Source organism: Vespula vulgaris, chromosome 3 (genome assembly GCF_905475345.1).
Source record: "Vespula vulgaris chromosome 3, iyVesVulg1.1, whole genome shotgun sequence".
NCBI lineage: Eukaryota > Metazoa > Arthropoda > Insecta > Hymenoptera > Vespidae > Vespula > Vespula vulgaris.
Genome location: NC_066588.1, coordinates 1,873,588 through 1,945,676, shown reverse-complemented (window position 1 = coordinate 1,945,676; position 72,089 = coordinate 1,873,588). Strand labels below are relative to the sequence as shown.

Here is a 72,089-nt window from a genome sequence, read left to right as displayed (position 1 = left end):
CAAGGTCTTCGTCATTGTACGGTTAGAATGGCATCGGCTACGGCATAGTAGACCTGCTAATTTCCTCGCGTAATCGTCGTGCTCAGCTTGCCGGGAAGCAATTCCACAGATTCTTGCCTCCGAGGAATGTCTCTTTGATCGTTTCACGAACGTCACTCTAACGAGAGACGATGGATAATTCTCAACGCGGCAACATTTGCGAATGGTTCCGCGTAGTCCTTTGAAATGATTACATTTTAGTTCTTATACCAAATTTCGTAAAAACGAAGTTTGCAAGGTGATGTACCGATCGAAAGATTCTCTCCTTGTTAAGATTTCTCCTGATTAAAATATAAGAAATTTAAACAAATGGTAACATTTCTCAAATATATTTTATCGGAATTAAAACGAAACGATCAAGTAGAAATTAGCAAGAAAAAGGGATTCCTAGCAATCGTGTAAATTTATGACAAACTCGTTTAAAATATATCAAAGGAAATTTTGCAGAATTAACTGGTAAAGGAGACTTAATATTCCAGGTGTCGTATTGTAAGTGAATAGGTCGTCTAACTCGCACGAACAATTTCACTTGACGTTTGTCAGTGGCGTAAAGTGATTCGCGTACTCCATTAGCCGGTATATCTCGAATCTGGCGCTGATAATGTGGCCGTAGGAAACTAGCGACGAGGACGACATTACTACGTTCACGTCCCCACGTCGGACAGAACCAAGGGTATCAATCAGTGGTACATGAAAGGGGCGCGGTTTGGCTACGTCTGTCGTAGGATCTCGTATTGTCTGCCTTGGACAGATAGACAGCTTCTGTGCATCAAGTTCCTACGTAGGTACTATCCCTATCTGATCGAGCTCCTGTTACTGAAAGTATTGTCGCGTTCGCCTTCTCTCACCGGTCTCTTCCTCTTTCATTCTCTCTCTTTTTCTCTCTCTCTCTCTCTCCCTCTCTCTCTCTTATTTCTCAGCATCCCTATCTACGAGGGACGTTTCCTCGTGTAAAAGACGTGTACTTCGTACGAACATGTTCCAAGAAGGTACGCTTGGCACTGATGGATACGGTAGCGAATTGTTTCCCCGACAACTCCGAAACGGAGTTTTACTCTAAACTCCCGGACGTTGCAATCTTAGTTTCATTCGATTTACCTAGCTAGTCGCCGTAATGTTAACCGCGCAAAACGAGAGAACGAAGTCGTGTCGTCCGGTAGTACGAACTTTTTCTTACTTTTTATATCTTTATTTCTTTATTTTTTCTTTTTTGAAGAAGAAAATAGAATCTAGAGAAACTCGTAGGATATTAAGTTCTTTTTATACTTGGCAAACATAATCCGATCTTTTCTTCGCGTGATTTTAAACATCATCGTAGACGTTGCAGCTTGGAGTCAACCGTTACGTCTTAATTTAACGAATGATTTATCGTCCCGCGTTAAAGAAGTCAGCTGGTAGTTAGTTTCGGTCTCAGGAAACAGGAAAAGGAGTTACGCACGGTTCAGACTACCTATGTAAGAACGAATCCTTTCTTAGAACTCTCAAAAGATACGACAGAGGTTGGAAAACAAAAGGGGTGACTAGCTTTCCGCTCGCCGAGTCTCTCTTTTTCGCGAATAGTGCAGCCACTCGCGAAAAGGCATTGTCTGCGTGCCAGTAGCATGACAGCCACGCGCGCGACACAAGTCAACGGAGGAGAAAGATAGGCTTTAGAGAGAGAGAGAGAGAGAGAGAGAGAGAGAGAGAGAGAGAGAGAGAGAGAGAGAGAGAGAAGAAAAAAAGAGAAATAGAACGAGTACGAAGGAAGGAAACACCCTTTGATTCCTCGCCAGTCCCAAGAGGATCGTGATAAGTCCGTGCAGTTTCTCTCACGAACATTCTTTCTCGTTCTTTTCTCTCCTCCTTTTTTCTTATTTCTTTTCTTCCTTTTTTTTTCTCTATCTGCATGTTTGTGTGCAACTACGTTATATATCTTGGTATTAGTCGACACCTCGTAACAGATCCGACGAAGAATAAAGCTTTCTGGAAAGCATCGAAGCGTTAACAACGGGACAAAGCTCGAGGTGCGAAGGACATTTTAACGTAGAAATCAGTTATCGAACGTAATGAAGCGATCGTCTTCGACTTCAAGTCGAAATAAATTTTTCCTTTCTCTTTGACAAAGTGAGATTCCCTTCCGGATCTTTCCTTGTTAAGAAATAAAGAAAAAAGGAAAGAAAGAAAAAAAAAGAAGGAAGAAAAAAGAAAGAGAAAAGAAACGAGTATCTCCCTTCGCGCACAAGCAAGATACTTACTAGGTAGGATTCGTAAGATTCTTGAATTTTCACGAACTTTCGAGGGATTAAGACAGAGAGAGAGAAAGAGAGAGAGAGAGAGAGAGAGAGAGAGAGAAATCAAGAGACGGCCCCTTTATCTTTCTCTCCACGCTTTTGCGAGTTCCGATGCACGCTCGTGGAATTAAAGTCTTGCGAGTAAAAGAAAGAGGGTGAAGGAGAGACAGAAGAAGAGAAAGAAAGGGATAGACAGAGAGAAAGAGAGAGAGAGAGAGAGAGAGAGGGAAGGAAAGAGAGGGAGAAAGGGAAAGAAAGAAATAGACAAAGAAAGAGAAGATTGAAAGGAGTTGGAAGCTTTTTGCTCGCAGCCGCCAGGACGATCTTCTGCCATTTAGCCAACGAGCCGAATGTCTCTGACTCATCTTCCCGTTCGTTCCTGACTATCTTCCCCTAAACCACCCACTGAAACCACGCCACACCCCTGCCCTCCCCCTCCTCCATCCCGCGCCCATCCAACCATCCGTGCCCCTTTCAACGATGCATTCGGTACGTCGTCGTAACTCTTGTTCCATTGAATCCAAGGCGACCATAAAATCGAACGTTTCTTCAGGTCGAGCCACCGGAGATGGGGATTTATGTCTTCCACGTAGCTGCGACGTCTCATTTCCGGAGAGATTCTGTCTAGCCACGGAAGCTTTCCTAACGCTCAACCGAAAACCTTTCGCGACACTTTCCTCTTAAACCTTCTGAAACTGACAATAAAGATGCTTGAGAAAAACGTTGGGCTTCGTAAGCAGGAGGATGTTCTTCGATGAAGATCGTTTTAATGGCTCGTAATGATGAGAAATTAGTCGGAGAATTACGATCGAGGATATTAATATCGTCGCTCGTAATCAACGATAAAGCGAAGGAACAATGGCACGATGAGAGAAAGAGGTATATATATATATATATATATAATAAATATATAGACGGACAGAAAGAGAGAGAGAGAGAAAGAGTGGAAGAAAAGGAAGAGGAAGAAGAAGAATACGCGTGGACGTCTGGCGTGGACAGGACGCTCTCGTTTATGCGGCAGCGAGCTCAACAATCGCGTCTGCCTGAAGGGTGCCTCGTTCCAAGGGTAGGTGGCAGATATTTTTATCTCCTCGAGGAAAATGGCTACGTACTCGCGAAGCATCCGCCGGTGCATCCGGACAAGACAGTGGCGAGCGGTGCTTTCAAAAAGGATAGAAAAAGATAGATAAATAGAGATAGAAAGAAAAAGAGACGGAGAGAAAGAGAGAGAGAGAGAGTTAGATTTAAAGAAAGAGAGAGAGAATCTCGTATCATCATGAGTCGAGGGTGCTGGCTTGGCCTCACTGTTATCGGTAGGTACGAACTTGAAAAAGAGAGATACAGAATCAAAAAGAGAAAAAGAGGAAAAGAAAAAAGAGAAAGAGAGAAAGAGAAAGAGAGGGTGCGGACATTTAAAATGCAGATTAGCGAGCGGAGAAACGAGCGCAAACGCAGACGTAAACGTAAGAGCGCTGGCTGTGCCGAGTGTTTTATTGAGGCTAGCTTCCGTTTTGCGCTGCCCTTCCCTTTTACCATCACCACCACTACCATCGCCATCACCACCAACATCACCATCACCAACATCGTTTACCTCCTACTTCTATAGAAAGTCCTTCCAACTCTTACGGACCTCCCTTTTGCGTTCGCTCGACCGCTCTCGCTGATGCCGCGCCAGAGATAAAGTTGGAGGCCGAGCTTTAACCGGCCGCTAATTTATTGATCCCAGATTTATTTGACGCGCGTGCCATGACCGGGGGCCTCTTCTAATCGCTCTGCCATGGATTTGACGGATCTTAATAGAGCACGATATCTAACGTGCTTCTATGGTGTTTCAGAAAACAGAAAAGAGAGAGAGAGAGAGAGAAGGAGAGAGAAAGAAAAAAAGAAAAATTAGTTGTATAATTATTTTCTCACTTATTTATTATCATGTTTGTTTGTTCATGAAAATGAAGGATTAGGTACGCGTGTCCGTTTATCTTGAAGTAAGATCGAAAGCAAGTTTACAAGCGACTCCGAGCATCCGGGAACTCGGAGGAAAGTTTGCCCAATCAATTGCTGCTGTAGAAACGAGATACTCTCCTGCGACTTATAAAGTTCGAAGATCAAAGCCCGAAACGGTAACTCGACTCAAACCGTCGCGATTTCGAGGTAAACCAAGATCTGCTGAGATCTCGACGCCTTCGTTCGCTCAAACGTCGAACGGCTCTTGTGTAAATTCAAGCTTTCCCTTAAGTGGCAGGTGGTACCATCGAAACTACAGGTCCCGAAACTTCCTACGTTCAACGAACAGTGTAACAAGCTCGAAACACATATTTCTCGTTTCCTTTCTAAGAGTTTATCTGTTACTAGATCGAAACATAACAACTTTCGCTTTTACTGTCATCGTATTTTGTCATCTACTTTTTTCTATTTCTTTTCTTTTTCCCTCGAGAAATCCTAAGATACGAAATTTATCATTTTATAGGGATAACTCTGAAATTAATATCGAGTCGAATCGTTTCTATCGAAATATACTCTTTGCCCAGAAGAATTCAAAGTAATACGATTTGAAAAAATCGACAATGTCAATGTTTCACGAAGACACTTCTAACTCGAGTACTCTCGTGAATTTTCGTGTTCCCTAAATTCTTGACGAATCCAAAAGCTACTTGTCGCTAACAAGGAACGTAACCACCCGTTTATTTATCCCATCCTCTCACCTCGCCTTTCTCTCTCTCTCTTTCAGGTCGGAAGCCACGAGCGTTTGGCAGTTACATGAAATACGAGGGTGAATCTCAGTGGATGCGCATTGTCCGGCCGTAGCGTACGAAGCAGAGCCAGTAACAATGGGGAGTGACCTGGGCTCGATTGTCCTTTAATTTACGGGAATTGCGAGAGAGAGGGGGGGGGGGGGGGTAGAGAGAAGGAGAGAAACAGAGATAGATAGAGAGAGAGAGAGAGAGGAGAAGCTTGCGTTCACTCAGCACCCTTTCCACTCTCCCACGACCCTCTTCGCGCGTCAAGCTCGTCGCACAAGGACAAGCGCACGTGCTCGTGCTTGCCTACCTCGTCTACTATTCGATCTCCATAATCGCGCGAGCTTTACATAATCGAGGAACGTTAATACCGATTTCAGCAACAACCGATTCTCGCGATAGTCTATGCCCGATTAGACGGCATAGGATTACACGGGCTCGTCGATCTGCTCTACGTGTATCGAAAATCTACGATCGATGTAATTCTTCGCACACGTTGAATAATAAAGGAAGCTTAAAAGCGGGCTCGAGATAAATCCAATTGAAAGTAGTAGATAGAATGGTAACTATTAAAGCGCGTAACTTCGACGATGATGCTCTTGAAACGTCGAATGAAATCCGGTCGTTAAATGCGAGAACCAAAGTAAAAAAAGTTCAAAGGAGTACAAAGCGACTCGTACTTTCTTTTCTCTCTCTTTCTCTCTGTGCTTTGGCAGCACAGAGGATCGTGGCTACGATACGGGCGATTTTCACGGCGTCGTGGATCTGAATCGAGCTTACGAGGGATCGTGTACGAGAAAAGAAGCAGAAAATAGGGTCTGATAATGCGCGTAAGTGCAGCGAAGAGACGGAGAAGACTTTTGCTCGCTTGCTCGCCGGCTTCTGGCATCGAACAATCGCTTTTGCACCCTTCGCGCGAAACGGAAAATGTATCTCGGCTGACAGAACTCAAACAAAGGGTCGGACATTCGCGCGAGAGGGTCACCCTGGTATCACCCTAGTCGTCACGCAACTTCCCCTTCCATTTCACCCCCCTTGCCACCGCCCCTCCACCCCTTTTTCTTCCGTTCTCTTTGCTCTTTCACCCTTCACTCCTCCTTCCTGTACCCTTGTCTCTTTTTCTCTCTTTGTCTCTATCCTCCTTTCAGCTCTTTCCTATGACATTAGCACGACAAATACGCGAGCTTTCGGACCGTCCAAGGATTAACGTCCCGTCACGATTCTCTTCTTTTCGCTTCATCGATTTCAACACGAGAGTAAAACATTCCTAAACGCTACTTCGATACTAATAAGGATCAATAATTAAGTTCGACAAGATCGGCGTATCTATTTCTCTTAGAAATTATGCAACGAAAGCGAGATCAAACGTGATCCTGCTTTGGAGGTCTCGATAATGGAAACTTTTCTCATTACTTTACGGCACGTCACAAGACCGCGAAATTTACGATACGCATCTCAGGTGGGTCTACTCTATGAACATAGGATACAACTTACGTGATTTACAGCCATTGTATCCTTGAGCGTGAAATTACTTACTGCTAAGCCGCGTGTAGGTCCAAGTAAGTACAAGCTTCGCGAAGGGAACGTAGACGGCCTCTAACTCCTTGCTTCGTTCTTCATTTTTCAACGAGGCAAGACTCTGTTTGCCGAGCAAAGAGAAAAATAAGAAAATGATTATAAACTTCGAGGACGGTATTAAAACTCGGTTCGAGTTCAAGTTTGTTTCTTTACACGAGCACGAAAGAAAGAATGAGAGGGGGAGAGAGAGAGAGAGAGAGAGCGACAGAATGGGAGAAAGCAAAGGAAGAAAAAAAAAGAGAAGAAGCTCAGTATCGTGGTCCGCTCTTAATTTTAATTGCTTCTCTCCCTCTTATCTTCTCTCTCTTTCTCTCTTTCTCTCTTTCTCTATCTATCTCGCGTGTTCTCCGCGTTGAAATTTAATTTATCAGTTCAATTAACGTCGTGTCTCGAGGTATCAAAGACAAACGATCGGATGGCAGTTTCTCAGTGTTGTGCATTTAATTCCGAAGTACCTTTTTCGCCAGTGACCCAACGGGAAGAAGACAAATAACTAAACGATAGCAAACCACAAGATTCCTCGTCTACGGGTACCAGCGTATTCTTGTTCTCTTTCTCTTTCTCTCTTTTTCCTTCTCTCTTTCTCTCTTCCCTTCTCTCTCTCTCTTTTAACAAAGTAAACACTTTTACGATCCTGTGGAAAAGGCGACCAAGAAAGCTCGTTAAAAACTTTCGAAAGTCTGATACTTCGGTGGCATCTCTTAGCCTACGCAGTCCCACGTTCTGAATCCTTTCGAAAACTCGAATAAGGACTTTTGAGCTACGTTTCGCTCTTTAACATCGACTTTTCTCTCCTTGGTACCTTGTTCGAAACCAATCTCGTATATTTAATCGGTATCACTGTCGTGACGGAATACAAATTTCGTTAAATCGATTGATTTTATTCAGAGAAAGAATATGGAACGATTTCAGTACCAATATCATTATACATTTCAATTTTGTTTTTAAATGTAATTGAGAACAATGTGATCGTAAATATTTTGCAAATATTTTAAGTTCCTACCCGTGGGCACATATTTCGTGCAATGACTAGAATGAAGCAAACAGGAAACGAGCGTTCGGTACCTACTCTTTGTCGAACCGACCACCAGAGCAAACCGGAAAGATATACGAGATGGCATAGGAATTTCATTTAATCCGAGGTACCACGCGGTTGGCCGAGATTCGATTTATGGTGTAATCAGGCTGCGCACGATTCCGCTCTTTCCATAGAAAACTCCCTGCCTTTTTCTCTCTCTCTCTCTCTCTCTCTCTCTCTCTATCTCTCTTCCTCTCTTCCCCTCCCCCCTCCTCTCTCTCTCTCTCCTATATTCAGTACATTCGAGAGAATCCAAATGTGACGGGATATACCTTTATATTTTTTCGCGATTTCTATTCGTACAGGCGAACGATGTTACATAGAGAGAGAGAAAGAAAGAGAGAGAGAGAGAGAGAGAGAGAGAGAGGAGGAGAGAAGAAAGAAAGAAAGAATGGCATCGTTTCCGCGACGAGAGTTTCTTCTTAGAAACATTTCCGACCTTCGCGAATATCTCTGAAGCTACTTGCTACAGTTAATGAAAACTGAGAGAGAAAAATGAAAGGAAGAGTACAAGAATGAAATAAAGAAAGAGAGAGGGAGGGAGGGAGAAACAGAAAGGAAGAACGTGGTAGCGACCATTAGACCTGAAACTTTAATCAAACGAAGAAACATAACAATTAATTTGAACGTAGAAGAGGGATAATGGAATCGATTAAATTTCTCCCCTAACGATCAAATTATCGACCTTAATACTCTCTTTTGATCTCTTATTAATTAATGACGCATAGACGATCGTTGTGAAATTAACGCATGACTTCAGGCGTAGTATCTCGGCGAGGACATAAAAAGTTTCTTTCTATTCTTTCTTTGAGATTGTGTCTAGGCGCACGATTTTTCTCCGTCGTCGATGTGTCACGAGCACAAAGCGTCCTACTTCGTGATGCTGGCACGCGTTTAAACGCGCAAGAACAGGGTACGTTTCTCTGTGAAAACCTTCACGCCAAGAATAAGAGAAATAGGGAGAGAGAGAGAGAGAGAGAGAGAGAGAGAGAGAGAGAGAGAAAGAGAGAAGGAAAGAATCTTCCTGTCTCGCCAAGAAACTCGACGATCAATCTCACGCATGACGCGAGTCGCGCGGAGTTAATTTACCGGCGGTTACATATCCGTGTCTAATTGGGGAAAGAGAGAGAGAGAAAATAAGAGAATATACTCTAAGGGATTCTCTTTCTCTCTCTCCTTCTCTCTCTCGGGTCGCTCGATCTTTCTTTTCACGGGGTTTAAGCGGATGCAGTTTCGTGGACGGCCAGAATTAATTGGTCCATAGTGAGTCGAATGAGAGGCGACGAGTGTCCTTCGTCCTTCCTTGGGAAAAAGATTATGTGAGTGTGAGAAAGATAGATGGAAAAAAAGAGAGAGAGAAAGAGAAAGAGAGAGACTTATAGACCGGAGAAGATGGCAAAGATTGAGAAGCAAAAGAAAAAGGTTCCAAGTCAAAAGGAGATTTGGGACAGAAAAAGGAAAAAAAGGAGCGAAATAGAGTCGGAGAATGGAGTGCGGATTTCTTCGATCACATGCATGGGCGTTAAGATTGAAAGAAGACAGGATGAGTGAATTACAAGTCGAGGAAAGAAGAAAAAAAAAAAAGAAAGAGAGACAAAGCAAGAGGAGAGGAATCGAAAGAAAAATTGGATAAAGAAGTTCGAAGAAGGCATTGATCGACAGAGAAAAAGGATTTGTACTTTTTTCTTGAGAAAAAACATCAACGACATTTCTTCGATAAGAATTCGAACGCGAAAAAACGCAGGAGGGAAGATATCAGAGGAACGTCACGATAAAAGCGATTTCTGGTCCGCAAGATGGAAGCCGGTCAAAATGGTGACAGTTCGAGTACAATAGTTTCCTTCGATTCACTTACCCCTCTGTCTGTTCTCTTTCCTTTTTTTATTACGACTCCTCGTCCTCTCTTTTTTCTTTTCATTTCTTTCCTTTTATTTCTTCTTTTTCTTCATTTTTGTTTTTTTTTTTTAAGCTCCTTATTCTTCGCTCTCCTCACTCTCTCCATCTCTCTCTTAGTCTCTCTCTCCCCTTCGCTATCCCCCCTTCTCTGTCTCACTATCTTTGTATCTTTCCGCAACAATTTTTTACTCTTCCTTTCGCTGTCTACTCTTTCTTCTTCCTCTTCATCTTCTTCTTCTTATTCTTCTTCTTCTTCTTCTTCTTCGGCATCCACGTCGTCGACGCGTCGTCGTCTCCTACGCTCGATTTTCTTTTTCGAGTGGTAGATGTTCCTGGAAAGAAAGAGCTTTCGTTTCCTCTGTCTAAAAAGAGGAAGGAAGGAGACTGTAACTTTTGTCGTTGTACTACTCGCAGCGAACAATTTTTTCTCTCTGTCTCTCTCTCTCTCTCTCTTTCCCTTACTTTTCTGCTTTTATCTTTCTTACGACTTTCTATCTTGACGACATAGAAAAGAGGACATACTCAAAGGATCGTTTTATTACGAGTTGTGATTCGTCGAGAGGATCAAGGCTTTTTAAAAAAGTTCCTTGGCTCCGATAAAAGCAACGACGCGTGAAAAGGCAGGAGTGACCAAGAAGAGAGAGAGAGAGAGAGAAAGAAGAGAAAAGACAAAATATATAAAAAGAATTTCAAAGCACATCGTTTATCACTCGACATTATAATTAAAAAGCAAAGTAATTAACGTCGTTAAAAATAAACTTGTAGTTCGGTGCAAACCGTAAAATATAAATTCGTTTATAAAACGAAACTTGGCAAGGCTATCATCGAAAGGTTTGCCAGCTACGAAACATTGAGATTTTCATTTATACAACGAAAAGAGAAGAAGGAGGATCGACGTAGCTTCATTTACGAGCGTCACTTTCGTACCTTCCAGTACGCAACCGTTTCTCCTCTGAATCGTTTCGATGTTAAAGCCCATCCATTGCACTGTAGGATCCCTATCGTTGAAACCGGATCGAGTACCTGCGATTTTACTCTCGCACGACTATCGTCCACCGTCCAGAACAAAAAGTCACGAGTGGCAATTTTAGCACGGATCCAAGCGTGCCAATAATTTTACTCTTACCGGGAGTGCTCCAATAATTTTCTGTCGTTCCTGCGCAAGGTTAACGCTTCTCTCTATCTCTTCTCTCGTCCATATACGCATTCGAGAGATTCGAGACTTTACGCAAGCTGGATGATATCGTAGAAGCCAGGTTTAAATTCGAACATCGGTGCTTCGAAACGACACTTCGTTATCGTCGATAACACGGATTTAAAAAGTTTTCGACTTTTTTTTCCGACAAGAGAAATCCTCCGTTTTGCGTTACGCCCTAATTGATTATAACCGTCTGACGTAAAAGGAACAAGAAAATGTATGAAAAAGAAAAAGAACAAGAAAATGTATGAATAAATGAATAAAATAAGCGACGAAAGTAAAGCATTTACAGGATGTCAGCTGTCTCGTAATTCCTCATAAATCACCTTGCTATCCTCTAATATTCCTTCCGATTGCTTCCTTCATCTTCCTCGAGGAAAATAGGATTTGCGGTGGATTCGTAGAAAGCAAATAGGATCGACATTGGTCGACGACAAAGCGACGATGCTCGAAGACAAAGCGACACCTACGGGTGAGAAACAATGAGAAACGTCCATCGAGTACGTTTCAATAAGGAAACCGAAAGGTTCGATCTCGCGGAAGTCATCGACCCTTTGAAGGAGTCTCGACTTTTTTCTTTAGCCTTCTTCCTTGGTCTTCTCTTTCTCTTGGAGAGAGACGGTGATTAACGAGCAGGAATTAGGTAAAGACCCTGATGAATAATTATGTGCTCTTCTCCGCCCTGTACTCTGTTACAGCACCGCGATACACGTTGCTCTTGCTGCTGCTGTTGGAAGAGGAAGAAGAAAAAGAAATGAAAAGAAGGAAGTGGACGAAGAAGATGAAGGAGGGACGATGACGACAACGAGGAGCTGAAAGCAAAAGAGAAAAAGGAAAAGGGAGAAAGAGAAAGAGAGAGAGAGAGAGAGAGAGAGAGAGAGAGGGTGTGGACCGAGGCAAACCTCCAAATCGAGATTAATCGACGTTGATTGAAAGAAGCTGCTGAGAAACGGCCCTGACTCTTCTCGAAGAAGAAGATGGACGGACATCGATTGGATTTCGCGAATGGAACCCTACCCAACCAAACCGTCCGAGCAAAATAATTCGAGACGCGCCGGCGCTCAGACCGATCTCGAATATTCACGATCATTAATCAGTATACGCGCACGACGAAGGACACCGACGAGTTTGGGAATCTTGATGAATGGAGACACAGTGTTGGCTGCTAAGGAGGACGACGTTGATCCGTAAAGTGCATTCCCGTGTTGCATAAGATTTCCGTCGATGTTCCTTGTTGTTACCTTCCCCGATCTATCGACTCTTCCTTCGAGATTATTGTTTAAAATGCGTCCTGCGTTAGATCTCATCGATTGCTTTCCCATCAGGATTTTGACACGCGAACCTTCGTTACACCATCGTTCGTTTAACGTCACATCCCTCGCTTATAATCCGTCTTACGTAACACTCGCATTCGTCAATACGATTAATCCGAGAGAATTCAAATCGCGTTGAGAATCGAGAATCGATCATGCATCCTCGCAACACGGTGTTTCACTTAACGGTCTCCGACGTTAACGGTAGCACGGTGATCTCTTGGGAGATAAGAAGGAAGACGTTAAAATCGCGTGATGTTCTCAAAGATATTCTTATTCGACGCGATAACGTTTCGATTTATCGATCTTTCTATAAAAGTCTACTAAGAAACTCTTCCTTTTCCTTTTTCTTTCTTTCTTCTTTTTTCTTTTTTCTCGAACACAAAGTACTACCTCTTTTTAATATTTTATAAGAAGAAAAATGGAGGTTTAGGTAAGCATAATAAAGTACTCATTCGAGGTCGTCGGTAATCAACGCTCCGCTAATACCTCACGGCACTCTCTAATATCTTTCAACAAAGCATTAAATAATACAGTCAACGTAGTTTGTAACAGCCGTTTGATATCTCACGCGACGCGCATATTACATCTACCTTTACAAAGCTTAATGGGAGCTTACGAAACGAAGGAGGAATCGAGGTTGACGTAGGAAATTAAGGTCGACCTGCTCGTGAACCGCTCGACTAAGGAGCTAATCTTAATTGGATAACCCGAGAACAAATAGACGAGGTAATTAAGTCCTGCCTTCTCACGAAATATCGTCCTGTCGAGCAACAAACGAGCGTATCACGATTGTTCTCTCTCATGGTAGATACTCCCACGTTAACGCGTTTAAATCCATTTCAAAGATTTCCCCTTATATTTTTGTTTAACGCTGCCGATGGGCGTCAGCGTAAACAGCTAAAGTTTCGCGTTACATCCTTCGATCTATGTATGCATGTATAAATGCATATGTGTACCTATGCATATACATATGTAGATATCTATGTGTTCTGGGAGGAGTCGGCGTGAAAACAATTCTACCAGCGTGAAAAATACTCTCGACGTAGCTCGAGCGGTGGGTGGTACGTGAGATGATCAATTGCCGGCGGTGCTGCCGAGAAAGAAGGAAATAGGAAGAGAGAGAGAGAGAGAGAGAGAGAGAGAGAGAGAGAGAGGGAGGAACATCGCTCGCAAAGATACCTACCTGAATGTGGAAAAATATACGGGCAACGCTTTCAGAAAGCCCGGACGACGTAAAAGCACGAATTCGTTTAAATTTAGGATACATTTTTACACTTCTGACGAAGACGGAAGAGAGCGAGAAATATAACTTTAATGTTCGGCTTTATAAACAACGATGTCATTCGTTCGTCAACCGAAATGGCAAGCTCTCATCGGTTACGTGCCAGAGAGAGAGTGCATCGTTTATTTTCACGAATGAAAAAATACGATGGTCCGTCGTTAACGAGAGGAAGAAACATTTTTTTTTATTTTCCTTTTTTTCCTTTCTTTCTCTGACAAATGCGTTAACGGTGTAATGTATTATATTGTCAACGATAAATCGTTCACTTTCATCGAGACACCAGTTGACTTAATATCTACGAGATATGATGAGACGCGAAAAATATTCTATTACACACACGTCGAATTAAACTTAATTTTAGATACCGAGAGATTAGCGAAAGGTGACACGTTGAAAGATTGTGGGCGGGTTGAAGTGATCGATCGTTTCTCGTGCGAAGAGGAAAACAGAAAAAAAGAGAAAGAGAGAGAGAGAGAGAGAGAGAAAGAGTGAGAGCAAGGAAAAAATAAAAGTAGGAGAGCTTGAAAAAGTGTAGAAAAAAAATAGGGTGCACGAGACAGTAAACATATCTCTCATATTCTCGGAAAGGGAACTGAACGAAGAATGAGATATACGAGCGTACTTTCTGCGAGACCACTATAGAACCTTCCATGGCTCCTATTGGTCTTTGCTTTTAGGTACCGTACAATTCTATATTTCACGACCTACGATTATCGGATTTACGTTTGAATCGGCGATGGTTCTCTGCGTGAAAGCACGCAACCCATACGCTTTTGTAAGCTGGATCGATATCTTCACGTATGAATATCTTTGGAAAAGGATAAATTTGGATCAACGTTTAATCGGCCTTAAAACAGAGGGGACCCTTAAAACGTGATACGAATTGATCGAATTATTCTTTCCCGATTCTAAAGTATCACATTTTCTTATTTACAATTCCAATTGCACCATCGAATAAAATGAAATTTTCTCTCGGATATATGAGATATCGAAACATCTCATTTTATATTTTATTTATTTCAATCGACCCGCGAACGAGAGAACGCCTATTCGATGTATTAATTATAATCGATGGGAGGTTTAATTTACATTTCCCCTCTTTCACGTCCGCGAGTAATAAAGATTATATTTTTACGATATCCAAGCACAACGAGACGCGATCGATGATAAAACTTAAGTTATTTTTAACTCTCGTAAGCTTTAATTTCGATTGCAAGTCTTTCTCTTTCTCTCTTTTTCTCTCTCATCTTCTTATCGAATACGATCGCAATTTATGAACAACAATATTCGCGTACGCGCAACGTGAGTTCGCGAGAAAGCTCTTTCCTCTCTCTTTCTCTCTCTCTGTCTCTCTCTCTCTCTCTAATTACATTTTTGGCGTGCACACGAGTGGTCGGCACGATCGCCATGGTCCGGTAATCTTCGATCTAAGATTTTTACGAAGACACGCTCGCTAGGTCGCATGCTGTGAATTTATGATCGTGCTCGCGTCTATACCCTCGTGGACACGTCGGTAACGAAAGGAAAGAGAGAGAGAAAGAGAGAAAGAGAGAGATGGACGAAGAAGATGAAAGAAAGAGAAAGAAGGAAGAAGCGTGTCTCTTGGAAATGCGTGTTTCCACCTACGCCTCCGACGTTCTCTTGCGTTCCTTTCGCGAGACGATACGAGAACGAATTGTTCGAAATGACGTCGTTCTCTTGTTCCTCGAATAATAAAATCTATTTACATTTTAAAATGACAGAGAAATTAAATCGAATTTAACCTGAGAAAGTGTTAATAATATTTTCCTATTTAATTCATTCCGTTGATTTAATAATGTTCTCACGATTGAAACGAAATTTTATGTAATAAAATCTGAACAGGTCATCGGATATATATGTGTGTGTGTGTGTATTTATGTACGTATGTATATATACTTTGGAGAACCGACGTCTCGTTAAATAGTCGACTAATTTGTCACCAGCCGATTTGTTATACACTCTGCACCGTACCGAGATCCACATGGAATAAGAGAAGATATCGAGTAGGAAAAAGAAAGAAAGAGAGAGAGAGAAAGAGATAGAGAGAGGAGGAAAAGAGAGATACTATATACTCCCAGGAGAAATCATTTCGAACACCTGCTCTTAGAGTACCGATACCTGCAAAGTTTACTGCGTTCTCTTTATTCGCGAATCCGAGAGCGAAAGGGGGAAGAAGGAAAATGTTTCACATTAGTCAACGATGTCTGCGGAAAATGGCCTTTTCCGGTGGCTTTGAAGTGCATCCACGATCGGTTAAATCTCTCACGTCTCGACTATTCGTTCGAGGCGTTAACGTGAAAATTATAGAGATTCCGACGGAAAAAGTCGGCGAGGAGTTCTCGAGATTGTCGCGATAAGAGGATTAGTCGTGATAGAAGAAATAACGGTTTGAAACGAGTATTAGAGATAAGACTCGATTCGACACGACAAGGATGAGCCGTAAAACTCCTAAAACGTGCTTTCTATTTCAATATAAGACTACCTGGAAAATTGGATTTCTGATATATCTATCTGGAGGTATAAGAAGTTGAAAATAAATGTAAAAAAAAAAAAAATAATGGCTTTGGACTTAAGGATTATCATACCGTGATTCTACGGTAGCTGTATATGTGTTTTGCTGTATGCGTGTATGTGCGTTAAGATTTACAACGTTGAGAGTATCAGTCGATGGATGCTGCCCTTGAAGGATTATGTACGGCTCCCATTTCGTCGAGCTCACGTGGCTCCAAATGTTCTCGTGTGTCGAGCGGAAGGAACGAAGTACAGAATGGGCGAGAAAGAGAGAGAGAGAGAGAGAGAGAGAGAGAGAGAGAAAGAGAGAAAGAGCAAAAGAGGGAAAGAGGAAACGAGATCACGCCGCGGTATGCATACGAAGTAGGCGGTAGACGCGATATTAAAGTAGTTTCTTCTACGAGTCGAGGTGCTACCCACGGACAAATGCCTCCAAATGCTCCGAAACTCAACTCAACGCGTCAAATAATTTTTCCTCTCGTCACCGAGTTCCACCTTTAGCAATTCTCTCTCAAATATCCTCTCGCAACCAACGCCAAGAGAAAGAATAGTACGCGAGCGAATGCCAATTTCAAGTCGCATCGAGTTGTCCTCCTTTTCGCAAGAAACTTTCGAGCGTCAATAATTCTTTCGCGAATTTCCTTCAAATTGAAATTAATTTGAAATAAATTAGTCCTGATTTTCTAACGAGAACAGCCGTAATTCTTTACCGATTTTTAAAGACGAAGATTTAATCTGGAATTCTACTTTTCGAATTTTTCTCTCAAAAAGCTTTATTTTCTTTCAATCGATCGTTACACATATCTAACATTAAGAAAAACTTTAGAGAAAAATTGTACATTATGAATTGTTACATTGAAGTTAAATTTTCGTATTAATTATATTTATTATCTTTTGTACATTTATATCGTAAAATAAATTCGTTTAATAAATACGCTTCGAGCGAAAAGTGATGAACAGCCTTAAAATCGGTTTTATTACCTATCTGTCTCACCTCCCTCACCCCATCCCTTTATTTTACTTTCCCTCTCACCCTTTTGCATTTTTCTTACTTTCCCCTTATCGTACGTGAAGACCGAAAAAGAGAAATCCAATTTAATCCCGGTTCCTGGCAAACTTTCTTCTCCGATCCTTCGAGTACGCCAGTGATTTAAAGTCCGTCGAAAAGGGCGCCGTTAACGAGTTCCGACGACTCTCTTTAGCCCTTCTCGTCTTTCGTAGAATTCACCCTGACACGGTCCGATATACTTGTCACGACGTTTCTATGAACTTTCTAACGTGTTGCTGTAATCTCGATGTTATAGCATGTGGTAGAAAATTTACGATGGTAACTAACATCTGTTACATCAATCACGATGGTAAAAACCTTGTGTTTTTATACATGTCCCCCACCCCCCGTCCCCCAAAAAAAAGAAAAAACGAAGAAAAAAAAAGAAGAAAAACAACAATAAATAAAGATGAGAATTAGAAAGAAAAGTTAAAGTAGAGACGATCAATCGACAGCTGTTGAGTGGGAAGCAGCTGTAAACGAAGTAACCTGTTTTCTAAATTTCTTTTAAGTTAGAAGTAGTAAATGAGAGAGAGAGAGAGAGAGAGGGGGAGAGAGGGAGGGGGAGAGGACACCTGCAAAATAACCTGAGAAAATTTCTCTCTGCCATTTAAAAATAATAACAATCGATATTAAATCGGCATACTTAAGAGACCCGTAAATTAAAATTAGCGAAATCGTTAGACAGGAGAAACCAAGCTGTCCTTTAAATATCATTTTCGGAGGCCCCTCGGCGAGGTTATTAGCGACTCGTCGGCTCCTTCCATATTTCATTCCGATGACGAAGAATTTTTGCATTAGGCTCCGCTGTCCTTTGAGGCGACAATTAAAATATCTCCGAGACATAGCCGCGTCTGCCGCATGAGCTGGCAAGTTGGCTGTTGGCTTGGTGGATCATGGAACGAATGCGAGAGGAGAGGCAACGTAACGCCACTCGAGACGCACGGATGGGAGGACCTAACGACCGAGCTCGAATAAAACGACTCGAGAATTCTGAACCTCTCTCTTTCTCTTCAAAGAATACTCGGAAGGAGGTAAGACGAAAAAAAAAAAAAAGAAAAGAGACTGTAATTAAGCGAAAGAGGATCCAACGCAGACAGAAGCATTCTCTCTCTCTCTCTCTCTCTCTCTCTCTCTCTTTTTCTTTCCGTCTGTTCTTTTTTCTGTTCCTTCCTTCCTCTTAGAATACGTTAAATGATTTTTCGGAACGTTTTGCACTCGTTAATCCCGATTCTCTGCTAGTGGAATTAACTCGTACCGCCTCGAGTGTCGTGTTTCCATTTTCTCTTTCTCCTTCTCTCTCTCTCTCTTTCTGTTTCTCTTTCTCTCTCTTAGCATCGAGTATAACATTAGCCGGAAAACTTTAGAGAAACGTTGCCTTTCTATCGAGAGAACAGAAGCCACGAGGCGAATAGCTAATAGTAAAATTCAATAGGGCTTACAAAGCTGGAATCGCATCGAAACTTTCGCGAGACGCTTAAGCCGCATACTTGGAATAAATAGTTACGGGATTTTTGCACGAATCGAATGCGTAAAATTTCGACAAGCTGTACGGACTATGATCGTTTTCTTAAAGCTTAAGAGAGTCGTCATCTACGGAGCTTGAAAAGATCCCTCGATACGATTCAACCGAACTTTGTTATTATTTTACGTTGCATTCTCTCTCTCTCTCTCTCTCTCTCTCTCTCTCTTCTTTATCTCATTACAGTCGATTAAACATCAAACGAATATTCTTTTCTTAAGGAAAACTCGTTAAGACAAGTTTTCTCTTATGTTACGTTCTACCTTTTCTCGAAAAGCAAAAGGTGAACTAGGTACCTACTATATTCCCCAACAAAATACCTATTGGGCTCGAAATATCTCAACAAACTTCCCTCTCCTTTGTGAAACCTGCAAAGAGAGCCAAAATCCCACAGGAGAAAGGTGAAAACACGAGCATAGAGACAGAAAGGGAGAGAGAGAGAGAGAGAGAGAGAGAGAGAGAGAGAGAGAGAGAGAGAGAGAGAGAGAAAGGGAGATATCTCATGGGATGCTTCGTTCGATCAATCGAAGAGACCGAACACGAGCATTCGCGTCGATTTGTCGGGAATAAGCCGACTCGTGTCCCAGGTGTACGAGAGTTATCTCTGTGTGTCCGTAGCTATCCACACTCGATTCACCTGAAACGAAGATAAATAGGTTGCGTTCGTCTAACCTCTAGAATCCTTCTCTCTTCAGGGAATATAAGATTTCCCCTCAACTTTCGCTTTTTCTCTCTAGCGACTTTCATCTTCCATCGTACGTTAGGGTTGAATTCGACCTTTTTCATCTTGAAATCAGATAAATCCTATACAGAAAGAAGATTTCTTTCCATTAATAATTCAAAAAATATCGAGCGACATACATACTTTTTCTCGATATAACACGAAATATATCGTCGACAAAGAGGATTAAGAAAAGAAAGAAACAATCGGCCTGTCTTCGGTTTCCCCTTTTCGTTTCGTAATTTGTGTTCACTAACAGCGACATTTTCTGTGAAAGGAAAGAGGGTATCTTTTCCCTTTTGGTCTCTTTCTCTCTCTCTCTCTCTCTCTGTCTCTTTCTTTCTGTCTCTCTTAATCTCTTTCTTTTTCCATCCGACGAAATACCGTATAATTTATGCACCCTGCGGGCTCGTTCATAAAGATCAAATATTTTAAAACAAGGGTAAAAGAGCGGAAAGCGTGGTGGTTCTTTAAGCGAAACACCGACGACCGACCAACTTCGTTGTGTCCTTATACCTAGCGAAAGATTCAACTACTAAGAATAAGACTTTACATAGAAGAGAAAGAGAGAAAGAGAGAGAGAGGAAATACGCAAGCTTCCTTTGTATTACAAAGGGAAAGCAACGTCTTATTCGTACCGGTCGTATTCTTCGTTCGTCTGAGAGAAACCTTCCGATTTTATCGTGCGATGAAAGCAAACTAAACGGGAAGTTTCGTACCAAGGAGTTCTCGCGAAAACTCATCGTAGTACGATCGGAGAGACAACTTTAAAAGTATCGCCACTCTTCGGCTATGAGTTATCGTTCCTTCTTCGTTTTGTATTGAAGTGTGTCTCGACTAATGGTCTTCCCACGGAAAAGGAAAAGCAGAAGCAAGAGCAAAAGAAAAAAAAGAGAAGAGAAGAGAAGAGAAGAGAAGAGAAGAGAAAAGAAAAGAAAAGAAAAGAAAAGAAAGGGAAAGAAATGAAATGAAATGAAAAGAAATGAAAAGAAAAGAAAAGGAAAGAAAAAGAGCTTTTTGTTTTGAGTGGATAGTCGAGCGTTTTCCTTTCCACTTTTCCTTTTTTATTTTTTCATTCCTTCTCCTCTAACCGCGCGGAGTAAAGGCAAACATTAATGAAGGCGACTCTCTCGTCGTTTACTTAATGCTTCGTTTCTGACACGAAACTCAATATACTTTACTTCCCGTTTCTGCGACTGAACCCGACCTTTTCAATTGCCGCGAAGACGCGAATAAACGAACGATCCATTAGCCTGATGAACGCAAGAATCTAAAGGTAGCTAATACCTACTTTTTTCCTTCTTCTTCTGCTTCTTTTTTCTCTTTTCTTCTTCTATCGTCGTAGGATGGATCAACGAGGGGAGTAGTAGTAGTAGTAATAGTAGTCGTAGTAATAGTAATAGTAATAAGGTAGTAGAAACGGAAATAAATTCGTAGTAACCAATATCGAGATCTTTGTCAAAAAGTTTCGCCTTTTTAAGGAAGCTTACAGGTCAAGCGCATCGGTATAATTCGAAATTCGCTCTATGGCACACATTGAAAAAAATGATTAAGGTGCATGCTCTTAATCGCATTACCTAACTGCGTCACGTTTTACGACAGGAAACGAGCATCGTTACAGGAAACAGAAAGGTATTAATCCTTACGAGGACCTCATTTATCATTCAGTCGTGGTAACTACGGATGCCGTTTAGAAACGACATGTCCCAACGCTACAAATTATAATATTCGCGTTCCTCTCGTGCGCCACTCCTATATTTTCCGTTACGATCGACACGTAATCCTTGACGTCTGGCGTACAAACAAAGTCGTCGAATCAGACGTAACCGATGCGTGCACTTTGATTTAATCACTTTAATCCCGTGATAACCAGAGGGCACGTTTTAACGCATCCCTCTTCCTACCAATTCAAAACGAACCGACGAAAATACAACAATGATAATAATCGCCAGAACAAATTTTATCGTTTCGATTGTACGCATGACGTCGTTTAAATAACGAGAACGTAATCGCGAAACGACCGAGCTGACTCTTGAAATAATGATTCGTTCGAGAGTTTTCGTACAAAATCGTATCGCGTACGCTCTTTTTCTTTTTCATATATACGTACGTATATTATTTCGGTTTTCTTTTTCTTTGGCTTTTCGTTCTAGCATCGATGTAAAAAGAAATGAAAAAAAAATTCCCGAGCTCGTAGGAAGGAAGAAAAGAAAGAAAGAAAGAAGAAAAGAAAGAAAGAAAGAAAGAAAGAAAGAAAGAAAGAAAGGAAGAAAGAAAGAAAAAAGAAATTAAATAAAAACAAATTTTTTGCTCGTTATTTGAAAAACGTTGGTATATAGTATAGTAGAACGCATTCGAGGCGGGTAAGTACGCGGTAAATCAGAGAGCCGCGCGTGGTCCGCGCGTTTCGTTCGCCGGCAGTCAGTTTGCGGAAAATCCACCATTGTTTTCACTTTAGCCGGCCGCTTTAAGCGTGGCCCGTGTAATAAATATTCGCACTCGCCCGTAGGATTACGCCCGGCAGGAATAATATTCCCTCTTTGTGAATCCGGCTCGTTCCTTTGTTGGAGCCCGAGCTCGCGCGCCAATGTCGACGACCAACCGGCCTGACGTCGCCTGCCGTCCTCGACGAAACCGTACCGTATCGCAGCCAACGACGTAACGAAGAGCCTTTAGAAATCGTCGTCTTTGTTTTGGGCAAAACCCTTGTCAAAATTTTCGCCCGAAGTCGTTGATAGGGGCAACGGATTGTTATGTTAACGAATGTATCGGAAATGATAAATGTTTACTCCGACTAATTACCTTACCATTTTTTATTCTTGAAAGAGAGAGAAAGAGAGAGAGAGAAGAAAGATTTGCAAAAAGAGAACGAATTTTAATCGACGATGATCTCTAGATTTCCATCATTGTTTATTATCTCTCATTTTAATCTCTGTTACTACCATTCGTAAATTTCATTAATCTCTCGTTACTTGTTTTAAATCGCCACCGGGGATATAAGTAAAGTATCTATTTATCTATTCATCTCTCTTCTCACTCCTTCTTTTCTTTTTTTTTTCCACCGAATAAAACGATTCCGAGCTTCTTTTTTGTCCTCCTTCCACCTGCTTGCAAATGGTTGGGCGTGCCCCTTTATTTGCGCGCAGCAATACCAGGGAAAGAAAGAATCTTTTATTAATGAACGAGGATCTAGAAAAGTAGTTGGGGAATTTGCTTACTGGGTAGAAGGACAACAACGACGACTACAACGACAATGACGACGACGACTACGACGATGACTACGACGACGAGAAGCGTAACGTGAGAGAGTATTTCATACTGAAAAGGCGGGAAAATGTCGTGATTACGAGTCTCGAGTGAATAGGCGATTTGTCGAGAAGAAATAGGCGAGAGCGAAGAGCCTGACGGTGGTACATACGTTTAAAACGACTGTAATTTTTGCCTCGTAAAACGGAGCAGATATAAAATTTGTTGTAAATCTTATACTCTTTCACGTTAACCTTGCTGAACGAGATTCTTTTAATTCATTTTCTCTCACATTGAGGAATGTAAAGATTTCACAAGTTTACATTCTTCATACTCTACGTTTCTTTTTTCTTTTCTCTTTTTTCTTTATTCTCTTGTCTTTTTTCTCTTTTACGTTTTTTGTATTTCTTGGCTTACGAACGTCTTTAATACGTTCGATGAATCATCCAGAAGAATTCTACTGAAAAAACGGTCGAACACATAGAGACTCTCAGCAGGATGGCACGATTACGGGAAACAATTTCGCCCACGTGCTTTTAACTCTAGCTATATATCCGAACTACCTTTACTACTTTCTTACTCGATCTTCGCAGGCGTTTCGTTCGGCGGTGCGTTAGGATCTTTTTAGTGAACAAACCGTAATTCCGCGGGCCCACCGCAGTCTCCCCTTTGCATCAACAATTTTAACAGCCGCGTGTCACGAATCCGCACTTTTAAAAGACCTTCATCCGTGTAAAAGCCTCGGCAATTCGGCGCTAATTATGAATAACGACAGCTTTTAACGCGTTCGAAACACGCCAACTAGTCTGTGTGTCTCTCTTGTTTCTTCTTTTACTTATTTTTCTTTTTCTTCCTCTTGTTTCTCTTTTTATCTCTCTCTCTCTCTCTCCTCACGAGCCTTAGTTTCCTCGGAGTAGGAGAAACGAGGTTGTAAACTCGCTTTAAGGATAACCGCCTCGTTAACGACAGCAAATTGACGTCGGTGCAAAGCAGAAGGCGATATAGTAAACCTCTACTTTCAACTTCATCGTATTAAAATGGTAAGCGTTCGCGATGTCTCTTTGAAACGGGTATCTCGCGGAATGTTTAATTATTCTTATACATCGGGATCTCCTTTCTTTCATTCACGGATAGCAACGATCTCTCTTAGCTTCTTGCGAACCTCAGAGACGAACGAATTTATCGTTATTGCTTCATGTTAAAGTATGTATGTATCCGTTATCGTTAATCGCTTTTCGACGTTATCTACTATCTCCGTCGTAAATTTTTGGAACGGCTTCGGGGACGGTTCGAGTAGTAAGAGAAATGAATTGTAAAGATTAGAAGAAAGATATTACGAATTCGTTCCGACAACCGTGGATCATTTCGTTTGACAAATTACAGTTGGTGTAATTAATAAATTGCAAGTTTACATGATAGGACGAGATGTATCGTGGCAAACGACGCGTTGAATTTAATTACCGGAACGTCTCCGGATGGATATTAGCAGTTGAATCGAAAATTTATAGCATATCGTTGGATCGTCTTACCACGCGATCGGCCGTTCGTAATCCACCTTTCAAATTCAAAGACGATCTTCTTGGCGACCCACAAAATCCAGGATTTCGATCGAACGGCCAACCACGCGCGCCTTCGACGTCGGCGATCCTCCTATAATCTCCATTCTGATCGTGATCGAGCCTAATGCGAGATCGCCGAACGAGAGTTTACGATTCCGAGCGAGGTAAATGTAGAATTATCGTCGCACCTCGGAAGCCCTATCGATGAGATTCTAAGGCGGCGGATAGTCAAAATTGCTTCGTCTGGATTCTACCTTTCTATTCCGACCCCCTGTAATTTAACATTTTCGATCGGCGAATTATCTCGAGTACGATAACCCATGTTACACGGCTATTTCGGTATAGAAATCGAATATTAGGAAATTCTGTTGAAGTTGCCTTGGCAATTTAGAATGTTTTATATCATTCCTAGATTCTTAACGAATAAACACGCTATTTTTATGGGACGTAAGTGCTTATGAAAGTTTCGTTTAATACGACGATCGAGCGACGAGCTATGATAAAAAATAAGTAAATAAATAAAATAGAAAAAAAGAGAAAGATAGGAAAGAAAGAAAAGAAGAAAAAAAAACGAACGAGAAGGAAAAAAGGCCTCGAAAGATTTTCCCTCGACGAGCTCGTTCGACGAGAATTCGTCGGGACCGAAGGGTCGTTCGGCCGAAGTTAATCCTCTCTCTTGGCTATAGGATACCAAAACGAGAGTAGAACAGGCTGCAATAACGCGAAGGTTGTTCCTCGCGAATTCTCTCGATTACTTCGAACGACTCATTCCACTAGACTCTCCATCTTACCGGACCTCTTTAGATCCATTCATATTCGCGGCTAGTCAGCAACTTCGAAATTACACCGGCTAATGAACTGCCCACCCTTTCAACGTCCACGTCCACAGTTTCCTACGTCCATAACTTTTAGGTTTCGTCGATACGAAATTAAATTTCATTCCTCGACCGGCCGAGGAATTTTCCGTAGCGGATATCCCGCTTTCTAGAAACATTATCATCAGCTATCTAAGAAATTTTCTTCTTTCACGATCTCTTCTTTCTAACGATCAAGTAATAAAGGTAAACGCAAAGTCGGACAACGTAGTTGGAACGATCACTGATAAGAGACTAACGAAGGAATCGAGAGGTAACTACGAGGTTAATCTTAAAATTGGATCTTCGTATCCCGGGATGTTCAAAACTTTCTTCTTTAGTTTCGAAGGTGTACGATCAAACCCTAGGATAGAAAGTAACAAATAGAAGAGAAAGGAAAAGGAAAAAAAGAAAAGAAAGGAGGAAAAAGAAAAAAGTATCGTCGAGGAAAGCACGAGCTTTAAAGTTTCGCGACGCTGACGGTGACTAACGCTCGCGTTTGCAATCAGGGGAGATATGACAAAGAGAAGGTGAGGAAGAATAAGAATCACTTTATCTCCTCCTCCTTTCTTTTCTTCTCTTCTCTTTTCTTCTCTTGTCTATCTTTGTCTCTTTCTCTTTCTTTCTCTCTTTCTCTTCGGTGGCAGAACGAGTTGGTCGTTTCAACCGCCTCCATGCTCGGCCACGTCGTACATAAAAGCATACAAACTCACGGAACCATACACACCGGGTGTCGGTACTTGGTTGAACGAAGAGAGAACGGCTATAAGGATTAACAAGAAGAAAGAGAGAGAGAGGGAGAGAGAGAGAGAGAGAGATAGAGAAGAGCGCGAATCGCTCGTAAGATCGGCGCGAGTGCTCTCGAAAGAATTTATGCTGCCGCTCGGCTTGGTGCGTCCGACGTGCCTTATCTTCGTTCTCGAGGCCGATGCCGATAACGCCCTCGAATGGTCCCCGTACCGGATGCTGCTGCTACGAGAAGAGTAGTAGATGGAGAAAGAAAGAAAGAAAGAAAGAGAGAGAGAGAGAGAGGAATGAGAGGGTGTTAGAGAAGTCTCTCTGGCGGAAGGAGAGTGGCTTGAATCGAAGGACGTGACGTGACGTAAGTGCGTGTAGGAGAGTCGCTTTTATCCTGTCGTCGCCAGACGCCGAAGCCAAACGCACGAGCTCAGCTATGATTCCAAAAAAAGAGAGAAAAAAAGAAGGAAAAAGAAAAAAGAGAGGGTCCTCCTTCTACTTATTCTTCCAAGGTGAGAGCCGAGAGGTGACTGGCGGCGAACGAGGGATACAACTTTTGGAAAAAGTTTCCGCCTCTTTCTTATATCTTCTATCAAACGGAAGGAAAGAAAAGTCTATTTTACGAAATCGACGAGAGGTGCTTTAATGTCGATCGCACGAATCGTTCGAATTTTTCTTCTTCCCTTTCTCCCCCAAGCGATTCGTAATTTTCTTTCGTCGGATAAAAACGACTATTCCACTTGGGTGTTCTCGCTCTGGTAATATCACGTTGGCAAACGAGTGAAAATCAACTTGGCTATACTAAAGAAATTAATTATGAATCGCTAGCAAGAGGAAGAGAAAAAAGGAAAAGAATAGAGAAAAAGAAAGAAAGAAAGTATATAAATAAAGGAATGAATAGAAAAGAGAAGAGAGAGAGAGAAAAAGAAAGAAAAGATCAGTTTGTTGCATAAACTCGTTGAATTTATACGAGAAAACTGAGAGAAACTAAAGAGAATACCTCGAGGTAATGTTTAAGACCGACGTCGTGGCAGGTTCTACAAAGTAAACGACAAATCGCTGGGTCTTCTCTCGAACGCGTGACAAGAACCTAGACAGAGATTAGCAACGAGTACCTCCATTCGCACGGGCTCGCAGCAATTTCTCGAGTCGTGCTTATTCGAAGGAGGCTAACTATCCAGTTAAGTGCAGCGAATGCAAACGAGCCAAGCTATAAAGATAACGACGAGAATTTTCTTTTTCTTTTTTTTCTTTTTTTTTTCTTTTTTTTCCCTCCCTTCAAGGTCCTTTTAACAAGTTGAAATTAGGACCAAGAAGTGTCAGCCGTGAAATTGAATTCAAGCGATTGTAAAACGTACTCTAAGCGCGCAGCCAATTAGCTCGGTAGTAAGTACTTTGCATTGTAATTACAATATATTATAACGATAGACTTTACATCGCGAGTAACACCGGAGACCCACTTCCCAATAAAACGTTTAAAATATTATGATGTTTGCGAGTTCCAACGTATTAACGATTTTCCGAGAGGAAATTACGATGTCAACGTTACGGAGAACAACGGTCGAATGAGAGTCTACCAATCATTTGTTTACATTATATACACGTTATATATAATGATTGTTTACAATCTCCGAGCTTCGAAAACGGCATACTCTCGCTTTAATGACACGTTAAAATTCACGTCGATTATTATCGAACATTTAAATGAATTTATGAATATTTTGCGATCACGATAATTATTATTTACCATTCATCATATATTTATCGCGTTCCCTTTATCCGTGAATTTCGAAAAATTTATTATCCCTCTTTCTCTTTTACCTCTAACCTCTGCACGTCACTCTCTCTCTCTCTCTCTCTCTCTCTCTCTCTCTCTCTCTCTGTCTCTGTCTCTCTCTCTCTTCCCCTTTTATTCTCTATGCGGTTAGTCGCGGTACGGATTAACGGTTACGGTTCTAGTTAGGTCGGAGCGCTCGTTCCAAAGGAAGAAGCGAGAGAAAGAGAGAAGAAGAGAGAGGAAGAGAGAGAGAGAGAGAGAGAGAGAGAGAAATCCGTGCCAGTTTAAATGCATTTGTATTTGCATTTACATCGACCCCGCCGAGCGGATAACACGGACGAGCGACCAAATTGCCACCGAGCGACGAGGCGAGCGATGAGCCGAGCGAAGCGCATCGTCTCGGTGGATTCCTCGGAAATAATGTCGTTAATAAAAGCTTTTGGCGGTTCTCTTGATCTTCTTGAAATTTAATGAACAAGTCGTCATGTACGTATGTATATTAGTACTCCACGTTGTTCGAATTGAATACTACCGTTTTAATTGAATATTACTAATTCCAAGAAAATAAAATTAAATATACCGAAGATAAATCTCTGAATTCAAATAATTTCTCTTCCTCTTTTTATCCTTCCTTTCTATAAACTTTTAACGTTATCTCCGTGAAAGAACATAAAAGAAAAAGAGGAAAAAGGAAAAAAAAGAAAAAAAAGAAAAGATTCTTTATCCTAGAAATATCCATCCATCAAAATGATATCAGCCGATTCAACGATCGTTTTACACCGCCTTAAGATCTTCGGAAAATTTCAGCCGGTTACGAGAAGCATAATTCTTTTATGGTCGCAGCCCTATCGCAAGACCTCTTTCTTGCATATTTCTCGGCACAATTTAAAGGTACGCGAAGGGTCGAACACGATAAAGGTGGAAAGCCGGCGACGTCGTTGACGGGAAGTTCATCCGAGGAGGACGTCGTCCCTCTCTTTATCACTCTCCTCTTTCTTTCTCTCTCTCCCTCTCTCTCTCTCTCTCTTTATCTATCTATCTCTCTTTCTCTCTGTGACTTCCTCGAGTCTCTAGTGGTACGAGAGACGACAACGCGACGAGGTGGCCTCGACGGGCGATCTTCAAGGTGGATCTCGCAGCGAGGGGTCTGGGTCGCGCGTTCTATCTAACGACAAGATCGACCGGCTCGATCTTCTCCTCTTCCACCTCCAACTCCACCTTCTCTTCCTTCTTTTCCTCTTCTTCGAGGTATCGATACACGCGCCACGACGTGTCTGCGTTCGAACTAACAAGAACGTTATCGAGCACCCTCTCTCTTTCTCTCTCTCTCTTTCTCTCTTTTTCTTCTGCATCCTCTTATGGAAACGCGTTCATGCGTCGACTATCGTCCTACACGTAGCGGGGGTGTGGACTCACTTTCTTTTTTTTTCCTTTTTCTTCTCCTTCTTCTCCTTCTTCTTTTTCTTTCTTTCTTTCTTTTTCCTTCTTCTTCTTTTTCCTCTTCATCTTTTTTCTCTTCTTTCCTTTCACGTCGTCGTTCGAGATTCAAGCTGGATGCGATAGCAAACCGACAACGATATCGATACCGACGGTAACAAAGCTAGCGATTTATGGTGCCGATTTATTGCCGTATTTATAGATGCTCCTTAAAGGCCCGACTTATGGGTATTCCACCAGGAAGACCTATCCGCTCGTTTAAGCTCGCTCGAAGCGATCGAGAAATTGTGATTCCTTCGAAGCGAAAAACCCGACGCGTTGATAAAGGTACTGATTTCTCGTATATCGAGCATACTCCTTCACGAGTTAGCCACTTTTACGATTCGATTCTATCGATTCTTTTTACCTTTCCCCGAATGGAATATGAGCGTGCGTGAATAAGATTTCTTGGAAATATTGTGAAATAAAAGTGTAACTGAATTTACCTATCTTTTCTGTCTTTTCTTTATCTTATTTCTATTCCTTCGAAAACATATGTCTGTATATTAAATGCAACAAGTGGTATCTGTCGTGCCTCTCTCTTTATCTTTCTCTCTCTCTTTCCCTCTCTCCCTCTCTCTCTTTCTCTTTTTCTCTCTCCTTCCTCACTTTCGAGACAATATATTTCAAAGTTTCTCCTTTCATTCGTCTTACATTTTGAAAGGGAGAAGTAAGAAAAAAGAAAGAAAGTAAGTAAGAGAGAAAGAGAGAGAGAGAAAGAGAAAAAAAGAAAGAGAAGAAAAGAAAAGGTAAGAAAATGCGTTCCTCATACATATATGTACCTATACATGTATATTTAAAGGGTTTCGCGAAACGGATCGATGCGTATATCTAGAGATACGATTTGCTTTGCGCTCTCGATTTTCGATTTGCTCTCACTCGGTATCCTCTCCTTTTGTGTATCGCACAAGCGTTGGGTTTCCATTCGACGCTTCGATTCTTCAGAAAACCGAGACTAATCTTCGTCCCTCGATGGACGGTTCTTCAACGTCACGCTCCAAAGAGGAATACAATATCGAAGCGTGGAATGGAGTTCTTTTTATTCTATCTCTTTCTCTCTCTCATTCTCTCTTTCCGTTTCTTTTTCGTTCCCTCTTTCTCTTTCGTTCTCTCTTTCTATGGATGTCTTCTCGACGATCGCTGTTGCATAACTCAACGATCCTGTTTCGAATCGTTTCGCGTTCACAGCCGGCTATTGTTTACCACGCTCTTGCATTTCCGTTTCGATCTCTCGACGAGTATCGATCGTTTCGCTTCCGTCCCACTCCTACGCGGAGGAGATATCAACTTTCAGGATCATTCGAAATTTTCGAAGGGATCTACGGTTAGCCGTAAACTCTGTAATGCTTTCGAAAGTGGTCGGAGCACGATTCTCTCTCTCTCTCTTTCTGTCTATCTGTCTATTTCTCTCTCTCTCTCTCTCTCTCTCTCTCTCTCTCTCTCCCTCTCTCTCTTTCTCTCTTATTCGAAGAGTCAAAGATCGAGCGATCTCGCGAAAGGTCGTAGACGTTTAAACTCCACGGCGGGAGTTCTCCGTCTTGCTTACCTATACGTTGTGTATGTATATGCAGAAGAAAGAGAGAAAGTCGATTTGTGGTGTGCACGAGGCGCCTCGAGTCGAGTCGAGTCGGCGCGTGCATTAAAAGCCGAAGGTGAGAGGGTAATTTGTTAATACGATAAATTGCACCACCACGGAGGAGAAGGAGGGTGCTGCCAACGACGTCGGTACTCTCACTCTTTCTTTCCCTCTTTCCCTCCCTCTCTCTCTCTCTCTCTTTCTTTCTCTTTTTCTCTGCTGCTGGAAATAAGATAGTGGGTGGCGTATCGAGAGGTTCAAAGAGAAAAAGAGAAAGATGGAAGCACAACCTTCTTCGATGAACGAAGACGGGAGTAGGGCAGACGCGAGGCAGGTAATCGTCTTTTGATTCCGCCTTAAAGTTATGGCCAACGTCGATCGTACGTCATTGCTGGTGTGCACCGAACTATCGGGTAGTCGAGGATTTATTACCGTTTCGCGGCACCAACGTACATATAGTCTCTACCGATGGCGAGGGAATACGATAAAGGTGGAAAAAAAAATAATAGGTGGTCGACTGAATGAGGAGAGAAGAGAGAAAGACTACTACCACTACAGTCTTAATAACCACGATAGTACCTTATATTTCGTGATATTCAATTTCTCGTCATCGCCGGACACGTTCATTTTCGTTTCACTCGATTATGACGTTTAATAACCACGACATTCCAAACTTTGTTTCTTTCCGATCAAAAAGTACTTTCGATTAAAATATTTAACTATTCGACTAGTAACGGACGATATAGAATTTGTATTACAACGTTTCCGTTAATTTTCCTCATAGTCTAACCCTTCGAAATTTGAGCGAACGTCAGAGACATACCTAGAACGTCGATATTTCCGTTTATATGCATTATCGAACATAGAGAGAGAGAAAGAGAGAGAGAGAGAGAGAGAGAGCCGTTCAAACGTACCAACAAAACGTACGCTTCGTGTAACGACAATATTATCTATTAGCGACGGAGATTATTGCCGATGAAATGCACGTGATGCGAGATAGTAGATCGATTGGTGGGGCCGGTCAGTTGAACGAGTACGTATCATTGAATTTATTATACGATCAGCGCGAGAGAATTCGCTTGGAGAATCGTGTCTGCGGTGACGAAGGATACCGTCGGCTATCGTTCTTGCCGTTAAGCTTCGCTTAATTAAGCCGTGGATTTAATTCAAAAGAGGGATAGAGAGAGATAGAGACAGAGTGAGAGAGAGAGAGAGAGAGAGAGAGACGCGGTACACCGCGGGCAGAGACCAATTTTCCGCGAATCGTCATTTATCGAGGCCGGTCTGCAAGAGCGTAATATGCAAATTACGCCTCTGGCATAATTCAGTCGGCGCAACGACTACGACGACTACGACGGCGCTGCGGCCTCTCCGCGCGGATTAAAGCCGGGCGTTCCCATGCAAATCGACTCCTGCTAACTTCTACGATGTCTCTCGTTGTTCCATCTCCGTTCCCCGACTCCTTTTTTTTCACTTTCTGTACCTTTCCGTTTAGAAAAAGGAAAGAAGGGAAGAGGTATAAGGTGACAGGACGAAATCGAGACATCGATATTCCTTACTCAGCGTGAATCTTCTTCTTCTTCTTCTTCTTCTTCTTCTTCTTCTCGAAAGAGAGAGAGAGAGAGAGAGAGAGAGAGAAAGAGAAAGAGTGTCTCACGGATCTTCGAGATCTCCTCGATTCGACTCGCTCCGCGTGGGTGGAAAATAATCTCTCCTTATCTCAAAGCAAATCAGAAATTAATCCGCTCTTCGTGCTAAATCTTACCGTTCATTACCGTTACACAAGTTTAACATATGCACGTTACGTCTACATATGCCTTTAATGTATAAATACGTATAGACATAGATACACTTATATATATATAATATTTTCTCGATAAATCACATAAATAAACGTTCATCTTAAATCGTTTTACAAGAATAACTTGATGTTATGTTTAATGGTACCGTTACATCCGTTTCTATCGTTAATTTAACTCGTTTAATAATCAATCAACGTTACGCATTGTTATGTAAATGACGAAAACAGGGCGGGAAATACTGTAGTACGGGCGCTCACGTGTTCGCATCTTAATTGTAGTTTACCACCAGTATCGATTTACCGTCAGCATAGAATAATGATCTCCTACTCGATTCATTTGCCCTTTCCACCCTTTCCCTTGCACCCTTTCCCACCATATCCCTTCCTCGTCTACCCTCAACTCACCATCCTCTTCAAAAGCCTATGGCAACTCTACGATTTTTGCATCGACTGTACATATGTACGTATGTACGTATGTACCTACGTAGGTACATATACGTATAAACGCGTACACGCCGTTGAAAGTTCTCGCGCGCAGGCGTTCCTACGAAACACGCGCGAAATTTACTACCTTTTAGCCGCGGATGTCGTGAGATTCCATGCGGTGAAATTGTTTCGAAACTATGCGGACGTATTTTTTTCTTTTCTTTTTTTTTTTTTTGTATTTTACTCTTTCTTTTTTCATTTCTTCTTTTTCCTCTTTTTTTTTTCTTTCTGTGCTATTATTACTATTATTATTTTAAGCAGCTTATACCCTTGCTTTCCCCTATAACGTTGTAAAAATTTTGTGCACGTAAAAAAGGAGAAAAAGAAAAGAAAGAAAGATAAAAGGGTTTCGGTAGACTCTTGCTCCTCTTGCCGCACTCGACCGTCGGTGATACCGTTTCACGAACGGAATTTTCGTGCCGATCAAACTTTTCGCACGATCGATTATATACATATATACGTATGTACGTACATGAGGGTACAACTAGAGAGACAAAATATTTTTTTTGTATTTTTACGATCGTTATCGTTATGACGTCACGCCAGACAGATAACGTACCCGGTCGAAGAAAAAAAAAAAAGAAAGAAAAAATATATAAATAAATGACGAAAATGTATAAGAGAGAGAGAAAGAGAGAGAGAGAAAGAGAGAGAAGAAAAAGTAATCGAAAATCGTTCGTGTGACGTTACTCGCGAGACGTAAAGATGGATAAAGGATCGTTGGTTATATGGACCGTTCACGTGGCCGTACTTTCTAATGAAAAATCGTACCAGGCAAATTAATCGAGGAGGGAGGAGAGAAAGAGAGCCATAAAAATATCGTCGAACGAATATCGACGTTCTAGATGCGCCGACATTATTGATGGAAGCATTCCATCTCGCTAAGGTCTTTCCAAAAATTCACTCCCCGCTATTCGCGATTGAATTTCGATAGTGTGATAGAGAGAGCTCGAGTAGCATAGCCCGATAAGATCCTTTTGCTTGTTCCACATCCTTCACAATCTTTCTTACCTTACCGCAAGCGTAAACGAAAAGTTTTCCCCTTCGGAAACTGTTTCACATTTTTCTTCAAATATCCACCTATCTCTTTCTCTCCTTTATTTCGAATAAAACTTATTATTCAAAAAAAAAAAACGATCAGTGGGTAACTGTGTTATTTCCTTTTTTATCATTAATTTATTTCTCAATTGCTCTCTTTCTCTCTCTCTCTCTTTCCCTCTCTGTTTGTCCATTTGTCTCGTGAAGAGAGATTTAATTAAAATTTGTTATTCCGATGATACTGAAAGAACGAATGAAAATCATTATTCTATCTATCGCATCTAATACTTGTTGAGAACGGAATTATCAAAGAAGAAGATTATATTGTATTAGAATTTCGGCATGATTTTCTTCATCCTTTCTTGATATTTCTCTCGATGGAGAATCGGATTTGTAATAAAGCAATCGGCAAGTGCGATGTACGGCATTCGAGTGTGGACGTTTTGTACGCACCATGAACAAGGAGGGTCGACAAACGTTAGTAACGCGCTCGATTCGCTTGTGCGTGACCCGGAACGTACACACTCGCCGCGTTAACGGAAACGCCGGGACGCAATCTGATTGGCCGATCCTTCCCGTAATTGCCTGTAGATCCCAATCGCGATTAGTCGGGAAATTAATACGGCCCTGGGCCTGCGATTTATGCGACTCTGTCGCGGATTATGCATATACGATTCTCTCTCCCTCTCTCTTTCCCTCTGTCCGTCTCTGTGTTTCCCTATTCCCAATTCTATTTCTGTCTCTCTCCTTCTCCAACCCTTCCGTCCGTCCATTCGATGTAAACTCTACGAGGCGCGTCGTTAACGTGACACTTTTGAACGATCGTTCTGACGTTTATAGTTCTCGCTTCTGACTATGAATACGTCGTACGAAATCCCGGTTAAAGATGGTAGAATCACTGAAATATAAAACGACTTTGAGACCGAACTAACGAAATGTAATTAACCAAGCAACGACCGGCAATAATCTAAATCGGTAATAGGAGAGTGAGTCGGAGAAGTTCGTTATCATTCAATTTATTGAACAGCCACGTCGGTTACTTAATCATTTTGACGACGAATGTCACTCAAAACTTGAAGATTCGTGTTTCCTTTTAGACGGATCATCCCGCAGAGAAACGAACGAACGGAGAAACTATCTCTAGCACGGAGAGCGAGGTCTTCTCGCGGCTAAAGATCATGACCCCTAGGACTGAAACAAAGCGAGTCTGTTATTAGTTCTGACATGGAGCGGGTCTAACGATAGGAAACGTCGGACGATCGATCTCTTGTAAGGCAGTCATCGACGAGAATACTCGTCGAGGGAATGAGTTTTATTAAACGAGTTAATCCTACGAATAGCGTTGGTCGATGGTCGAGTAACAACGATCAATGAAAGCTTTCCGAGGCGATTTGTAAAAGCTATGGAAATGGAGAAACATCGGTGGTAGTTGGTGTTAAAGGGTGCCGGCCGGTGACCATTACCAATGAGCGACCCCGGCGACGTGGGTCAACAGGCATTGTCCGGTGGAATTACCAGCAACGGGTTCCTGTGATTAAATGCCGCTGCACCCTACCTTCCCCTTTCCCCTACCACCCGTCCCCCGCGAAGAGGATTCAGAGTGGCAGAATGGAAATAGGAGAGGGAGAGGAAGAGGGACAAGGAATTCGTAGATACCTATTGGAGGAACGTAGGTCTGCCATTCGTACTTGCATACCTATACCTCCTCGAACCCTCCTTCCCGACCCTTTGCGACTATGTGGAGACGGATAATGCCCATTGTTTCGAGCATCCTACGCATCCTTGGTCCAGGACGCAATGCCTAGGAGCCTTCCTTGAATGCTTCCTCTCTCCTTGATGGAGGATATCTCCAAATGGTACCTAAATACCAGCCTAAATGCAAGCTCGACCGGTTTCCGAGTTGAACTCCCCTAAACCATGGACTAACAGTTACTCGCGGTTCTGCATTCAGGTGCAAATTGGGCACATGGGACTATGAATGTCATTTGCAACTTCCGATCTTCCTCTCTCGGCACGTTACCACGTCGTCGCTTGTGGCCTAACGCTTTCCTCGTCTTCGACAGCGATTGAAAAACTGTCCTTTTCATTTAGGATTTAACTTGAAAAAGGAATCAAGAGTAATGATTCTCGTGAAAGATTTGCTGCAAACCAACTTTATGTACAAATACAATCACCGTCTATACAACTTTGCTCTACATCGACAATCTCATAATAATTGATTTTTTTTTTCTTTTTATTATTTCGTCTTATTTACAAAGATAACATGACTTTTAAATGATGTCTCTTTCAACGGCAGTGACTTTCGATATTTTTAGATCCAAGGTCCTAGTCGACTTTCGAGAACGCTGGCCGCGTCTACGCGACCCATCAGTCTTAAATGGTTCAAAAGATCTGCTAGGGCAGTGGCTTCGCGATGTCTGGCCTCCCATAGATCCAAAATATGTTCGGTTGGACTCGCTTTTGTTGCGAAATAGTCGACGTACCTACAATGAAATTTCGATCGATTCGTCAACATAAAAAGTAACATTGTGATTGATCGGCGACTAATACGAGCGAGATAAAGGTCCTTTCGTCTCACCGATCGACTTGTAATCTTTGAGCCAACATTCTCCAATCGTTGCCACGAGCGCTAGGAGGATCCAAACATTGACAAAGTTGTTTTCTCAACGTCTTTGAAAACCTATGGATAAAAAGGAAAAAAAAAACAAATGATCAAATTCTAAAAATCTATAACTCGATACGATGTGAATAAGAAACGATACCTGAAGGGTCTCGATACTACAGATTCCGTAGATCTCGTTGAATTTTTTCCACGCAAAATAATAGAAGACTCCACCTTCCCGTTAGTCTTTTTCGCAAGGATGTTACCTCTCTTTGCTAGATCAAGATCGATTCTCAAGAGCAAACCTTGATCCTCGAATCCGCGTTGGCATGCCCTGAATTCAAAACTGAGTCTGATGTCGCCGACGATCTTTTCGATTCTAAAGGAAAGACAAATGCTAGATCTCGAGGACGACCATATTCGACGGTATGGCACTTCTTGACGCTCGGCAAAACCGCTTTCTCTATCCTCGAGATCGACTCGAAGCGAAGTACCACTCGCTCGAAATCCGAGAGTACTGTGATCGATGTGCGTCCCACCAAGACGGTGTTCCTGTCGAGAGATCGATAACGACGTGCTATTTTCCCTCGAAAAAATATATGAAACTATTACGGTCGAAAGGAAAAATAATGCTTACTCGTTCGGCTACAAGCTTGAGAGTTGCTTTGGTGTCCTCCAGTATATGACATCTAACGCGATCACGTTCACGTGAAACGAAAACTGCCACGCAAAGACGTTTCACGGCTAACCCGGGTGCTACCATAGAATTTTCACCAGCCACAGCGTATGCGCAAGGTGTCTCCGTTACGAGAAACACACCGGCATGATCGAGTTGAGCGAATGGTTGTCCAGGTAAATTGGTTGGTTCACCACCGAGGGTTAAAATCTTACGCCAAACTGTGCTGGAAGGAGAGAGGCTGGTATTCGTCGAAGAGTTTGAGGAGTTAGTCGAACGAGTTTCAAGGTCGATGTCCGTGGACCAAAGACTCAACTCCCAGTTTCCAGTTCTGAGTTCAGCACAGTGTTCAAACTGCAAAATCACTGGTTTCAAGATATCAACGTTGGAGGGACCACACGCGATCACAGCTGATAGCAAAGTTAATCCAGGTGGTAACTTTGGCCTCAGGGAGTCTTCACCTAACACGGCAAGGTGTAAACTGTGACGTCGGCCCCGTGGAACTGCACCTTCGGGAATCGACATGGAGACACTAACTTCCGGAACCACCAAAAGTGCACCCTGTTCGTCCACGTTAGCTCTGACCACAAAACCGGTCGAACGTTCGTCGTCGATCGACGATCTCTCCTCCTCGTCTGGTCTATCGTCGTCTTCCTGCTCGTTCTCATCTTCGTTTGTACTCTCCGAATTCACCTGGCACGTTGAGCCTAATTAAAATAAAAACACATATCTCATAGATACTTACGTTGTTACGTATCTCACGATGCAAATTATAATGAAACTGAGATATATTACGAGACGATCGGACCTCCTCGTTGTCGGACAAACCTCGTCCTCTCTGAGAGTTTCTACAGGAGGACCTGGTGACCGAGGAACTGGGTGATGCTCTGGTTGTCGATGGAAGCGACAATTGTGGCACGTCGTAATGATGTTCCGAGCAGGATCTATCGATATCGTCTTTTGTTATATTCAATGAAGGAAGGAAGGAAGGAAGGAAAGATGATCAAGGAGATCGTCCTGGAAGAAAGGGCTTTTACCTGGGCAATCTAGAAGCGTTCGATTCGTCGATGACGTGCTCGAGACGTTTGTCCACCGTCAAAGCGGTTCGATCGGTCTTCGAGACAACGGATTTTGCGAGATCAACCGGTCGGCGAAAGTCCAATCTCGCTACGCTATAAAGAGCTTCTATTCTCTCTTTACGGCGCATCAAGCGAACCATGAAGATCGTGGTTAAAGCTAAGATTATTGCCGCGAGACTGAGCGTTATCCATAAGGCTAGGATGTTCCTGTGATCGACCGCTCTCGTTGCTGCAATAAACATTTTTCGAAGATTCGATTACGCGAAAAGCGACTTCACGGTAAAAGGAAAAGAACGATTCTTTTGTTTTTTCTTTTCTTTTTTTCCTTTTCTTTTTTTCATTCTTCCTTTCTGTTTATTTCTTTTTTTTTGCACAATACGATTTTATTTACCTTCTTTAAAGACTCTAGGGCCGTCGTGTCCAAGCGCTGCATGTAAGAAGGTAAAGGAAGAGACTATTATCAGCGGAGCTGTTAAACGTTGCAAAGAGAAAAAATTATTGACGCGTCACTGAAATCTCGTTAGCTTCTTCTCACGACTAGGAACTATGTAGGATACTGCAGAAATCGCTGTCACGAAGCAAAATCGTGAAAGGTTGCTCGAGTGTAAAAGAACAATGAGGAAGAGAAGAAGAGAAGATGAAAGAATGAGAGAGAGAGAGAGAGAGAGAGAGAGAGAGAGAGAGAAGTGGGTAAAACTCAGTTGGAACTCACCGTTACATCGGTCCGTGGTACAGGATTCGACGATGACGTCCTTGCCTTGACAGGGCCGACCGCTATCGCTCGGCGGGGGGTCGTTGCAGGATCTCCTCCTTACTCTCGAACAATCGGGACCGCATGCAGACCACGAGGACCAGCTTGACCATCTGCCATCGACCGCTTCGAGTAACGGGTGAAACGAAAAGTCTCGATTAGGAGGTCGAACGCGTCGAGATCATCGGATTTGCGGGCGCGAAAGAAGAGAAAAAAAGAAAGAGGGAGAGAGAGAGAGAGAGAGAGAAAGCATCTGTGCAATTCTCGTCAAAGTGAGAGATGAAGGGAACCTAACGAAATGGAATAGAAGGGTCTTTCTTCTTGCTTTAACGTGCAACTCACGTAGAAACTCTCGGAATAGAATTCCCGCTGATTTTACTTTCGTCATTTAGATATACCAAGGAACTACGCTTAATGTCATTGCGGTCGGTGCAATTTATTAAGTACCGAAATTTCTCGCCTCGTCACCTACCAGGACAAGAGGGATTGCATTCGAATCTTTGCGTCGCTGGTCCAGGACAGGCCTGTCCGCCATTGATGGCTGCCGGATTCGTACAGGTTCTCGTTCTCTTTTGCACACCTCTGCCGCATCTCGTGCTACATTCGGACCAACCAGACCACGAGGACCATCCTCCGTTAACTGAGTAGAACACGATAGAAAGAAATTAACGCAAATAAAACTTTGCTGATTAAAAACGATATTATCAAATCTATCTACCCATCGAATTCACCCACCATATATCGTAAGTACCGCAGGTTCGCTTACTCTACGTGCTGCTAGATTCTCAGCAACGCACGAGTAATTTCCCTGATGTCTGAGCTCAGACTCTCCAAGGCGTAAATATCCTTCAGCAGTCTGCACGAAACTGGCCGGTGACACTTCGTTGGGACTCGTGTCGGATGTCAAAGCTGAACTCGAGATCGTCTCGAAAGGTAGCCCGTTTCTCAGCCAATAGACTTTGGGCGGTGGCACTCCCAAGGGCGGTGTACATCGTAATTCCGCATTGCGACCGGCTTCGACGGACAACGAGTATGGCGGCGATAGGAAATGTTTCTTCAGGTCTGCATCGAGAGATATCCCGCGGGCTCTTTTAATATTTGTTAAAAATGAGAACTGCGGGAGCTCGATGCAACTGAATGACAAGGATCGAGAGATAGATAGAGAGAAAGAGAGAGAGAGAGAGAGAGAGAGAGAGAGAGGAAAGGATAGAAGAGGGTGAGTCGAGGAAAGAGAGGGGCACTTTGCGATATTAGGGCGTGCGTATAAATGCAAAAGGGCTTTCATAGACTAGTTGAAAACTCTCTCCTCTCCCTTCCTCATTGCTATATATAGGTTGGAAAGGCAGAGAAAGATTTGTACGAGTTGCGTGTGTACCGGTGGCCATTCGTTCGGCGAGCTATACCACTGCTATGGTATTATTTGCCGTACCTGAGGCCGTTAGCGAATAGGGAGCACTGAGGAGGGACTGCCACGATGGGTATTCATATTCGTTCTCGTCGAGAACGTGAACGAGCCCGTTCTCGACTCTCGCGTACATACGGTAGTTACTTTTTTGCTTGGTTAAACCTGGCAAAATTTTTCATAAACTCGGGACACGTCCACTTTTTTCCATTCTTTTTTCTCTTTCTTTTTTTCTTCCCTTTTCTTTCTATTCTTTCTTTTATCTTATTATTCTTTATTAATACGAGAAAAATAATCGAAAAGAAATATTTTTTTCACGTGATGATTAATTAATGCCTCTCACGGTCTTATTTAAACGTAGTATAACGACAGAACAAATCGACGATGTACGTACGTACTCTTCTGTCGTTACCCTCGTTACGTGTGTACTCGATTTCGAAAGCAAGCGCGCTTTCTATTTGCCAGCAAACAATGATTTCATTTCCTGCATCCCGATACGTGCATGCGTATATTTGAGCGATCCGCAGAATATCTAATGAAACATTTAAACCAGAAAAATTAATCATTTTTCTTTTACTCAAATTTCCGAATATGATCGTCGTTGAAACTTTGTTTTGTCTCTGTTAAAGGAAACGAAGTGTATAATAAAAGAAAAAAAAGAATAAAAAATAGTGAAAAAGAGAGACAGAGTGAGAGAGAGAGAGAGAGAGAGAGAGAGAGAGAGAAAGAGAGTGGAGCATCCAATCGCGTTGGTTTTTTGCATCCAACAGCAGACATTCGTAGTCGATCGCTATGCCAAACACTTCTGTTTCATTTGCGATGGAATATCGATTAGATTTTGGGGGCCGGTTTATTCGTCACCGAATATCAAATGAAAACACAACGGAGCATGGACAAGTCCCTCTTGTTCCCTTCCTCTCTATCACGATCTCTACCCCGTCCTCACGGATAGGCCGTCACCTCGACTGACCCTCGCTCGAAGAGAGAAGCTTACTAGAGAGAGAGAATGAATTTCGTGTCTGGTATCTCGAAAATCCCTGCACGCGGGAATCGGCACACGCTAATCGAGTTAATGAAGTTACGTTTTATCGATGAATCGAGACACTAGTTGCTACCCTACGATTTCCCACAGCACGGATGACTTTCTCATTTTTTCATCTCTCTCTCTCTCTCTCTCTTTCTTTCTTTCTTTTCGTTCTACATATTGAAAGTCAATATTGACTTTTTTCTTTGTCTCTTGTTTTTACAATATTTAACGTTAATCGTATCATATATCGGAGAGAAGACTTCGATGACGTCAGAAATGAAGCGTCAGCATATTCCCTTTCAGCGAGTGAGTTAACGAGACTTAAACTGAAAGAGTTAAGTGAAAGAGGTGAAAATATAATCTAACTTCATTTGCGCACATTTAGACACGAACGTGGAAAGTTATAACGGCGTTTAGTACTTTGCACTCTGAAAGTGTACCTACTTTTCGAGGCTGTGCTGTGGTGTTCACCCTAATTTTGTAACGTTGTTCCATCTCTCTTTCTCTCTCCCTCTTTTTCTGGGAGATAAAAAAGAAAGGAAATTTGATGCAAAAGTTTTTTTTTTTTCAAATAAATTTGTTCCAACAGGAAGAAAAGGTTCTTCTTTCTCGGGTATCTCGATGAGTCTAGCCAGGACGACGAGAAACGTTAAGATGAAAACGATGATAGTCTCTAGTACTTACGTACAATAAAATGCACACGCACAGGCACACGAGGAAAACCATTGGAAGGAAATGAACGGTGGAAGAAAATATGAAAGAACCAGTGAGTTCTAGTAATATCACCTGCCCCGCGGTGGCATTCGTTCGCGTTCAAGAAGGGCGTGCATTAAAGGCGTGCTTTAAAAGTACACTCCAGGCATTGCCGAGCTTTTATTTTAAGAGGTTAAAATCTTCTACAATGCCTTTTCATTTCTCGAAACAATAACGTTCTCTCTTGTGCGATATTCCGCAAGAAACATTTAATTATCACCGTCGGTATATTCGATTTCGTAAAAATAGAATTGTACTGCTTGACGTTTATATTATACTGTCTTTTTGTTTTCTTTCTTTCTTTCTTTTCTTCTTTTTCTTTTTTATAGATCCACTGGAAGATTAAAAAAGAAAGATAAAGAAAGACAAAGAAGAGAACTCGAGTATTCCGTTCGAAGGTAGTTGTAATGGTGGTAGTAAGAAACGTGGAACAACCAGAGTCTGCCAGTTGCAAAGTGAACATCCATGATGGATCGAAAAGGAGGAAGAAGAAGAAGGAGAAGAAGAAGAAGAAGAACAGACGGTGAGAAAGAGAAGGAGAAGAAGAGAGAGAGAGAGAGAGAGAGAGAGAGAGAGAAGAGAGGGTTCCCTCTACTTACAGGCGACCTCAACCGTGGCGGACTGCCCTTTAATCTGACCTGATCCCGACCAAGCGACGCACTCGCACTTGAACTTCTTCGATCCAAAGTACTCCTCGACCTCGTTCCTCGTCACGTTCAACTCAACCTCGACGACCCTCGTTCCGGTACGAGGGTCTACAAAATCCTGCTGCTGCGAGTGCGGTGCCCGTTCGCCGTTGCAACGAAAGTACACCTGCAAAAACGCAACCGGAAGGGAATGCGAGTAAGTACTTAATTCCCTCGAAACGTAAGAAACTATGCCTATTTTCTTTCGTCGCAGCCCGAAACAATTTTCTACCCTTCGCGACTTCTTTTTTTCTTTTCTTTTTTTGGTCCATTTTTCACTTCTTTTTCTTTTTTCTTTCTTTTCTTTTTCCCTCTTACACGCGAATAATTACTCTGGAATCTCGGAAGATCTTACTTTTTCTTTTTCTTTTTTTTTTTCTTTTTTTCTTTTCCTCTCTCCTCCTTTCGCACACAGGTCAGCTGTGTAAAGCTTGATATTTAGATCAACCTGCGATTCTATACTACCTTAGCTTTGCAAAAACTTTTTTTCGGGTCACTCGACGTTACTCTTTACTCTTCAAGAGGACTTCTTTCTCAATGAGAAATGGAACGCGAGGATTCGATTTGACTGACGAAAGCTTTCCTTCTCGAGATATACTCGTCTCGTATGAAAATGAAGAGGACTTAACGAGTACGCTTGATAAATTATAAATAAGACATTTCTCTTGAGATTACATAGGTCTGTGTATATCTATGGCGTTTAAGAATGGCCGACGGTAAAGAGTACTTTTTTAAAGCTCGCGGCGAAGCGTCAGGAAAATATTACTTCAAGAGCATGAGCAGCTCGGCAATGAAGAGTGGCCGGTTTCCCTTTGACGACGAAAGAACGAACAGGTTCGACCAAGAAGATCGGTAGCGGGCCTCCGGCGATAAAATCGGTGTCGCTTGATATCGTAGCGGTCTCGTAGTCGTCATAATCATCACCGTAATCATCGACTGGATAATTTTCGTCATCTTCTTCTTCCGCGTCTCCCTCCTCTTTCGTACCTACGAGAGAAGAAGAAGAAGAAAAAAAAAAGGAATTCACGCTGTGTCAAAAGAGTGAAAAGAAAAAAAGAAAATATATCGATCGAACACGAAACACGTTAACGATAGATTCGTGATAACTAGAATTATATCCACGGTGATTCGTGTTTTCTCACGTTATTATACTTGTGTAATCTCCCTGACGATATCACGATACCGAACGAGTCCTTTTAACGAGGGATATAAAATGCGTACTGGCTTTACTTCGGAAACTTTCATTCTACGTCCGATCGTTTATCGTCGTGAATACGCGATGTTACTCGTATTCTTTGTTGAATGGGGAGGAATAAAATAGCCCGCTTAGAGGTAGTAATCTCGATATTGTGCACGGACCCTATCCTTGGCTTTCGCCTTATACAGGATCTCCTTTTCTTTCGACCTAAGAAACGATTTTTGTCTCTTTCAGAATTTATCGAGGAAATAAAGAGAAAAGGGGAAAAAATAAATAAGGAGGGGGGAAAACGAAGAAAGAAAAAGAGATATGGGTCTCGTGATCGTTAAATAAAGTAGATCGAAATTAAAGTTCGCAGAACGAATCGATTTTCGATAAACAAAGTTTCTTACTTTCCAACGTGCTCGACAGACGAAGTAACGCCAAGAGCAGTATGCTGATCCTTAACTCCATCCTCGACTCACATTTCACTTAACTTTCCACCCCAAAGTCGTCACGCTCTACGGATTACATGCGTCCTCCAATCGAATACGCGTGTCTCCGGCGTACTCCGGAGTTTCCTCGCGTTCGTTCACCCGTCATATTCGTCGACTACGTTAAAATCTGATTTCTCTCGATCGCACGATCCAGGAATCGGTGAACTTTTTTCGTCGGTTCTCCTGAAAAACCTTCGATCACCATCTTTAGATCGACGAGGCGCGACGATCCACGTTCTCTTTTTAGAGTCGATCAGAGAATATTTCAAAAAAAAAAAAAAAAAGAAAAAAGAAGAGAAACAGAAAAGAGAAAGACAAAAGCGAATGATAAATTTCAAGGAGAAGTAGAAAACTAAGAAAGACGAAGCTCGCTCGAGGGAGGAAATTACATGACTAACTCAAAGTGGAATCGTTAATAGCACTCGAGTCGGCACTTCCACTCCTAACGGGGACCTAGCACCTAGAAGGAGGGAGGATAATGACACGTGACCGTTTTTAAAAAGTAAAAAGGGGTTCGTCCTTTCGACGCTTCGCAGCAGGGTGAAAATAAAAAAGAAAGAAAGAGAAAAAAGAGAGAGAGAGAGAACCGAAGAGCGTGAGAGAATGAGTGGAAGGGGAAAGGGAATAGCGTTCGAACGTAGGTATCGTGAACGAAGGAAAGACGAGGGATTCGTAAAAGGGAGGGTTGGTTGCGACACGATGCTCGCGGGTCGGCACGCGCTGGACGACTGAACTTGCCGACGTGCGCGCACCTCTATATATACATATATACACGTCTCACTTCGATACCAACGCTCTTCTTCATCCCCTTGTCGTCGAGGGTGGTAGTGTTGCCGGTGTTGCTGCTACTACTGCTGCCACTGCTGCTGCCGCCGTTGCTGCTGCTGCTGCTTTTAGGTGGTGGTAGTAATGGTAGATGTTGGTGGTGGTGGTGGTGGTAGTGATGCTTGAGAATGGAGGTGGTTGGTGGTGGTAACCGTGCCGCCAGCGGAGGCTGCGCTTTCTTCCGCGAATACCGTCTCTCCTTCCGGGAAAAGGGAAAGGGATAGAGAAAAGGGACGATCGTAGGAAGCGAGATGACACGCGATATTCTCTCGCGAAACGCGTTCTCGCCTCTTTCTTCTCTTCTTTAAGATTTCTCTCGAGATTTTTCTTCAGAGATTCGTCTCCAAACCCACCGCACCGAATTATTTTCATTCTTACTTTTAGCTTCTTCTTAAGAAGGAAAAGAAAAAGAAGAAGAAGAAAGATAGAAAAAAGAAAACGGGAAAGGGGAAAGAAAAAAAAAGTATTTCGTTTCTACGAACGACGACATTATTTTCCTATACTTTGTACGAGCTCCTCCTCCCCCTCCCCCCTCCTCCCGCACGTCTTCCGATCGGAACTACCAAGTCCTACTTCGTCTTTGATTTATCGCTATCCGACGTTAGCGAATCCAATGTAGAGTATCGCCCGATGATTTATGGACGTTCAAGACATTACGGTTATCCGATGTACTGTTCGCTCGGAAACGCAAGTTTAACGTACCGTGAACGACGATCGGTGTACATTGGATCCATGAATGTTACTCCGATAGATTTTTTCCCTTCGTATACTTATCGGATTTTAGAGAATTGATATTTAGAACGTATCAACGTATCGAGGTATAGTCTCGAGATTGTGAATGATTTTTCTCAAACGATCCAATGAATTTTAACGATTCCAATGAATTTAATGGATCACAAAAAAAATAATTTATTACTAACTCGTTCAAGGAATAAAAAGGAAAGACAAGAAGAAGATCCTCGCGGGAACGTATGAGATTTCTGACGGTCGATCACCGACGATCCGTTCGTACGTGAAATCGGATCCAACCGCGGCAACGACGTTAGAGGCGTTCTCGAGTCGACGGGCTTCTAACCTTACGGATGAAGGAACGAAGGGTGTAACGGTAAACTAGCTTCCGAATCGGTTGGTTACACCTTCAGGAAACCGATACCTCTTTGATTCTTCGTGTAAACAAACCACACGAGAACAGGCTCGTGTCCCTCTCGAGATCGTCGACTACGATTTTTCGATTCTTTCTGGAACGAAGATAAATCAAAGATCCGAGATGGTTAGATCCGGTGATGGTGACGGTGTATATCGGATTTTGCGGATTTTGCGGTAACTCGATATAAAATGATCACGACGCGATATTCGAACTCTAAACTCGTGAAAATATTAATACAACGAAATCGGGAATATCGATGATAGATTATTCCATTCCTGTCAACGAACTTTTCCCATCCGTTATCAAAGCGCGTTATCGCATTCATTTTTTCGCACGAAAAAAGCGATTTCCACTTTTAGCAAAATCGTGAAAAAAACTTATCGAGTGTCCCGATCAAAATTAGCAATACGCGTTTGTTGGCTCGTGCGTTTAATGCGACACGTTCCATGCTACATCATTTTTACGATCGTTCCCAACTCGTTTCATGAAACCAATCGTAACAGGGTTGGTAGGTATAATAGGATTTTATAAAATAACAATGTTGTCTCGTATCGACGTTTTGTCGCTAAATTAACACTGCAGACACGAGTGGAAAGTCTGGATGAGACTGACCGTTGAATTTATTTGTAGACTCTAGAATGAAAAATGATAAAAAAAGAAATAAATAAATAAAGAAAGAAAGAAAATAAAAATAAAAAAGAAAACAGAGGAAAAAAAAAGAAAAAATATACAATAAAAAAAAAAAAGAAAAAGAAAAGAGAAAAAAGAAGCACCAAAAATATTTGACAACGCAAATCGAATGAAATTCGCGTGAATATCCGGTCCGCTTAGAATACGCGATAACGATAGTAACAGTTCGAGTAACTTCCGAAGCTCCCAAGGTCCGGAACCATGGTGTTCATTAAAGCAAATTCGATTTGATTTGGAGGATAGGAACCGCAGCACGATCTGGCGGGCACAACTACCGGAACACAACTAAGGAGCAAGCTCTCAAACACGCTTCCCGTCTGTTTACAAACTGCTACGGCGTTTCCCTTCCTTCGCTTACTCGTTGGAACGTCTAGACGAAGAAAATCTCTCCCTACTACCTTCGATGTCTTGCTCCTTAAGGTAATTAATGGTACCCTTGCGAATACGAACAGCATTGTGAATAGTAATTCGCATAGGAAAGCAAATATTTATGGAAAATTTAAGTACCATTTCGATCGTAATTAAAACAAAGTTAAATCGCCTAGTAAACAAAATCTATTTCTACGTTCTTATGAAGATTAAAAAGTGATCTTTTAAAAATTGCTTCGAGTCTCGTAATTATTGCAAAAGATTCGCAATTGCAAATAACCTAAAGGGATTCTCATCGAGTTCGACGATCTTAATTCGAACGTGTATTCTTTGTTCCTACATTTTGTCCTTTCTTCTGTGTATTTGTTCGGACGTCGAAGATTGACTTATGTAAGTTTCTTTCTCTCTTTCTCCTCCTTTCTCTTTCTCTCTTTTGGATGTATTCGAAGATAGTTATCTCGCGCGTTTACGAGCCAATCCCTCGGAGCTCTCTCGCGTATGGGACAACGGAGGAAAAGGAGAATGCCGAGACTTTGCTAGAGGAGAACGCGCTTAAACGATTTAACGTAAACACACGTAGCAATTTGTCCCTGGGTTTATGTCGCCCTCGGGAAAAAGGAACCCACGCGTACGTTCAACGCGTACGAAGGACGAAGAACGACGAAAGGGAAGAGAGAACTCACGCTCGTTCGTAGAGAATATAAGAAGGAAGCAGAGGAAGAAAAAGAAAAAGAGGAAGAGGAAGAAGAAGAAGGAGAAGAAGAAGAAGAAGAAGAAGAAACGAAAGTAGTGAAGTCTCGCGAAAATAAGGGGAGAGAACAATCTGCCGGTCGTTGTCTTACTCCTTGCTTTAGCCTTGCTTTAGCCTCCGGGAGAAGAGAAGGAAGAGAGCAACAAGGAAAATGTGCATTTCGTTGGCAGCCACGAAACAACCGAGTCTCTTTTTTACGCCACGGGGCTCTTTTCTTCTTTTCAAACCGGGATACTAATTGCGATCGCTAATTTCGCGCTTCTGACTCCATCCATCTTTTTTCTAAAAAAGAGGGATGAAACGAAGATGTCTGTAGCACGTTCCTTTGCAAACGGAAAGGAACGTAAATAATAGAAAGCATCGGTGTCTTGAGTAAATGACATCGTTGAAAAGATGAGTTTGATTAATCGAACTCGAATTCTACTATTTTTTGCGAGCCTTAAACGAGGTAATATATCTTTATATAGATAGATAGATAGATAGATATAATCGGCTTGTATATATCGCGTTAGTCACACGAGGGAGAAGCATGTTGGCCGACTCGGTTTCTTTGACTATAGCATTAAAACTCTTCACTAAGCGTCGAATGAAACTTCCACGACTTAGCGTCTACTATAGACCACTTTCCTCCTTTCTCTCTTCTCGCTTCTTACGGCGAAACTTTTCATAATTTTCTCGAATTACGCTTTCAAGGGTAGTGTAAGAAGTACTGTAACTACCCCTTCTCGACTCGTTTCGAAACCGCGTTTCGTTCGTTCGTTCGCTCGTTCGTTCGTTCGTTCGTTCGTTCGTTCGTTCGTTCTGGGTATCATTAGGAGACTTTGGCTCGTGTGCATAATACGTTCGATGCACGCGCGTGCATTCTTCCATACAGCTAGTACGTAAATAAATAGGTACATAGAAGGTTTGTAAAGACAGTAGATGCATTCGAGCATATGTAACGACTTAGAACGAAGAGTGCATGAGAGGGTCGAGGAACCATGCCGATGACGTACTATCTCATCGATTACAAGCCACCCAAAGGGTTGTCCGTAGGACCTACCTCTCGCATAGAACCCCTTAATATTTCAGTGGACGCGCAGCTGTTGTCTTCGCAAACTCGAGAAAATCCTCTTGCGTCTCGCCCTCTTTGCTGGTTGGACCCTATCTCTATTTCTCTCTCTCTCTCTCTCTCTCTCTCTCTCTCTCTCTCTCTCTCTTTCTTACCCTATCTTTCTCTGATATCCTCGTGAAAGATACGAAGATGAAGGAGAAACGTGTACGAGACGTTTCCCTTCCTATCTTTTGAACGATGTCGTGCCAACGATTATTATTTATTCAAGGAGCGTTAAGAGGTACGACCACGAAACGCGACACCGAAATACTTATTAGATCTTGATTATTCATGCCAAAAGTTCTATATGACGTGCGTGAGAGAAATAGGTGTCTCAAGTGGAAAAACAACTAGACGCATCATTATTCGAAAGAATTAAAAAAATCTATCGCGAACAGTCGGTCGGTCGGCCGGCCAGCCAGCCGGCCAGCCAGCCAAGTTGGCGCCCTGCATACGGGAAATACGAGAATGGGGAGAGAAAGAGGTGTAGGTCCGACGTGGGTGGTTCGCGTGCAAAGAGGTGGAGAAGGGTGAAGAGGGTTGGTTCAGGCGTCACGCTGGGATGCACGCCGGACACGATCGTCGCGTGCTCGCGACCTCGAGATCAAGATCGTTGCGCGACCGAACGAAAATTTATACCCAGTCGGAGCCGGCCACGATTTCGAAACGGAAATTACAGTGATTCCTCCGACGGAGAGAGGGTGAACGCTGAACTTCCTCCTCCTTCTCCTCCCCCTATTTCTATTCTTCTTCTTTCTCTTCTTTTTATTCTGATTCTTATTCTTCGTCCTTTCCTTTTCTTTCGTTCGGACGTCTCGCGAACGACGAATTTTGTCGACGTCTAACGATTAGAAATTATGGAGACGGTTTGAACAAAAATAGACAGAGTTAGAGAAAGAGAGAAGTTTAACCACAGCTCGTGGTGAATTACGCGTAATGAAACGTTCGACTTGCGATGGTATAACTATAACGAAACTCGGATGACTCGATCTTTTCTATCTCTTTCGAGTTAATACCGTCCGACGAATACAAGAGCTTCTCTACTTTTACCGACGATAATTTTCCTGTTTTATTGCGAGCATCAACAGGCCTCTGTAAAATAATTTTTATAGTTAAGATCGCTCGGACAAAACCACCGGTCGTTTTAACACTTTACCAAGAAAAAGTTTACAAGTATACTTAGGTATAGGTAAGTAGTTGTTCCATGACTTACGATGGATGTTATTAAAACTCCTGTAATTTAGAGATGACGTATACACCTCTCTATTTTTCGTTTCGTTTACCTGGAATTCGTAAATACGAAAAAATTCATTATGTCATTACAACGATACCGGAGGCAAATTTTATCGGTGAGAAAGTCATGTAATAAAACCTGTTATTTTTTTTCTGTCTTTTTTTTCCTCTTTTTTTTCTCTCTCTCTCTCTCTCTTTTTTTTTTTATAGTATAGCTCTTAGGTTCGCATAACGAAGCATCCTATCGTTCCTTCCTATGCCTCATCCATTATGACCGATGTAGCGTACCACGCTTATTTCCAGATCGCCTACCATCTTGGTAGTTGCGTCGTCACAAGTATAGCTTACGTGTAGGGTAGACTTCTGTATCTCTTTTATACTTTCTTTTTCCACATTGAAAAGTGCCTTATACTTACGTCGTCGAAGGAAAAAATACGGACGCTAGGCTACGTAATATGCGTGAGCTCTTAAATCTTGCATTAGGGCCTGAAGGGTTTTACATATACGGTACGTACGAACATCGATACTCTCAGCTATGGTAATAACACACCCGTGCTACGGTTGCTTATTCCAGTTTTCTTTTTCTGGAAAGGAGACACTTTTCGAAGTTGTGAGAAGTCGCCGAGAGAAGACAAGTGTCGTAACGGAAGTCGATGACAAATGTAGAAACTTTTTTCTTTTCCTCGCGCGCTTTCTCATCGTTTCGACTGAGATAAGAAAAAAAAAGAAGAAAGAAGAAGAAGAAGAGGGAAAAGAAAAGGAAAAAATGAAAAGAAGAAGACAAAAATTATAAAATAGATACACGTTAAAAGACTGTCCATTAATTCGTCATACAATCGAGTCGATCTACGACAAAAGAATCACGTGAGATCTCGCAGTGAAGGGGTACTCGAAAGGATTCGACCTTTTCTCACGCAAAGGTGGAATATTAAGAGGGCACAAAGAGGGTGAGTGACTCTTTGCAAAGGACTTCGCGGTGTCCTTCGTGGTGAATTAGAAGGAAGAAGGGAGAAAAGAGAGAGAGAGAGAGAGAGAGAGTGAGAGAGAGGATGTATGTAGAGAGGAAGAAGGAAGAGGAACGATTCTCGAGAGGATACTCACGAAGGATTTTCCGGCGTCGGAGGAGGAAATCCCCGCGGGGTCTTTTCGCGACTAGCGAGGTCCTCACAATACGTCGTTACGAGCGGCTAACCCTCCTCGAGCGAAGGCTCGTCGAGTGGATAATCGTTTTAGGGAGGGCGCCGCGGGCTTCGGCCCTGGTATTACCGCCTTTGTGGACGATGTTTGAACGCCGCCGGCACTCAGGCAATCAGGTCGATTCACAATCAGCGCACTTTTCGCGTCGCGACCGATCGCTAGCTATCCCTCACCCTACCAACCCCCACCCCCTTCCACCTTTTCAACAACCCACAAATCATTCCTACTTTCTCGGACTCTCATACGATTCATTGGCGCATCGACCATCTTATCGACGATCGATTCGAAATCATCAAATGTTCCGATTTTCCAAACTACGAACGGTATTTCGCACTCAAGGAAATCCATTTTGAATTTAATTTAAACTACGATTTACTTACTTTGTCGAGCTTTACTACGACGGTTACTAAGTGCCGCTCCAAGTTCGGCTAAACCGAGTTTAACTCTCGGTGGTCGAATAGGTACGAGCTTTCGGTACCTTCCGAAGGAGTTTAAGCGGTTCGCACAGAGTTCCATGGTGCGGTCGAGTTATACCTCGACTTATTGTCTCCTCGAGGCATAACTATAAGACCTATCATCTCGGTAGTGAAAATTACGCATGGGAAAGGGAGCGTTAAATCTCGAGGGAGACTATGGAAAAAGTTATATGCACTATGTGGATGAAGTAGACATTCCTATGCAAATGAGTGAATGGGTTGAGCGGCAGATTGCGCGGATATCAAGATGATCCTTGAATAGGTAAAATATGAGGGAAATCCGATACGCATAGTCCATTAGATAATAATTGAAAGCAATCAATTCTTTTAACCGTCCAAGTAAAAGGTAAGAAATCTTTATTGAAAAGTTGTTGAAAGGAGACCGGTCGCTCGTTTAAAAAAATAATCGATCCTCTTAATATCATATCGGGGGAAGTGAATTTACTCAATGACACGACGTGAAACTAATAGTAGATAATATATAGAGGAGGTTGACTATGCCAAGGAAAGATATTGCAAACCACAGACTTGCAAGAATAGCTCAAGGCCCTATTCGAGATTCCAGACGGAGTACATTTGCAAGTGATGATTAATTCATCGGTTCATGAATTAAAATTTTCACGATCTCCATTGTAACGGTGAATCTACTTCTCTTTTTTCTTTTATTTTTTTCTCCATTTCTCATAGGCGATACAGTATTCCACACATAAATGTCGATTTCACTTTTACATGCGGGAGAAATCCGTTATTTCAGCCGAATGGAGAATTAATTTGAAAGCACGAGGGGAAAAAAAAGGAAAGAAACATGCGATCGAACGCATCGAGATACGATGTCGAACGAGATACGAACGGAATTGTCGATGCAATTAAAAAAAATCCTTTGGAAAAGATCATCGTCCTTTTGAGGTATATCTAACTTCTCTTTTCTTTTCTCCTTTTTTTTTTGGTCACACGAGAATGACTTCGTCTCCTATTCGCCGACGATTCACGAACGAAAGCTCGTCGACTCGTCCACTTCGCTCGTAGAAACGAAATCTCAGCTGGTTTCAGCGTGTTCGAATCAAAGGTCCGATTTGTTTAAAATAAGCGGCGGGACGTGCCGTGCCTTAAGCGAAAGACTCGCACGTGATTTCGCTTTCTACGAACCGACGCGTCCAAGGCCGTGCTGACGAGAAAATCGGCGTTTTGAACGCGTACGATCGTCCAATTACCCCGTATACAGCATTTACATAACGCATACGCGCTATCCCCTCCTTTCCACCCCTTCGCGTTCACCTACGAGCTTTCCCTCGCGCTGCCCGCTTTGCTACCCTCGACGACGACCTCACGGCAACCGAAGTAATTACAGACGCGTTTCAGGGAGCACCAACTGAATACAGAAATTATGCAGATGGTGTAATAATATTCGCCACACGTTTGCTCGGGTCAATATTGAACTAAGCTCGCTCGTAATTCCTCGCTAGAAGACGCGTGGCTGCGAACAAGCAAAAAGAATAAGAATTAAAAAAAAAAAAGAAAAGAAAAGAAATAAACATTGAAAAAAAAACAACAACAACAACGACAACGAAGAGACAGAAAAAGGAAAGAAACGAAAAGATCCGTCTCGGTGTCAAGTGTATGCTAACGGCGTTGAATCTCGCGGAAATTCTAAGGACAAAATTACGTTTCGTATGCGAGTCTACGTCCTGCAATTTCGATTTCAAAGAAAAGTATATGTTTCTCAACGCGCACGATATTTTCATCCTGAATACTCGAAGAAACGTCTTTACGATCGCACGTAATCTCTTGCCTCGAGGACACTACGCGCAAAGAGAGAGAGAGAGAGAGAGAGAGAGAGAGAGAGAGAGAGAGAGAGAGAGAGAGAGAGGAAGATAGAGAAAGAGAGAGAGGGAGAGAGAGAGTGAGAGGGAGAGACGTTCCGTGGTTCCGCCGGCATTGAGAGAGGATCGCCCCATAAATCAGAAGTTACACGCTCGATTGAGACGTCGCGAGCACTCTTTGCGTCCCGGTCGCGTTGCAAAGCGATGGCTTTTTGCCATCGGGAGGATGAACGAGGAGGTCGATGATCGAGAGTGAGAGAAAGACAGAAAATGCATGTGTGTGCGTGTGAGAGAAAGGGAGAGAAAGAGAGAAAGAAAGAGAGAGGGTGCTGCCCTGGTCGTTAAACGCAGCCGTACTCGAGTATGCCAAAGTAACGATATGCTAAAAGGGGATGGGAAAGATATTTCTCTCCCCTTTTTTTTCGGCCCTTCCTCAGCACTCTCTCTCTCTCTCTCTCTCTCTCTCTTTATCTCTCTCTCGTACGAACTCGATGATATACGACTCGATACGTCCTCGTCCTCTTTCACTCTCCTCTCCTCCTCGGCACTTTCTGCGACTCCAAATTCCTCTTCGCCGCACTCGAAGCTTCCTCCAACCCCAGCCCAAGCATTTCCCCCTCCACCCTTAACGATCCACTCTTACCCTCCACCAAAAGCCTAGCCAGCGTTGGTCCATGGTGCTGGCTCGACGGCGAAGTGGTCCTCGTCCTCGGTGAATTACGTCGAAACTTCCGTTCCACGTAGGATCCCGCTTGTCCACACCGTCCCTCGTTACGAATGCGCCAACGCGAGAGACCATAACGTACGAATTTGCTCCGGAACGCCGGATGACAAAGTACTTGCGATTTCAGTTCTCTTCCTATCTTTCTTCCTATCTCCCTTCCTATCTCTCTTTCTATTTTTCTCCAAGGGTATTGACGATCCGCAAAGTAAAAACGCACCGCATCGTTCCCTCAAGTTCTGCCGAATTAGCTATTTCTCATTTTCCGATTTTTCGCGCTTATTCAATACGGAATATGCATCACGAATATAGCAAAGATGAAGATTTTTGTTTAAAAATGTAATAGTACTTTTAAGAAAAAAAATTTGTTTAGTCTCGCTTTCTCTCTCTGTCTCTCCGTCTCCCTCTCTCTCTCTTTTCCTCCGTCAAACAACAACTTTAGATCGCCGTCGCGGTTTTAACGGAGTACCATCTCGCGTTTAATATTCCGCTCGCATCGTGCTACCCACTTCTCCGTGTCCCCCTTTACCCACGATACTTTTATCGGTTTGTAGACATTTTAAATCACCCTGGCTTCGCGCTTCCACTATGAAATACGTGTCTACCCTTTTACTCGTTCACTGGAGACCAAACCCATAAAGCTTTGCTATCTATTCTTACGTAAATGTTAATACGAAGGGTGTAAGGGGGTAGGGTAAAGACAAAGTAAAACTACCGGCCATCTTTACGGTGTTAGATTTCAGGAGACAAAATGTAAGTCTTCCCGCGAACGATGAGGTCGGTGAACGACATAGAAACGGTCGAAGAATCCAATATGATAACCGAGAAGCTAGAGGATAGAAACCGAAGCTAAAGCGGATGTCTAGTTTCTTGTATATATCCATCTACGATAAAACTTTAAGTTACGGTTTAAATTCGAGCAAAGAAATACTCAACTTATCTTACACCACGGATAAAGTCTTGCGTCTTACTCATAGAAAAGAATTATTATTTAGTATTTAAGTGGTATAGCATCTAAACTGCATGTTACGTTACTTCCCTGTAACGTCAAATGCTACCTATCGATTTCTACCCACGCTATAGATTCAATATTAAAAGATCGCTATTTGTAGGTATGCTTCGTTCGAACTATCATAAATATTTATCTACTATGGCTTCAAAATGGCCCTTAGGAAGTAGTCCGACAATAAACGCGTACGATCTATATCCGCTCGACCGTTCGCGTTTTTGAAAATAACTTTGTTTGCGAAAGGCGTGACTTTAAAATATCCGTCAGCACGAGTTTACATGTAAACGTGCTTTGACGTAACTCGCTCACCTTTTAATACGACGGCTTTAAAGTTGATTAAAACCGAAAATACCTCGTTCGAGTTTTAACTCCCATTGAGCTCTCACGATCTATGGTGATGTGGTACGACGAAAAATATGCTTGACCGTAGGCACCGGGCTTTCTAAGGTATCACGCATAAGGAAATCATAAAAGTGAAGTTCAAAAAGGGAGAACGTAAGCGTTAGTCGTGTAACCCATCGGGTCGTATCACCGACAAGTAAAAAGGGCTCTTGTTACGGGCAGCTTCAGAAGCTTCCATTTTCTTGTGTGTTATGCATGTGTGTATATGTGTGATATATATATATATATATATATATATATATATATATATATATATACACACACACACACACATATTAACGACAGGAAGAGAAACGTAATGAATGAACACCGATTCTTATCGTACTTGTACTATTTGTTATCTCCCTAGGATCGTACAGTAAATCTTCTTTTTCTCTTTTTCCTTTCTTTTTCGTCTTAGTTTTCTTTCTTTTTCTTCGTCAGTTCGTGTCGATTATAATCGGGTCGTCTCTCCGTTAAAGTATGTTTCCCGTATGAGAACGGCACATCATTTTTTATTTAATTCTTCCTTTCTTTTTTTTTTATATTACACGCTAAAATAACGACACTTTTTATGTGAGAAAGAAATGCGGTAACGAGTGTTTCGATCGAGGTGAGGTAACGTTTGGAAAGTAGCGCGATCGCGTCACGTACCGTGAGAGCAAACTTCGAGAGACTGCGCAGTTTCGAGCACGTAAGGGAGATAAAAAGGAAATGTTTAAAAATGATGATATCGAGAAGTGGCTCGGACGGAGATAAGGGAGTAGTTCGATAACGTTACTCGCTGTCTCCGGTAGTCCAAACACGTATTTAGTTCTCTTGCGAACGGTCGTAGCTCTATCTCTATCTTTCTCTTTATCTGTCCCTCTCACACTATCTTCTGTGTCCTTCTCTCTCTCTCTCTTTCTCTTTCTCTTTCTCTTTCTGTCTCTCCCTCTCTTTCTCTATTCGTACCTTATCCTCTTACTCTTTCTCTCGAACAGTCTGTAAAGTTTGACCGGAGCGCTGTGCGAGTATTAGGTAGAATTTAATCATATAAATGGATCTCCACGTCCGGTTTGGCCTGATCTCGGTCTGAAAAATGAAAAATAAAAGTTTCGCGCGGTAACTTCTTTCTCCGGTCGACAGAGAAACCCCACTGCGGAATATTTTTCGATCGAAACGACCACGCGAAACTATATTCGCAAAGCTCCTCCTCTCGTTTCGGTGCTCTCTCTCTCTCTCTCTCTCTCTCTCGTTTGCACTTTCGGCCAGTCGGAGTCAGTCTCTCTCGTCCTCGTTAAATCCGTCGGGAAACCGCAGGCTGCCGGCTAAAAAGTGCTTTCCTCGTTGCTGTTTATCTTCGACGGTCTTTTCGTGGTTTCGAGATAAACGGCTAAAGAGTTTTACTGCTTTTTACGTTACTCGCGCGTTCAACCGAGAGCAAACGAGCGTAGATTTCCAAATGGAAAGTTCTTTGAATTTATTTGTGAATCGTTTCGAGTTAACAATCTGTTTGATCGAGTTCGTGACAAGTTGCTGATAAATTTCTGAGAAGGAAATGGTCCTATGTCGGCTGATCAATCCGTCATTGGATTCATGGTCAACGTTACTTCTACGATCGTTCCTGCAATTCATTTCTACGATAGCCTTTCTTCGTTCCACGTTCCACGATTCGCAATCACGATCGAGACCGACTTTCGGTCGGTCTTTATTGCCACGTTTGCGGCTCTCCCACGAGCTCGCGTGCCGGATACTAATCGAAGAGTAAAAGGGGGAGAAGAAAACGCTCGGATTCGACATAGAATAGAATAGACGATGCCGTGTGCTTACGTGAGGGTGCCAGTGCATGGCAACCCGTTACCACTGAGAGAGAGAGTGAGAGAGAGGCAGAGAGAGAAAGAGAGAGAGAGCGCGCGCGTTAAAGATAGTATATTTACTGATTTCTATTGACATTGGTCTGTACAAACAAATGCCATATATTAACTGTATTTATTTTCTATGATAAATGAAAATGATTGAAACTTTTTTTTTTTTGGTGAGGGGAGATGTGAATTTCATAGGTAAAAAAAAGAAAAAAGAAAAAAAAAAGAAATATCGATCGTTTTATAAAATAACGAAAAGAAAAAGAAGAAAGAATACCATGGTATAATAATCGTCAAATATGAACGTTCACTTTATCGATATTTGATTGGTTTTATTGTCAGACCATGTCCTCGTAACTCGGCTGTCCCTCCTTCGATTGCTTTCGACGTTCCTTTAATATCTCGACGTTGTTTGCCATCCAACTTGTCTTCTCAAAGGCACACGAGCTCTCGATTTTCTTCGTCTCGTGTCTTGCGAGTTCACGACAAAAGTAACGGGACGTCTTTCCGTCTACGCGAATATAAATGGTAACAACCTTTGTCCAACAACGTACTGTTGTTCTCCTTTATACTCCGTCATATTTTCATTGAAAAATTTACGACTCGTGCAATAATGAATTATTTATAACATTAATATCAATCTTTTTTACACGGTGACCAATAGAAATTCTCGATGATCTCGTAAAAGTTATACTTTTCGTACCTTTATTTTCGCAAAGGGAATGAAAAGGATAAAGAAGGAATTTGAGTAGGTCTTATCGGTTACGAACCGCCGTGTATTCGCAAAGTGCCGAGGTGAGTTCACGACACCCGGGTTGCCCATTCCGACCTGTAATTCGAGGTCGAGCGAAGAAATCTTATCGACCTGACGAGAGCTGGCACGCCAACGTCGGCTCGCTTTCGAGAAAGCAAACAGCAGTCCTGAGCAAGCGGTCGAGTAAAGCAAGGTAGGGATTTGACGTCGAAGGGGGAAGAGAAAGAAGAGGAATAAGAAGAAGAAGAAGAAGCAGTAGATGGACGAACAAAAATAAAATACTGCCAGGAAGCCGTGAATCCTATACGGGACGAGAGAAAAGATATCTATATGTACATAGGTGTTTGTATATATATATATATATATATATATATATATATATATATATATATATATAGAGAGAGAGAGAGAGAGAGATAGAGAGAGAGAGAGAGAGAGAGAGAGAGAGAGAGAGAGAGAGAGAAGAGAAAGAAGAAAGGAGAAGCAAAGAAAAGGAGGAAAAAGGGAGGAAAGTAAGGAAGCACCTTTTCGTTCCCACGAGATTTTGTGGCTCGTGGTCGAGGCCCGGGCAGAGACGACGATGGAAACGGAATCAATTTTACGGGCCGACGGCTATCGATACACCGAGCAATTGGCATCGATCCGATAGAGAGATCGAACGGTCCGTTTTAGTCCTCGCTTACGAGAGATGCACGACGTGACACGAAATTACTCGTCCTTTAGAGGTATTCGACAAAAGGGTAGGTTTTCTCGGACGACACACCGATAGCCGGATTCACGCGATCCTTCCTTCCAAGTCTTTCGTCTTACTTTTCTTGAAAACCTGCGACTCACTTTTACCTCTCAACGATATCTTTTTGTCTCTCTGAAATTTAGTGAGAAAAAGAGATTCGAATCTCATCGTATCGTGAAAACTACTTTTGTTCGGCTCGAACTCGTTTCACTCTTTTCCTCTCCCGTTTTCTTTCACTTTCTCTCTCTTTTTCTCTCTCTTGCTCTCTCTCTCTCTCTCTCTCTTTCTTTCTGTGAAAACATTTCCCGATAACGACGGACGGATTACGTTCCCCGGAACGAAATCCGTAAGCTAGCGAGTTTTCGTACGGCGAGCCTTTTTACAGCTTTTTCGGATGAATACGGAGTCGAGGCGATTTAGTTTTCCGTTCGAACTACGATTTCACGCTTTTGTTCCGAGAAAATTCCTGAGGGCGTGCATATACCATATACGTGATATATACATGTGACACATACATACATGCATATATATATATATGTCTATATATACGCGATAATGATATTAACTCGAGGTATAATCGAGTCTTTTCAGAAGCATATACATCCTATTCATACATCCTATAGAAATTTCCTTACGACGGAAAAATCCGACGATAAAAAAATATTCCCCTTCTCCTCTCCCCATACATATATATATAATTTACATTCCTATCGGCATTCCCTCCCTCATCTTATAACATCTCGGAACGATCGGACTCGCATTAAAATCGTTTCATATTTGTATACGTTCGTCAGCCAGCGCGTTAACACGTCTTACCGTCATCTTTTCTCTTCTCGATGCCTCGAAGCGGACCAAGCGGAAAGTAACCGAACAGTAAGAACGAAGAAGATTCAAAACTAAAGAAAGTAAAGAAACTAAAGAAATACGAAGTGCGAAGGAGTCGGTTGTACGAACGAACGAGGCGCCTTCTCAACGAGCGACTAACGACAGCCACTTTGCAACACCCACGCATAACGTTGGCTCGATGTTCGAACGGATATTAATTACGAGACACCAACCTTTCGTTTTCTCCTTCACCTCCGGCAAACCCTACTCCTTTACCTCCTCCTCTTCCTCCTCCCTCTCTTTATCCGCCTCTTTCTCCTCTTCTTCATCTTCGTTCGCAGTTCTTCTCCCTCCCGTCCTCTTCATTCCTCTCCTCAACCCCTCCTCGCATCAACGACGACACTTTGAACGACGTACCTCCGTCATTCCCGTGCCTGGCATGCCACGGAAGAACGTCCGACATTCCTCCTTCGTCCTTTTATTTTCTTATAGTAATGGCTTTCTACCATAGCCTTTGACGTTCTTTGTCTGTCGGAACCGCCTACGAAGATGTCCGAAGATAGAGAGACCTCGAACGCTCTTTTCTACTTCTCCGGACTCTCTCATACGTCAAATTAGAATTCGTCTACCACTGGTCGATGAGCTCTCTCTCTCTCTCTCTCTCTTCTTCTTTTTCTTTTTCTGTTTTTTTCCTTTTTTCTTGTTTTTTCTTTCTTTCTTTCCTTTTCTCTTTTTTATTATGAAAGAGAGAAGCTTTCGCGTCGAAGGATTTCATCCTCAAAGCTCGGTCATTCCAGAATTAAATAATATAATTCTCCTTAAGTCCTTTTTCAAAGTACATTGTAGAGAGTATTAAAAAAAAGAAAAAAAAAAGTAATCTATTCGTCTCGTATCGTCGAACATATTCGAATAAATCCCTGAAATAGATCTACCTAAATATATCGAGAAATAAAGGAGTATATCAGAATGTAATCGGTAGGTGAAGGAGAGATTTCAAATGTACTTTAAAAATATTCAAGAACTTCGTTCGTTGTATAAAACCAACTAAAGGTAAGATCAAAGACTCGAATAAATTCTCTCTCTCTCTCTTTCTTTCTTATCATTTGCTGAAAGGAATATGTTTGAAATCTTGCATCTCTTGTTTCATAAGAGAAGCAATGCTTTAAGGTGCCATCCTACGGTATCCGTTTTGGATGAACAGTCAATGTTTTACATATCGTAACGACTCCTATCTCGCTCTCTTTGATGCTCTTTGTTACGTCGGCGTAGAAGGTGTGGGAGGTGAGGGAGTAGTCTCTTGCCTGAGAGATATCAGACTCCTTGAAACTTTCTCATTCGTCAAATTAGAATTCGTCTTTTTGTTTGTGCAACGACAACGGCTCTCCCTGGAGGTTCACCCTGCTTCGTCTCTATCCTTGGGACAATGGATCAAAGGATCACATACTACTACTGGCAATATCCTACACGCACAAACTCTTTCTTTCTCTCTTATCTCAATCTCCTTTTCTATCTTTCTTTTTTGCACTCGATCGTTTCTGGACATGCTGGCCTCTCGAGAACACTATCGAAGCATTCTCAACGTTGCTGACGTTGCTGATAACTAAAGAACGAAGCCGATGTAACAGGATTCGAGAAAATTGAAGTGTCCTTTTCTCCTTCCCTCCTCTACTCTCTCTCTCTCTCTCTCTCTCTTTCGTTCTCTATCATTCTATCTTTATCTCTATCTTTTCTTTTCTTTTCCTTTCCTTTCTTCGTCCACAAGAACATTTTACTTATTATTACCATTTAAAATGAATTCAAACTATTCTATATAATTTTTAATAATACAACTACGACGTAGAAATTGCAGCATACCGTCGTTACGGTGAAAATTCATTTAATCAATTTGAAAATACATAGTAAAGCGATACACCATTCATTTCTCGGTCCACGGGAGAATCTCTTTGCTCGAATAAAAAAGTCGATCTGTTCGCGTTGGAAAAAGAAGAAGATAGACGGACGCATTCAGGAAAGAAAAGAGGATAAGGAAGAAGAGGGAAAAGAAGAAAGAGGAGAAGAGGAAAGAGAAGAAAGAGAAGGAGGAAGAGGAGAATGAGGAGGAGAATGAAGAGGAGGAGAAGGAGGAGGAGGGCAGAAGGAATCAGTGACTGGTCGGACTTATATAAGGCGACTCAATTAGGATTAGCCCGGTGGCTCGGAGCCTTTCGGTCTTTGCTCGCTGATCTCCGACTCGTCTCATCGGCTTAGGATTTACCTAAGGATCTTATTGGCATCGAGAACGAGCGATCGATACGCCCACCGTTCACGAGGTTCTGCGCTCACGAAGTCACGAAATCGTGATCTCCTCTTCTCGACAATGGAACGTACGACGGCCACCTACAGTCTTCGACTGAGTCCACGCGAATAGTGCAGAGAAGAGAAACTTTTCAGAAAATCGTTTTCTCCGTCTGACTCGCCGAGTTAAGAAACTCCGTCGACGTAGCTGCATTCTCTGATAACGCGCTTCCCGAGAAAATGAACTATTTCAACTTGTCGTTTTTCTCTTTCTCTCTCTCTCTCTCTCTCTCTCTCTCTCTCGCTCTCTCTTAATTTCTTTTTTGCTCTATCATCCGAAGAAAGAAAGGATCTGCATGTTGTAAGAACAAACTGTGAGATACTTCGATAATTCGCAGAGCCACAACCGGGAGAGAAGATTACTTATTATTCCTCCAAAGATTTATTCTTCGTTTTCGCCGAGAAGGAAGTACTTAAAAATAAAAAACTAAAAGAAATAAAGAAAAAAAAATAAAGATTGAGAGAAAAGGAAAAAAAAAACGAAAGAGAGAGAAAAGAGAAGACCGTGTCCCACGGTATAATGAAAGGATGATATTGTATTAAATTTGTTCGTAAGACTGAAAAATACTCAAAGAATCCGAGAAGGTTTTTCGTTATCTCGTTACATTGGCTACCACGATGGTCTCGCATTTACAATCATATTTGATAAGATAGTGTATGACTTATCGAAAATAACAAAAAAAAAAAAGTCGAAATAGTCGGTATATATTTCACTCGTTTCTTTCACGCTTCGTCTTTATCTTTTCTTTCTTTTTTTTACTTATAGGAAACGTATTAAAATTAATCGATCAAAGTCACTATTCATCGTTAACTGTCTGTCCTCGATTGTTTCATTCGAAATCTCGATCGGGACACGATCGTTTTCTTCGTTTGTTCACCCTCGGCTCTCCGATATTTCCTCTTCTGTCATCGATTCTCACCCCGGTCCTTACGGTACCGGGAATAATAAGTTTCCGGCGATGTGACCCGTGAAAATGGAATACGCGTGCACCGGTTGCAGCGACAGCTCGGCCGACAAGGCAACTCCGCGTCCGGTCGTCTCGGTTATGGAAATCCCTTCGTCCTGGTTCATCATCGTTCACGTAGCCTATACCTACGCACTCGAACTATCCTTTCTCTTCTATTCTCGAACGTTTTCAGCGCATCGAAATACATTCGCTTCGCGGAACACTAATTCTCTTTTTCTCTCTCTCTTTCTCTCTCTCTCTTTCTCTCTCTCTCTGTCTCTTTCTTTCTCGTTATTTCGTGTACTCGCGCGGGTTAACGAGAAAAATCACGTTTTCCACGATCACGTTCGTTGCTCTGTCGTTCGGTTTTTATGTTTCTTCTACTCGTTCGTTATACGTTAACACGCACACATAAACACAAACACGCATTAACCGTGTCGCGATTTTCCACTTTTTTCCAGACACGCGACCAACGAGGAAGATCGATTCGTTTTCCTTCATTTTTTTTCTCTTTCTTTCTCTCTCTCCCTTGCTCTCTCTCTCTTCAGCTTATCGTTTCCCCCGACGATATAACTACTTCGTTATGTCCGTCCTAACTTCTCCTCGTGAATTCGATTATTTCTAAAGAGACGCGAGCCGGATAAAGTTTGTTCTTGCGAATGAGAGTACGATAGAGATGGCATGGAAATGCGAAAGTTTCGTTCCGTTGGGAAAAGGATAAGGATTCGTGGTCTCCCTCTTCTTCTTATTCTTATTCTTCTCTTGCATCTTCTTCTTCTTCTTCTTCTTCTTCTTCTTCTTCTTCTTCTTCTTCTTCTTCTTCTTCTTCTTCTTCTTATTTTTCTTCTTCTTCTACTTCTTCATCTACTTGATAGATATTAAGTTTCCCCTATGAAAATTAATGTCTCGCAAAGAATCGATCGAGAATCGCTTTGAGATACAGCCTGATAAGTTTTAGTAAAGTTCCCCTCGATTTTATTTATATAACTAGCTAACTAAGTTATATATATATATATATATATATATATATATATATATAAATACTTTCTATGTAGATGTACGAGAAAGCGTAGCTCGATGTAACCAAGTGATAATCCGTGTATTCCACTTCGCGACGATAATGTCGCCTCGTTAGAAATTATACGGCACATCTTCTATCATTAGAGTTGTCTCGTTTCACTGAACGTAAACGTTCGCGACGTCTACAAGATTGTCTCGCTTAATGATCGGTAGTCGAATCAATGCTCTTCTTCCATGACAGAACGTTAATTTACGCTTCTCACTATAGGTATATCCCGTTTCTCGAGCTGAGTCGTCATTTCCTTAACTTTCCAAGGGTTCGAACTTTTCCCATAAATTCGCGTCCTCTCCGTCGTTTCGAGAGTTTGGTTCATCGATCATCGTGCTAGTTTCTTCCTCGCCCCGTCTTTTATCGTCCGTCGAGTCTCATCGAGGTAGGTGGGGTACATATCTCTTAATCTCGATCGTTTTATTCGATTAAGAATTCTTAATAAAAACGCACTCTGCTCTCTTTACTTTCTTTCACTTCGTGAAAAATCTTGAAAAATAAAGAAAACAAAAAAAAAGAAAGAAAGATCAGACATCGCGAACTTTTGTTTCCGTGACGATAAAAATAAAAATGAAAAAGAAAAGAAGGAAGAAAAAATAATCGAGGAGTCACTCGTAAAAGCCTCCATACAAAAAGTACAATTCGATGGTGAACAATTTAAAAAGAATTTTCAACGAGTACCACCACCGTCGTGCTTCAAAGATATCTCCCCCTTTTTTTTCCTCCTTTCCTCATTGACAGAAAAAGAAAAGATTCGAGAGACAACTTTCCAGACGCAAGATAGGCACGAAAAATCTTGGAAATCTCGGTCCCGAAGTGGGATCTCTCGAATCGCGTAGTTTGCGTCACGTTCGAAGGGTAGACGTTGTTGGTAGGCGGAGGGTCGAAGGAAATTGTAACGGTTGGGGAGTTAGTTCTCTCTTGGTGAGAGAAGCTGGAGGGCACGATCGCGAGAGGGCCGTCGCTCGACTAAACCGCTTCATTGTTTGTCCGGAGCTCGATTACGAGTTAATAAAGTTAGCTTCTCGTCGCGCTTGTCACCGTCTTTGTCGCACGCCTCCTTTACCTCCTTTACCTCCTCATCTCTTAGCTCGGTCTTAGAGAAAGTGACAGAGAAAGGTGGTTTTGAGGAGAGACGAGACAAGCCGTTGGTTAGGAGGAAATAGGGTGGCCATCGTCCAACGGATCCAATTACCGTACGTGCCTTTTTCTTACAATTAGTTCGCGGCTCATTAGCGAGGAAGGAGTAGAAGAGAGTACTACCGGCGAACAGGCTTAAAGCGAGTTCCTAAGACTTCCTCAAGGCATATCTCCAAGAGGCACGATGGTTTCGTGTTACACGAGAAGTTGCACGCAAAAAGCCTGTCCACTATCGTTCTCGCGGGTCTTCCTAATGTCGAGCACCAACCCCGACGTCGGAATTATAAGCAGATACTCGGCTAAGATTTCTTTAAGCTTCGAACGAGCTTTCTCTCTCTTTCTCCCATTTCTTACTAACACCTTCTCCGAAATCGGATTACTCTAGATATCCACGAGCTTACGTTTCTGTAATATTTATATTCTCTTTTTCTTCGACTGAATTTTCACGATCCTTTCTTACTCGTTACGTTTTCTTTGAATGCATGCAAGTTTAGTAATCGTAATTATAGTTTCACTCATAAAAAAAAAAAAAAAACAAGAGTCCGAAACAAAAATCATGCTGCTTCGAACAAATTCGCTAAGTCACTCAACGATCTCGCTCTAAAATTTTTCATTCGTCGTTTATGCATCAGCTCCATTCTTTTGAATGACTCGACGAAAGGATTTATCGAAGGTATTTCGTACATTTTTACGTACGTTCTCGAGTAAATGGCGAGGACGATTTAAACGCACGATGTATACCTATCTACGTATAAGGTTAAACGTGTTTTGGTGGCAAAACAAAGCTCGGTTACGAAATAGCAAAAAGAAAGAACATACATACGTATATATGTATACACAAGAGACATACGTATATATACATATGTATATATACATATGTATGTATATAGAAAGAGAACATCCACGACTATCGTAACGATCTTTCTCTTCTCTCTCTCTCTTTCTCTTTCTCTCTTTCTCTCTCTTTCGTATATAACGTTTATACGCGTGGTTGCAAAGCCGTACACGAAGAGCGACATTGCACATCCAGGGCACGTATATAGCGGCGAATTTATTCGCGAACGGAGTTACGCCATTGGATGCCGGGAAAGCATTATTTACCTTGGTAATTACACCGAGCCCTGGTTCCACGCCGGTGGTTCACGAGCCACGAATTATCGAGTGCAAGCTTTCGGTGTTTCGGCGCGAGGGCGTGCCGGACGGACGAGTATCGTTAAATCTTTTTTTACAAGCCGCGCTCGACCATTTCCCTACTCTCTTTCTCTTGCTCCACCTCCTCTTCCTCCTCCTCCTCCTCCTCGAAGCAAAGTCGAACTTTACGAGATATTTCAGGTATCCCGTTTCGATCCTGATATTTTCTCTCCGTTTTCGGATTCCAATTAACTCATGGCGTTATAATTTTATTCGATGCTTGCACGAATACTTGAAGTAATTAACAATCTATAAGTAAATATTGAAAATGTATGATTGAAGGATCGATCATTAAAAATACGATGAATCGAAATGATATATATATATATATATATATATATATATATATATATATATATACATAAATATGAGTTTAAATATAAGTTTCTTACTGGAGATTTCGATTAACACAGTGAGAAGATTGGAAGTAAAAGAAGATTAAGATTGCATTTATTATCCCCACGAGCGTAGTTCGTAAAAGTAGCGAGCACCTCCTTTGGTCCACCTCCTATATCCAGAACCACGTTCCCAGGCCATTCCCACTGGCGCTCTTATACCAAAATTGTCTTGGCACGAACCCAGCTGGTCTGATACTCGAAACGTTCGACCGAAATGAGAAAATAATCGAGTCCACTCGAAATAAAGAAGAAGTTGAATATACTCGCTAAGAAGGGGTGATAGCAATGGTGGTGGTGGTGGTGGGTAAGGAAGTCGCGAAGAAAGAAGATTGGAGGAGTTCTCGCAGCAGTTCGGCGATGAATGGCCGTCCACTTCGTCTACGACGATGACTTTTCAAAAGTAAAGACGTTGTCTCTTTCCCTTCTTCCCTTTCTTCTTCATCTTCTCCCCCCTCTCTGTCTCTCTCTCTCTCTCTCTCTCTCTCTCTCTCTCTCTTTATCTATCTATCTCTTTCTGTTCCTTATCGACGAAAAATGTCTCTTTTTTCCAAGTCGGCTGCGGGACATTGCCGCTCTATCGCCTGAAACCATACAGACGATGGCATTTTTCTGTCTTTGATCATCCACAGTCCAACTGAATTAGAGATGAAGTATTCTTCTTAAACGGTCGTCCCTTACTATCTTCTCGGATTTGTATTATTTTCTTTTCATCGGGTTACATACGGTACAATGAAAAATTGTTACGTTAATGACGCCCATAGATACATATACATACATAGATGGCCGTCGATTCGCGTTAACGAGAGAAAATAATAATAATTATCTTCGGCAACGAACAGTGAAATTTTTCATCGCCCGTAATAACGTGCGATATTTCAATGAGAGTTTCCCACGAATCACTTTAACGACTCGTACATGCATACATACGTTTGTTTAATGCGGAAAGCGATAAAAGTATTTTATTTCCATATCCGGCACGGCATTATTACACGAGAGAGAAAGAGAGAGAGAAAGGGAGGGGGGAGAGGGAGAAAGGGAGAGCCCCGCAGGCTCGACGAGGGTCTCCCCCCCCAATTTGTGTCGAAAGCCGACTATCGATGTCCCCAGGGGTGGGTCCATTAGAAACTCGTCGGGAAGCAATTTGGTTCGTCGAAAAAGGCCACGTGGGATTCGGAAAAGACCAATTAAAGACGGATAATCGTGATAGCGAATCGTGAATAACTCCTACAACGAATTTTACCTGATGCACTTCCAAATTTTTTGTTTCTATTCTTGGCGCGAAAAGTCGGTTAACGAGAAGATTAGAGAATGGGAAGGTAAGCGTTCTTGTAATTCTTGCGCTTTAACGCGAAGCACTTTGAAACAGAGCGTCGATGGAGCAAACACTCGTTCGACGACGGCGAAAAGCATCCGTTCTGCTGAGGCACGATTTGGTACTCTAACCATCCTTCTCCTCCTCCTCATCCTCATCTTTCTCATCCTCCTCATCTTCCTCATCCTCGACCTCTCTATTCCTCCATCTCCAACAGCAAGTCGAGTGGTTCGAAGCAATCCAAGTCCGCTCGCCGTTTCGCATTATCCGAGCGCGTGCAATTTGCGAGTAGGAAGGAAGGAACTCTTTCCTAAAGTCGCAGCGCCAAACAAATAATTCTCTGCTCTCCTTTATCGAGGTGAGAGCACTCTGTCTCGTATTCTAGTCCAAGTACCGCGTCATTGGAATGGTGGATGGGGTTTGCGAAAAGAGGGGTGTGGAGGAGGAGGAGGAGAAGAAGGAGGAGGGGGGGGGGTAGCTTCCAATTTGCGTCGAACCTCGACGATTGTCGTTCCCGTGAGGCCGTCACAGGGATTCGAAGCTTCTCGACGAGCTGCGCGTTTTAAATGGAGAGAAAAAGAGAGAAAGATAGAGAGAGATATATAGATAGAGATAGATGAAGAGAGAGAGAGAGAGAGAGAAAGAAAAAAGGAGGTGTTGCTACGACATCCACTAAGGTCGTGGCGTCGGCTGGGGATCCGATGAAAAGGCAATTAGCCGAATGAAAATGTAACACGAGACCGCACGTGACTGCAGCGAGTTAGTGTATACAAGAGAGAGAGAGAGAGAGAGAGAGAGAAACAGAGAGAGAGAGAGAGACAGAGAGAGAATGAGAAATATAGGGTGGACCTCTCCTTCGGGTGAGCGTGCCGCGTAATTGTCACTTTGTCAACGTGCGCGCGCGTCTCCTTCATCTCCTCACCTCCACTTTCACCTCCGCCTTCCTCATCTTCCCCTTACTTCAGCCCACCTTCCCATCATACCCCTTCCGGTACACGAGGGGCTCTGTAGCCTTTCTCTCTTTTTGTCGGGTGTGAGAAGAGAGAGAGAGAGAAAGAGAGAGAGAAAGAGTCACTTGTTCTAATTGACGCCGTGCGAGATGCCGACGTCTCACGACTATCATTCGTAAGTGGAAGTAGAGAGTAGAGCAAGAGGAATAAAGAAAAGAGGAGGAAAGGAAAGATAAAAAAAGAAATGGTAAAAACGAATGTAAACGGGAGAGAAAAGGAGGAACACCGGGAGACGATACGATTCTCGATTCTCTCTGTGGGAAGTATTTTTGGCTTGGAAAGTCACGATTTCTCTGAGACATGAAAAGAGAAAGAGAGGAAAAGAGAGGACAATCGAAAGTTTCCTTCTCCTATCCCTTCGTTCTATGTCTCACCCATTTTACCCTGTACCCTCGTCCGACAGTAGCAGGAACCCCCTGACACAGAAGGAACATGCGAGAGTCGTTACCATGAGACGAGAAGAGAGTTCTTCCTTTTTCACTTCCTCTAGCTTCCTAACGATGTATTTCCCGCTATTGCTTTCCTGCGTGAACAATGGCTGCATGAAGTAGGAAGAGAAAGAGGAAGAGGAGGAGGAGAAGAGGAAGAGTGGAAGGACAGCTTCTCCTTTCTTCCGTCTTCTGTCTCCTACCGTGTACGAGCCAAGAGTTGGGAAGATAAAAGTGAGATAGAGATAGAGAGATAGAGAGAGAGAGAGAGAGAGAGAGAGAGAGAGAGAGAGAGAGAGACAGAAAGAGAGGAAAAGGAAAAGGATGCGCGATGTAAAGGAGGCTGAGGTCGGAGGAGGAATGGAAAGAGGTAGTACAGACTCGGATCAATTGGAGGTAATCCCTCGAGTAGAGTCTCCTGCTTCGCGGAGCATGAAATTCTTCCTGTCTCCTCTCGCTGCACGGACCTGTGAGAAGAGTGGCCTTCTCCACCCACGTCCTTCTATACTCTCTGGACGCATCGACGTATGTACCTATCCGTGTGTACGTTCATGGTCGTGTTCGTGATCGTCCACTCTCGAGTATGTAAGTACTTATGCTATAGTGTCTATACGCGTTCGTGTATGCGTGCCCTCGCTTCGATGGCATCCTCCCTTCCCTTCTAATCGCTCCTTATCCATCCCTTATCCTCGCCACCAAGGGATATACGTGTGCCTTGATTCGAACCAATTACATCGGTGGTTCACAATTCAATTTCGCCGAGAGAAAAAGAGCGATAGATCGACGTTAGCTATCTATCGATTATCGGGCACCTACTCGTTATTTTCAACCAACGGGATAGACTTAAATTTCTAACGTTCGGGAACTTCTTCTTCTTCTTCTTCTTTACTTTTTATTTCTTCTTTCCTCCTTTCTCTTATTTTTTCTTCTTTTTTTTTTGTTCTCTTCGAAGGAACAAGAAACGATGCATTTTTTATTACTTGCTCAGAACTTTTCAATCGACCATCGACAACGTTATATTCTATTATTTACTCCCTCCTCTATCTTTTCCAATAGATATATCTATATGTAAGTAAGGACACGCACAGAGATTCCCTCTTTCAAGAACAAACAGACATTCGATTCGCTTTGATATTCATCGGATGTTTGGACGTCTCTAGCGTGCATTTCCCAATATCAAATTCCATGCATGAACGAGCAAATACCCGAACATCGGACTACGTTTCGAGTGCTATCGACCGACTCCTTCGGTCTACTTAATCCAATGGAATATTCTCTGGTCTAGTATCTTCGCGAGAAATTTTCTACATTTCTCTCTCTCTCTCTCTCTCTCTCTCTCTCTCTCTCTCTTTCTCTAAACGATCGTCATAAAATACACGAAAGAGAAGAAAATAGAAATTTATGAAGTTGATCTCGATACGTACGTAGCTATAATATATATATATATATGTATGTATATATGTATATGCATGAGAGAGTCGAGTCTAAACGAAGAAATAAATCGACGTGAGACACAACGGCGATGCATTGAGAACGGTATAAAGCGGAATATTTTTCTGACTATCCTTCTCCTCCTCTTCCTCTTTCTCCTCCTTTTCCTCTATTCTCCTTCTTCTTCGTGTATCGTACGACCGGAGGGTAACATTTTTCTCGCGAGTCAAATCGCAACAAAGCTACGGTGATGGTGGCACGCGCTTTTTATCGGCATGCCAAAATTGATCGTACGCTATTTCTCTCTTCTTTCTCGTTTGAACGTAGGAATGAGAGAAAAAGAAATTGGACGGGAGGAAGGGGGTAGTGGGGTTGGTCGGGACTGAAGGTGGATAGGATGTTTGAAGAAAGAAAGAGAGAGAGAGAGAAGGGAATAAGGGACGGGGTGAATATCGGATCGGGTCGATCGAGTCGCGTGGGCGATGAATTCCTCCTCTCTTTACGTTTCTCCTCTCTTACGCGTCGCATTGTTTCCGACACGCGAG

At 42.4% G+C, this 72,089-nt stretch overlaps 1 protein-coding gene across 6 annotated transcripts; it reads right to left on the bottom strand.

Annotated features, from left to right (window-relative positions):
* Positions 1–35,909: 35,909 nt before the first annotated feature.
* LOC127062566 (netrin receptor UNC5B-like) lies at positions 35,910–45,355 on the bottom strand. Of its 6 annotated transcripts, none has more exons than XM_050991026.1 (14): positions 45,198–45,355; positions 44,333–44,599; positions 43,509–43,729; positions 42,656–42,869; positions 39,610–39,936; positions 39,347–39,514; positions 38,836–39,000; positions 38,515–38,550; positions 38,082–38,352; positions 37,840–37,988; positions 37,006–37,751; positions 36,529–36,920; positions 36,345–36,446; positions 35,910–36,249 (listed from the first exon to the last, which is right to left on the bottom strand). In XM_050991026.1, exons 2-14 carry the CDS (start codon positions 44,391–44,393, stop codon positions 36,078–36,080), a joined length of 3,024 nt encoding a protein of 1,007 aa, XP_050846983.1. In that variant the 5' UTR covers positions 44,394–44,599; positions 45,198–45,355; the 3' UTR covers positions 35,910–36,077. The 6 variants fall into 6 exon arrangements, with proteins under 6 accessions (XP_050846983.1, XP_050846981.1, XP_050846980.1 ...); XM_050991024.1 differs by lacking the exon at positions 45,198–45,355 and adding an exon at positions 44,806–45,181 and having other exon boundaries at positions 44,333–44,608; XM_050991023.1 differs by lacking the exon at positions 45,198–45,355 and adding an exon at positions 44,806–45,181.
* Positions 45,356–72,089: the final 26,734 nt, after the last annotated feature.

Excerpts from the sequence above, each read along its gene's own strand:
- LOC127062566 (XM_050991026.1), bottom strand. The coding sequence starts at position 44,393 with ATGGAGTTAAGGATCAGCATACTGCTCTTGGCGTTACTTCGTCTGTCG. Across the intron at positions 39,937-42,655 it reads CGCCACGGTTGAGGTCGCCT|ACCTGAAGAAACATTTCCTA; the intron begins GTAAGTAGAGGG and ends CTCTCGATGCAG. Across the intron at positions 37,989-38,081 it reads AACGCTTCTAGATTGCCCAG|ATCCTGCTCGGAACATCATT; the intron begins GTAAAAGCCCTT and ends CGATATCGATAG.